This window comes from Lactuca serriola, chromosome 7 (genome assembly GCF_051521515.1).
Source record: "Lactuca serriola cultivar US96UC23 chromosome 7, Lser_US96UC23_V15, whole genome shotgun sequence".
Classification (NCBI taxonomy): domain Eukaryota; kingdom Viridiplantae; phylum Streptophyta; class Magnoliopsida; order Asterales; family Asteraceae; genus Lactuca; species Lactuca serriola.
Window position 1 is genome coordinate 37,571,656 of NC_136414.1, and position 72,089 is coordinate 37,643,744.

A 72,089-nucleotide genomic window follows, 5' to 3' on the forward strand; every position below is an offset into this window, starting at 1 on the left:
TGAATCGAGAATGACAGCCTCCATTATCTATGTTGTATCTCGACTATGAGAATGGTACCTCATGTTTTTATGATTGATTCTCGAGATGAAGTGATGGTTATGGGTTCAAAGGAGAAGTATGTGGTATTCCATTTGTTGTTCGTTAAAGAATAAATGCTATGAATGGACTATTAGAATTATTGCTTGTGCATCTGCATGGGATTCTTGATGATAGATACGGTTATGATTGGGAAGTTTCTGAGGTCTCCATCTGATATTCAAAATGTCTTTGAGTTTGTTTGGTCTTATTCTGGAAGATCATCGTGTATTGTGTTATACATTCCAAGAGTGAGGGAGGGTATGAATCTGATTAAGTCGGTTTGAAGTAGGGTTGATTTGCAACGTCAGTTGGTGATAGTTCAAACCATAAGTGGGGAATAACTGGGTATTTTACTTGGAAGATCATCTATTTGTATGATTTTATGGTTTTAGAAGAATGGTTTAGGGATCTGTGGTTCGGGTGTGCGAGACTTTGGTTCAAGCTGTGGTCATGACGAGAGTGTAGAGCAAGTTGAGATATGATGTATGTGCTCAGGAATGCATGAGTGTCTCGGTAGTAGGAATTTATTGGTCAGGGAGCTCGTAATAGCCAGTGGTTCCTTTTAAGGATGTCGATGAACACACCATGAGTTGTTTGGGACACTCAGGTTGAGTGATGGTTGTTGAAGGATTTTTCAGCTCGATGTATAGATTGTTGGATTGTAGAATTATTGTTCATAGAATACTCGGGTTTGGTTAGATCGTAAGTGGAGCAACAAATTGGCTACCTATTTGTTCCAATTGTAGGTCTATTAGTTCTTTGTGACCAATTGGGGTTGTTCAAGGAGGTGGAATTGTATCAAGGGAGGGTGCTTTGGACACGACAATCTTTCTTCAAGAGTATTAAAGTGCTTAATCTAGTTTGGGGTGTGGGCACCAAGTACTGTATAGTCATGGGATCTTAGTCCAGTAAGCTCATAATGGTGGTGGTTGGGTAGTGAGATTGTGGAATAGCTCGGTAGTCCATTGGTTATGAGGTTATCAGAGTGTGGATGAATCAAAGTAGGGCATAATCACTTGGGACCATCGGGGATAGTTCCAAGTGCGATTCATTTTAGAATTTGTACCCGTGACGAGATTTTGGATTGGTATATCTTGAGGGAATGTCATAGCTCCTTACGGTCAGGAAAAATCCAAGATAGGTCAGGTTGGGAGTGTGGAGTAAGCTACTGAGTGATTTTTGTTAGGTATTCTTGTGTGTAGTTGGCAAGACCATGGGTTGGGCCCATGGCAGTTATGGAGGTGTTGTAAGATTGCGGAGCAGCCGTAACATTGACTAGGTTGGTAGGAAGTTTTGGAAGTGTGGTAAGACTACGGAGCAACCATAACATTCACTAGGTCAGTAGGAAGTTGTGGAAATGTTGTAAGGCTACGAAGCAGCGTTGTCATTCACTAGGATGGTAGGCAGTTATGGAAGTGTCATAAGACTGCGAAGCAGCCGTAGCATTTACTAGTTTGGTAGGTGGTTGTGGGAGTTTTGGAAGTCTACGACTTGGCTTGTAGCATTCTCCAAGATGATTTAGACCACCACAATAATGGGAGAAGGGTTATGAGTGTGCCACAACATTCAAACTATTTGGATAGATCGTAGGCCTATTTGGGGCCGAAAGTGATGTGAGGCTACAATTCAGTTCGTCACATTCATTGGGGGTGAAGCGAACTTAGTGATCGTGCATGTGTTGATTTGGTTGAGATGTATTTGTATGGATTGAATGGTTGTTGGATTCGTATTGGCGGATAGTCTAGGGAGGCCTTTATCGGTTCAGCTTTTGGGTCGGAAGTAGATTTTGTATTTGAAGTCAGGTCTTAAGCATTGGTGAAAGGTCAGGGTTTATGTTTTTTTTTGGATATCAGTCGATAGTTCAGGTCTAATGGGGTTGTTCAGATTCAGATGTGGAGCCAAATCATTCTGGATATGGTATGGTATGGTTATGTCTGTCTGGAAGTCAGGCATAGTATAGGGTTTTCAGTTTCCAAGAAGAATTGTTGGTTATTCTTTTGTGGGCTAAAGGAAGAATTTAAAGGTTCATTCTTCGTTAGGATATGTGATTTCTGCTTAAGTTGGGCTTGGATAGCAGTGTTGGTTAGCAGTCTTCGGTGTGAGATGATCTCTTCGTCTTCATTTGGTCTCAATCAAGATCGACTAGTATGGCACAGGAAGTAGTAAGGAATGATTTCTGGGATGAAAACTGATTTAAGTGGTGGAGAGTTGTAACATCCCATTTTTCAGTATAGATCAGCTTAAGTCTTCTCAGGATCAAAGAAGGGTTTTGGAGAAAATCCTATGCCACGACGTGGTGCATGGATGACCACGACGTGGCATGTCATTTAACGAATCACATGTTTAGGTGAGAACCATGACGTGGCAAAGAAGTGACCACGACATGATGGCTATTACAGCCCAAGCCCATGGGTTTTAGGGTTTTCCCCGAAATTAAAGACCTTATCTCAGGGATTAGATCATTTCCTTCAGTCTCCATCCCTCTTTAATTCTCTTGAGGTGTTCTTCGTGTTCTTTCCCATTTGAAGACTCATTTCGCATGTATTGGTGCGGAGCTTCAAGATCAAGTTGCTTGCAAAGTGTTTGGGTGAAGAGCTCAAGTTTAAATCCAACAAATGGACTTTACTCATGGACCATTGTGAGTAAAAAGCTTCTACCTTGATCTTTAGTTTGCTAGATTTTGTAGTTTGGTGATAATTGTCCCTTTTGGTCCTTTTGAGCTTGTGTTTTGGAGTTGAGTGAACTCCAACACCTCTTAATCTTGCTTTATCATCTCATAATCTTGTTGGATTGGGAAAGTTTGTATATTGACCTTGTTCTTGAAGCCATACATATTTTTGGAAGATTTTATACTATATTGGACTTAGGGTTTACGATCTTGCCTTGGGATGAGGTCCTAATGGATAAAGTTGGAAACTTTACACATTAAGTCAACAAGAAGGACTAGATCTGAAGTTTTGCACTTTGATCTATAAGGATTAAGTGATTAATGAAGAAAATGACACTTTAGTCGATTCCCATGACGTGGCCAAGGGTGACCATGACGTGGTGGATTTGGAACCCCGACTGTTTTGTCCTGACATTACCACGACGTGGCCAAGAAGGACCCATGACATGGCAATGTTCTACATGTTAACTGATTTAATTGGATTTACCACGATTTGGCGTTGACTTTGACTTGGTTGGATGTTGACTCTTGACTTTTTGACCATATTGACTTTGGTCAGGGATTTGAACTTGGAAGGGGAAAAATGGTATTTTGCCCGAATGAGGATTTAGTTTTGGTGTTACTTTTTGACCATATTAACTATTTCAACAATTTCCGATTCCTCTTCTTAGCCCCACTAGTGTACTAAGATGTACTTAGAGATTCATTATACTTATTAATGAGGAGAGGATTGCCCTATCCTACCCGTTCGGCTAACGACCCTCCACCAGTCAAGCAAGCGGAGGGTGTGAGAGTACACCCATTAAGCGCCATTTTATAGGCAGCAACCTTATACCCACCTTATAGACTGGCTTTGTGAATGAGGCCTACTAACGGTAAGACTAGCATTTTAAATCATATATATATATATATATATATATATATATATATATATATATATATATATATATATATATATATATATTAAGCTTGTAATAATATAATAGTATAGGGTTGAATTTTAAACTTGTAAAATTCTAGGGTTTGAAATTTAAATTATTCAAATTAAACTTTTAATCACAAAACTTAAATTTCAAAACTTGAGGACAAGTTTTGAACTTTTCAAAACATAAAGGATCAAATAACAAATAATATAAATCAACTAATTAATTTAATGATTATCTAAATTTGACCTAGTCAATATTACTTGTAAGACAATTTACCAATTTAATTCAAATAATCAATTATTATCATATAAGGAAATTATCATTCAATTAAACGGTAATTATCTTTTGTTTGGTCAAGGATATACTCAAATATATGATAAAATTCGGATATTAATGACCCAAAGCAATTAAGGCAAGTATCCTCAAGCAAAACAGCAAGAAATCCCGAAATTTGCTCTAACTGACGCTCAAACTCGCCGAGTTCCACTATGAACTCGCCGAGTCCACAATGGAGCTCGCCGAGTTCATCAGTCAGGGGCACAAAAAAAACGATTTTAAAGCTTGAATAAATAAACAAGGCATCAATACAATAGAAACCAATCAAGGCTCTGATACCACTAATGGGTTTTGGCCATAAGAACATCCTATGTGCTCATGCAAACCCTAATGCTTGGATCTAGGTTTCTCTATTGAACATGCATTCATCCAAGACTTTAAACCCTAGATCTATCATACAATAATGATATTAATATATGAATTAGGGTTTAGATCATACCTTGATTGTTATGCAGTAATAACAATCTCAAATCTTTCTTGTAATTGGCTTTAGAAAGCTTAGAGTCACAAGTGTCACTCCTCTAATGGCTCACAAACACCAAGAGCAAGAGGATGAAGAATGAGAAGAGAGGAGGCACCCAAAAACGTGTAGAAACCCTAAAGAGTCAGTTGGCCACGTTTTTGGCTCCCTGGGGGTCCTTAAATAGTGAGGCTATTAGGGTTATCTAATAAGGAAACCCTAATTTGATTGCTTAGGCCCTAAGCAACCCATTGACTCCCTCCTTAGAGGCCTAGAGCGATTTCTAATGGGTTTCCCCATAGAATTCGTCCACCCCTATAATATAGAGTCCATTAGCCCAATACTCAACTATCATACAATTTACGGTTCTAGTCCCTTAAGTTTAATTAATGTCTTTAGCCACAAAATTAATTCTTAATTAATTATTAACTAATATTAATTAAACAATATGATTTCTCCTTTAATATATTATTCTCATAATATATTAATAAATCATAATTAATCCTCTCTCTCTCCATAATTCATCCTATCAAGTTGCTTTGGTGAAGGCAACCCAAAAGGACCATGCACCATCGGGTCAAGTACATACCAAAATAAATATGGACTTAGACACTAATCCAACAAGCACGTGCAACCCTAAACAGGGTTAGTCCAAGTCCAGTCAAAGTCAACTTCAAGTTGACCCGACTCGCCGAGTTGGGCCGTCAACTCGTCGAGTCCCTAACCCTTTACTCGTCCTTATCCACGTCTCGACTCGTCGAGTTTGGCATTGACTCGACGAGATCCTCTCTTGTATGAACATCGCATGAAACTCATCCGACTCGCTGAGTTGTATGAACACTCGCCGAGTCCACCTTCATCTGATGAACAAGTCTTGTCCTCGACTCACCGAGTTTCATGAACAACTCGTCGAGTTCATCTTCAAACTTAAGAAGATTGCCTTGGACTCGCCGAGTCTGTTCTAGCACTCGTCGAGTCCTATGAACTCCAGGTCTAAAATTACATCCAATACCTTGGGTCACTCTTTCTGTCTGGTTACGACCCTTCTAACACTCAACTAAGTTCTTTTGATCTTCAACAGATATGGGACTCAAAACCTTGGACTCGTCAAGTCCCAGGAACGGACTCATCGAGTCGGTCACGTCCACACTCTAAATCCTCGATTTCTGATGTACAACTTTGACCAAAAGATAGATCCAAGCTTCTACAATCAATCTAGCACATAAAGTTACAAACTTTACGTGCTTGCATGGGACTTTGAGCTCAAAAACACATAAAAAAAAGCTCTTATGATGCATGGGACCTTTCATGGGTGCAAAAGTAGTCCCCAACTGCCTTGTGACTCCCTTAATGACGTGATTCAGAAGCTCTAACCCCCAACCATGTTTGCAATCATGGTTGGCCATCAAATATGGCTTATAAAAGCCCTAAATCTCCCTAAAAAGGGATCGAACAAATGAAAGAAGAAGGTTACATCTTTTTACCTTCAATGAACTATAAAAGGTGCACAAACTCGGGTTCCCTTGGTCTTTACTTGCTTCCTCAAGATTTTCTCCTTCCTTCTTAAGATCACAAGCACCAAAATCCACCAACAAGGCTTAGATTGCTTCAATAACGGCTAAGGTTTCAATGAGAGATGTTCTGGGAGCATAAGGGACGTTGTGGCCGACATAACATTGTTTAAATAGGGTGCAAACCCTCGGATTAGGGTTTTTGTCCAGACAGGGTCTACTCGTCGAGTCTGGGACCCGACTCGTCGAGTTCGTCACTTAAATCCCGCGTCCCGTCCCGCTTCTACTCAGCGGTTTGGTCCTTTAACTCGCCGAGTCCAAGGCCAAAAATGCAAAATAGTTAGAAAGAAATACGTACCAAGACCCAGGTCCCCCACTTCTTTTAGACTTCGTCCTCGAAGTTTGTTGCTCGTTCCTGAAACAGCTCTGGGTAATGCTCCATCATCTCGTCCACCGGCTCCCAATTCCATTCCGAACGCTTTTGGTGCTGCCATTGCACCTTCACGAGCTCCACCCTCTTGTTCCACAAATCCTTTGACTTCCGGTCGAGGATTGTCATAGGCCACTCGATATAATTCAAACTGTCATCAACCTGAATGTCCTCCAAGGGCACTACTGCTGAGTCATCCACCAGGCACTTTCGCAGCTGAGAAACATGGAAAGTGTTGTGTATCTGACTGAGTTCAGTTGGCAGATCCATCCTATACGCCACCTTGCCCGCCCGAGCTATAACCCTGAATGGTCCAATGTACCTGGGACCCAATTTTCCCCGTTTCCTGAATCGGATAACGCCCTTCCATTGCGACGCCTTCAAGAGAACCATATCCCCGACCTGGAACTCCAGGTCTGATCGGCGCTTATCAGCATAGCTTTTCTACCGACTCTGAGCAGTCTGAAGCCTACTTCTTACCTGCTAAATCCTTTATGTCGTCTTGAGCATTACATCGGTGCTCCCCATGACCCCCTGGCCGACCTCGCCCCAGCATATTGGGGTCCTGCACTTCCTCCCGTATAACATCTCAAAGGGAGGACGATCGATACTCACGTGATAGCTGTTGTTGTAGGAGAACTCAGCCAACGGAAGGCAAGTATCCCAACTACCTCCAAAATCTAACACACACGCTCGCAGCATATCCTCCAGAGTCTGGATGGTCCACTCACTCTGGCCATCCGTCTGCTGGTGAAAGGCAGTGCTGAAATGTAGACGAGTGCCCAACTCGTCATGGAATTTCTTCCAAAACCTGGAAGTGAACCGAACATCCCTGTCCGAAATCACCGATACTGGCACCCCGTGCCGTGCCACCACCTCCCTGATATAGATGTCGGCCAGCTTTTCGGCCAAAATACTTTCCTGAATCGGAATAAAGTGGGTGCTCTTGGTCAACCGATCAACGATGACCCAAATCGAATCCACTCCCCGCACGGTCCTAGGAAGTTTTATGATAAAATCCATCTTAATGTCTTCCCATTTCCACAGCGGGATATCCAATGGCTGCATCTTGTCGTGAGGTCTCTGATACTCGGCCTTGACCTTCCTACAGGTCAAGCACCGCTCCACGTACCATGCCACATCCCGCTTCATACAAGGCCACCAATAGTCCAGACGAAGATCCCTATACATCTTCGTCGCCCCGGGATGAATGGAGAATCAGGATTTGTGCGCCTCCTCCATCAGAACCTGGCACACACCCTCGTGGTATGGCACCCACACCCTACGGTGTAGTGTAATTAGTCCTCGGCTGTCATAGTCGAAGGAGCAAACATGCCCCACTATCCGCTCGCTCTTCCGATGTTCCTCCTTCATGGCCTCCTGCTGGGCCTTCCGAATCCGCTCCAAAAGCGGAGTCACCACTGTCATCCTCAGACAGATATCCCTGATCGGCGCTGCCTTGCAGCTGAGCGCGTCATCCACCACATTGGCCTTCCCCGGATGGTAACGGATCTCGCAATCGTAATCCTTCACCACGTCCAACCACCGACGCTGCCTTATGTTTAGATTTGGCTGGTCCATCAGGTACCTCAAACTCTTGTGGTCCGTGAAGATGGTACATTTGACCCCATAGAGGTAATGCCGCCAAATCTTGAGGGCAAATACAACAGCCCCCAGCTCCAAATCATGCATCGGGTAATTCGCCTCGTGAGGCTTCAGCTGCCTCGAAGCGTAAGCAATGACGTGCACTCTCTGCATCAATATTTTGCCCAAACCTGAGATGGACACATCGCAATATACAACGAAATCTTCCATGCCCTCTGGCAGGGCTATGATCGGCGCTTCACACAATCTCTGCCGCAATGTCTCAAATGCAGCCTGTTGCTCAGGCCCCCAACGGAAGACCATGGCTTTCCTTGTCAGCCTGGTCAGGGGCACGGCTATCTTGGAGAAATCCTGAATGAATCTCCGACAGTAACCTGCCAGTCCCAGGAAGCTCTGAATCTCGGATGGAGACCTCGGGACCTCCCACCTCATCACGTCCTCTACCTTGGCCGGATCTACCGAAATCCCGTTTTGGTTGAAAAGGTGCCCAAGAAACTGCACCTCACGCAACCAGAACTCACACTTGGAAAACTTAGCATATAAGCTCTCCCTCCTCAAAATACTCAAAACCTCCCATAAGTGCCCCTCATGCTGCTCTCGCGTCTTAGAATAGACCAAGATGTCATCGATGAAAACTATCACAGACCGATCCAGCATCGGTCTACACACACGGTTCATGAGATCCATGAACATGGCAGGAGCATTGGTGAGCCTGAATGGCATCACTACAAACTCATAGTGTCCATAACGTGTCCGAAAGGCAGTCTTTTGCACATCCTCCTCTCTGACCCTCATCTGGTGGTACCCTGAACGCAGATCAATCTTGCAGAACCAAGATGCTCCCTGTAGCTGGTCAAAGAGATCATCGATCCGCGGGAGTGGGTAATGGTTCTTCACAATCACGTTATTCAGCTCCCGATAATCTATACACATCCGATGCGACCCGTCCTTATTCTTCACAAACAGAATCGGGGCTCCTCAGGGTGAACTGCTCGGTCTAATGAACCCCTTGTCTAACAGCTCTTGTAGCTGTGTAGACAGCTCCTGCATCTCAGGATGAGCCAACCGATACAGTGCCTTGGCTATCGGAGCTGCACCAGGGACTAGGTCGATACTGAACTCCACCTGTCTCTCCGGAGGTATCCCAGGCAACTCCTCGGGGAATACATCCGCAAACTCTCGCACCACTGGCACATCGCCCACCGTCGCCTTTCCCGCCTCCCTGGTATCCATCACATAGGCGACATAACCTGCGCAACCCTACCGGAGGTAGCGCCTAGCCCTCGCTGCCGAACATAAGGTTGGTCCTCGCTATGGCCTTTCGCCCTGAACCACCAGCTCTCCCCCACTAAGGGTCCTGATCCGCACTGATTGTTGCATGCAGTCGATCACTGCCCCATTGGGGCTCAGCCAATCCATACAAATAATAACCTTGTTCCCCCGCAAAGGTATGGGAACCAAGTCCACCAGGTAACGTTCCTCGAATAGCCGCAAAACACAATCCCGGTAGACCTCTGACGCTTGCACAGACCGGTCATCTACAATCTCGACCTCTAGAGGGCAATCCAACATGCCCGAAGACTCAGGAAACTTCTTGCTAAGTGCAAGAGAGACAAATGATCGAGTGGCGCCCGAATCAAACAACACCTGAACTGGGATACCGTTCACATGGAACAATCCTAAGCAAGGCACATAATATATCAGAATCACAGCGACATAACATAAAGCATAAATAAGAAATCATACCCGTCACCACATTGGGCGCAGCGTGTGCCTCCTCGGCTGTCAGCTGAAATGCTCGGTTCCGAACCACTGGAGCCTCCAACTTGACCTTCCGGTCATCCACAACCCGTGCTGTCATTGGAGTCGGCGCCACTGTCGGCACCGCTACTGCTGTCAATCTAGGGCAATTGGCCTTTTTATCGCCCCTCTGATTGCAATGAAATCAAATCAGGCCTGATGTCTGAATCGCAGGAGTAAGGGCAGTACAATCTCTGCCAAAATGCCCAACCTTGCCACACTTATAGCAGCCTGATCTCGGCCCAGTGCGACAAGCCCCCTCATGTGACCGACCGCATTTCCCATAGCGGTCCCATCCTGACTGGCCTTTCGGCCTACCATCGGATCCCTTGGGCTTCCTCCCCGAACCCCCGTCGTCTGCCCCTCCTCTGCCTTCCTCTTTTGGATGTGCTCCAGATCAATCTCTCTCTCCCTAGCCCTGGGAATCATCGAAACCAGGGTAGGGCAAGCTGAAAAACATACATGCTCTCGTATGTCAGCTCGTAGCATGTCATGATAGTGGGTCCTCTTCATGACCTCATCACCCGCATACTGTGGCACCAATAAAGCCCTCTCCCAAAACTTGGCGGTGATCTCCGCTACAGTCTCCGTAGTCTGTCTCATATCCAAGAACTTCCTGGCTAGCTGCTGAAGCTCCATAGCTGGTGCGAACTCGGCCCTGAATCGGGCCACAAAATCTGACCACGTCATAGCCTCAATGGTTGGGGCTCCCAACGTGTCACCAATCAACTCCCACCAATCTCTGGCTCGGTCCCTCAAACATCCTGTAGCGAAACGGGCCTTCGACCCTTCCGGGAAGAAGCTAGTCAGCTGCACAGACTCGATGTCTGCGATCCATCTCCTAGTGATAATGGGGTCCTTCACCCCATGGAAATCCGGCGCACCACTCCCTCTGAAGTCCTTAAAGGACAGTGTGTGCGTGCTCGTCTGGCCAGATGCCAGATCACTCCTGAACGATCGGAGGTGATCCTCCATCAGCTCAATGATCCCCTCCTTGATCGACCCGAAGATAACCGGTGTCACATCAAGGATACCTCTCGTGATCTCGGACACGATGAACTCGCGTAATCCATCATCCACATGCTCGGATCCTGCACCCGAGCCCGATCCTGACCTAGATCCTGAACCTCCCGCTCAATGTCACGTGACCACCATTCTAAAAATAAACATACTATTGTCGGGTTACATACACTTCCAAGTTTCCTGGTTCCATCTAGGCCCTCCTTGCCTAGAGTACGGATTCTCTGCTTTCAGTAGTACAGGCCCATACTACCTTCCACATCTATCCATACTTTCCTCAATGATTGCTTCGACTTCGCCAAGTCCCCTTTTTCTGATACCCTTTCCACTGACCTCATCCTAGGCTTCCCTAAGGCACTCTCCGACCTACTCTCCACCATCAGCTGCACTAGGAGTTCCCACCACCTCCCCCTAACTAGCTTGCGGATATTGTTACATATATGTCCCTTAGTTAGTTGAAGTTGGCCATAACCCCCGTAGCACAAAGCAAGCAGCATTCACGCATTGAGTAACCAGACCATGCATAACCTACGCAGGCCATCATACTGCTGACTAATCAGTCCTAGCATACAGCTCATACAACAGGCATATAAGGCATCCTTCCTAGACCCTTAGCCCTATCTAGCATGCAATTTTCAGAATCATATATCAGGAACACAAGGCATCCTCCTAGATCCTTAGTCTTATTCTAGCATGCAGTCCCCTGAATCAAAACCATATAACATAACATAGCAAGTATGGGTATCTTGGGGAAAACTTACTTGAGCCCGGCCGGTCACACGTATCACACACTTCGTCTTTCTTAAAACTTCTCAATTTAGATTTTAGAAAACCATTTTCCTTGTAAAAATCTTTTAGTCCCTCGGTTTGAGTCCAGACACCCCCAAGGATGTGTCCGAATCCCTCAAACCAGGGCTCTAATACCAACTTGTAACATCCCAAAATTCAAGCCTAAAAATTTCATTTTTGAATTAATATGTTTAATCAACATTTTACCAAAACATTGTCGATAAAACAACACCTTTCAAAATCATAATGTTGTGTCTCAAACCATGACATCAAAAGTAGTGAAAATCATAGTACAATCCCAGAAACTCAATGCGGAAACCATGTATGTGTGTGATGCGCTGCTACGCCGCTGGCTCCTTTCGCCTTTGATGAAGAGGTACCTAAAACCAAAACTAAAAATATAAGCACAAAGCTTAGTGAGTTCCCCCATCATACCACATATCATACAATATCGTCGGTATCTTTCAACCGGTAACCTTCATCGGTATCTTTCAACCGGTAACCATCATCGGTATCTTTCAACCGGTAATCATCATCGGTATCTTTCAACCGGTAACTGCACTCGTTATCTTTCAACCGGTAACTGGGGACTATTCCACCCCTTACCACTAGCATGCAACACATATATAAGCATACAGTCAGGCATATCTGGGTACTGACCTACCCTTTGGTCCTAAGTGTTGAAATAGTGTCTAAGGCTGCAACTATATTAGGCAAGTATTTGACCCGGTTGTGCATGGTCCTTTTGGGTTGCCTTCACCATAGCAACTTGATAGGATGATTTATTAAGAGAGAGTAAATATTATTAATATATTATGAGAATAATATAATGAATAATATATTTGTTATTTGATTAATATAAGTCATAGAATTAATTAGAATTAATTTGGTGACTTAAAGAGATTAATTAAATAAAGGGGTATAAACTGTCAATTGTTTGATAGTTAAACTTTAGACTGTAAAACCTTATTGATATAGGATTGGACGATTTCTAGGGCTAGGATAAGCCAAAATCGTCCAAAGGGTTATCAAGGAAAGGATATGGATTAACTTAAAGTCTAAGTTATCCAATTAGGGTTTAGATTGTAACCCTTAAGGAGTCTACAAGTATAAATAGACCCCATGGCATAGGGAATTCGACACATCTCCTAAAGTAAGAGAACCCTGGCCGAATTCCTCCCCTCTCCTCTCTCCTAGATCATTCTTCTTGCTATTGGTGTTTGTAAGCCATTAGAGGAGTGACATTTGTGACTCTAAAAGCTCCAAGACCTCAAGATCAACAAGGAACTCAAAGGTATGATTCTAGATCTGTTTCAATGTTGTTATTTAACCTAATTAGTCATTAGAAGTCTTGGATTCAAAGCATGTTTATTAGAAAGCCTAGATCCAAGCAATAGGGTTTTGCATGCGCACATAGGAAAGTTCTTATGGCTAAAACCCATCAGTGGTATCAGAGCCTAGCTTGGTTTTCTTTAAATTGTTGCTTGATTAACTGAAACAAACCTGCAAAATTCGATTTTTAGGTTTCTGAGTCACTGACTCGGCGAGTCCCAAGGTGGACTCGGCGAGTAGGCCTGACTCGGCGAGTCCCCTTGTGCACTCGGCGAGTCCAGGCGTCAGGAATGGCCAGATTCGGGATTTTTTCATAATTATCTTATGGAAACTTACCTTAATCATAATAGATCAATCTAAATCCGATTTTTTATTACATATGACTATTATCTTGATCTAGTTAAAGGTATTTATCAACTAATAAAATATTTAATTTCCTTATATGATAATTAATTAATTATTTTAATTATTTTGGTAATTATCTTGAATAAAATCAAATATAGATAATTAGGATATTAATTGTTAATTGGAATTATTTGTTATTTGATCCTCCATGTTTTAAATGTTTGAAACCTACCCTCAAGTTTTGAAATTTATATTTGTGATTAAAAGGTTAATTTAGACAACTTAAATTTCAAACCCTAGATTTTAAAAGTTTTAAAATACAACCCTATACTAATATGATATTACTAGAATAATATATATATATATATATATATATATATATATATATATATATATATATATATATATATATATATATATAACTAAATGCTAGTCTTACCGTTAGTAGGTCTCATTCACGAAGCCGATCTATAAGGTGGGTATAAGGTTGCGGCCTATAAAATGGCGCTTAATGGGTGTACACTCACACCCACCGCTTGCTTGATTGGTGGAGGGTCGTTAGCCGAACGGGTAGGATAGGGCAACCTCATCCTCTCATTAAAAGTATAATAAGAAATATAAAGTAACTACACATTTTTTTTTAAATTTCCCAATCCTAGTTACTTTAGGAAAAGTGAATTGATGCAATCCCATGAAATTACACTTTGCACCTTGCTAAGAAGTTAGTGGAGCGTGTGTGGTTTACCGGCACACTAATTGGTTCTAAGCGAAGGTGGCAAAGGGTGATTCATTGTTTATCATAGTTCGATGGAGCGTGTGTGGTTTACCGGCACATCGAGTAGGTGATCGTTACAATGAAGGCACCATGTGAATTTGCATGGTAATTCACACCCACTTTGTGATCCTCGGCATCCCAGTCACAAACAAGAGGGGCATATCGAGAGTTAAACATGCCATTGAATAGTTTCAATGAATCTCATCCGAACCTAGGAATTCTCAAAAAACACTTAGGACTAATAGTTTAAGTTTTGTAATGGAGAATTAGTGAATCGTCATTCACTTACCTTCAATTTATTTGCATGTTAGATTACGGCATCCCTTTTCTAGTATGTAAATGTTATTGTTGGATCCTAGCCCTAATTTTTCTTATTGGGTGATAATTAGGGATTCTTATTCTAATCTATCTTTGTCCTTTTCTAATTGTAGATGTCAAACGCAAACAACGCTGCTGCTAGTTCTTTCACGTTGATGAGCCTTTGCCAAAAGGTCACTTTCGATGGAACGAACTTTAGCGAATGGATAAGATACATTCGCACCATTGCTCGCTATGAGGATAAGGAGTATGTCCTCGATGAGAAGCTCGAGAAAATCAACCCCGAAGTTGCTACTCCCGCCGAAATCACCGTCTTTGAAACTCATGAGCGAGATACAACGAAGGTACATTGCATCATGATCGCCACCATGAACTCCGAATTCCAAAAGTCCTACGAGGACATGTACCCATACGAGATGCACCAAGACTTATTAGAGAGATACCATCAAAACGCGAGACAAGAGCGTTATGAGATTTTCACCAACATGATTTCCGCGAAGATGGGTCATGGAGAATCTCTTACCGTGCACCTGCAAAAGATGCAAAGGTATGTCGACCGCCTTCGCAAGTTAAATGTTGACTTCGGTGAGGACTTGGCGATCGACATGGTGCTTCACTCTTTGCCTCCGATGTACAACCAATTTAGGATGACCTACCACATGAACAAAGAAAAGGTCACCCTAAGCAAACTCCAAGGTCTCTTGAGGGTCGCTGAGAGCAACTTCAAGGACAAGTCTGTTGCACCTACTCCCAATCCGTCCGCTGCTCCTGTCTTGGCTATTGGTCAAGGGAAGGGAAAGAAGAGGAAAGATTCATCGAAGAACTATCGCAAGGTGAAAGCCCGAGATGGTGCCTTTTCTAGTGGGAATAAAGTTGATCCCGCTAAGCCCTGCTCTAACCCAAAGGAGGAAGAGTGCCACCACTGCCACAAGATAGGACATTGGAAGAGAAGCTGCCCGGATTACCTGCAAGCGATCAAAGAGGGAAAGATCAAGCCATCTTTCGCAGGTATATACATAATCAAATCTAACGATTCTAATCATGCTATTTCTTGGGTTCTTGATACCGGTTGTGGTTATCACATTTGTTCTAATGTGCAGGGACTAAGAAGAAGTAGAGATGTGGAGCAAGGAAGGATCAATCTAATCATGGGGAACAGAAGATCGTCGCCTGTGACCAAGATTGGAGTATATTCTTTAGTGCTTAGGAATAGTTTGGTTTTAGATTTGAACAATTGTTGCTATTCGCCAGAAATGGCTAGAAACATCATTTCATTTCATGGTTTATATAGACAAGGATTTAGATTTTCTTTTAATAATGAGAATGGTTCTATTTTGGCTTATCTAAATGGTGTCTTTTACTTTGAAGCTATACCATGTAATGGAATATATGAAACCGTTATGATTGTTGATAACTTAGGAAATGATGTTTTGAATATTGATTCCTCCACTAGTATGGATAAAGCATCCTTGTGGCATTGTCGTCTTGGACATGTCAACAAGAAACGCATAGCCCAACTCCAAAAGGATGGAGTGTTGGAGTCATTCGACCTTAAGGAAGATGACACATGCGAGTCTTGTTTGCTTGGAAAGATGACTAAGTCACCCTTCACGAGTGCATGTGAAAGGGGCGAGGGTCTATTGGACCTAATACATACCGATCTATGTGGACCGTTTAGATCAACCACGAAGGATGGGAACCGCTTCTACGTGACTTTTACCGATGACTATAGTAGATATGGGTATATCTACTTAATCAAGCAAAATTCAGACACCTTTGAAAAGTTCAAAGAGTTCAAGAATGAAGTGGAGAATCAATTGGGCAGGAAAATCAAGATACTTCGATCCAATCGAGGAGGAGAGTACCTAAGTCTTGAATTCCACGATTATCTCAAGGAGTGTGTAATAGTTTCACAATTGACGCCTCCTAGGACACCGCAGTTGAATGGTGTGGCAGAAAGGCGTAATCGAACCTTATTAGATATGGTTCGCTCTATGATGAGTCGTGCTTCACTACCAATCTCTTTTTGGGGGTATGCCTTAGAGACTGCTGCCCATATCCTTAATCGAGTCCCTACTAAGAAGGTTGCCAAAACACCTCACGAGATGTGGACAGGGAAAGCTCCCTCATTGGCACATATCAAGGTTTGGGGTTGCGAGGCTTTCGTAAGACGAGATACTCACGACAAGCTTGAACCTCGAAGTGAGCGATGTATTTTCATCGGCTACCCGCAGACATCCTTTGGATATCTCTTCTATAGACCGAAGGACAATGTTGTCTTCGTTGCGAGGAGAGGAGTTTTCCGAGAGCGAGAACTCATAAGCCAAGGAGACAGTGGGAGGCAAATCGAACTTGAAGAGATTCAAGAGTCGATAGATGAAGGAACCTCTACCGCTGGCATTCAACCCGAGGAGGAAACTCCGGTTGAACCGATTGACGAATCCTTACCTCTTAGACGTTCCGATAGAGTTAGAATTCATCCCCAGTTTTATGGCTTTCATATTACTACCGAAGGGGACACGTATATTAGTGATGGTACACTAGTAAATCTTGATGAACCTAATAGCTTTAAGGAAGCCATGGCAGGCCCGGAGTCTGTAAAGTGGAAAGAGGCAATGGATAGCGAGATCCAATCCATGTATGATAACCAAGTTTGGAATTTGGTTGATTACGTGCCCGGACGTAAGACCGTTGGGTGCAAATGGATCTTCAAGAAGAAGACCGACGTGGATGGGAACGTACACACATATAAAGCGCGATTGGTCGCGAAGGGCTTTACTCAAACTCCCGGAGTTGACTATGATGAGACCTTCTCACCAGTTGCGAAGATTAAATTTATTAGAGTGATGCTAGAAATTGCCGCATTTCATGATTATGAGATTTGGCAAATGGATGTCAAGACCGCTTTCCTTAACGGAAAGTTGGCTGAGGATGTTTACATGGCTCAGCCAGAGGGGTTTGTGGATCTGAAGCATCCGGATAGAGTGTGTAAGCTTGAGAAGTCCATTTATGGACTTAAGCAGGCGTCTCGCAGATGGAATCTTTGCTTCGATGAGAAAGTCAAAGAGTTTGGATTTGTACAAAGCGAAGACGAATCTTGTGTATATGTCAAAGCCAGTGGGAGTATAGTAAGCTTCCTCGTTCTATATGTCGATGACATATTACTCATAGGAAACGACATCCCGACTCTGCAGGAAGTTAAGTCCTGGCTCGGGAAGTGCTTCGCTATGAAGGACCTCAGAGAGGCTTCTTATATTTTGGGAATAAGGATAGTAAGAGAAAGAAGTAAGAGACTAATTGGACTTAGTCAGAATACTTACTTAGAGAAGGTACTAAAACGTTTTAGTATGGAAAACTCAAAGAAGGGAGAACTACCGATACAAAGTAATGCCAAATTGAGTAAGACTCAAAGTCCGAGTACCAAAGCTGAGATAGCAGAAATGAGCCGAGTACCATACGCTTCCGCAGTTGGCTCAATCATGTACGCTATGACTTGTACTCGCCCTGATGTAGCCTTCGCTTTGAGCATGGTTAGTAGATATCAAGGGAATCCTGGCAAGGCACATTGGATTGCGGTGAAAAACATCCTTAAGTACCTTCGGAGGATGAAGGAATGGTTCTTAGTCCTCGGAGGGAGTGATGACTTAAAGGTGCGAGGGTATAGTGACGCCAGTTTTCAGACCGACAGGGACAACTACCGTTCGCAGTCGGGCTGGGTCTTTACCCTAAATGGAGGAGCAGTGACATGGAAGAGTTCCAAGCAGGAGACCGTAGCTGATTCAACATACGAATCAGAGTACATTGCAGTGAGCAAAGCGTCGAAGGAGGCAATATGGCTAAAGAACTTCATCGGTGATCTTGGAGTTGTACCTGCCATAAAGGAGCCAATGGAGATTTTCTGTGATAACGAAGGAGCGGTTGCCTTGACCAAGGAACCGAGGGATCATGGTAGATCAAGACATATCGACAGAAAGTATCACCTCATTAGACATCGTGTAGAAGAAGGACAACTCGTAGTGAAGAGGATATCATCAGAAGATAACCCAGCAGATCCGCTTACGAAGGGACTGAGTAGGGTTAAGCACTTGCAGCATGCTAGGAGTATTGGGCTGAAGGATGATATTAGCATAGATTAGATAGTATTAGAAACGTGTAATAGATAAATGTAATTAACATTTGATGATTAAATAAAGGAGTATTATTTATGAGTAATGTTACTATCTTATGTTAATTGTTTAACTATTGTTTCACTTTGCATGTTTTGACTTCCAGAATAATTGAGTTTATTAGGAATAATCGAATTGTTCAAATGGTCCACAATCGTTCATATGTTGGGAGTAGATATGAATGAAGATTGTCATGAATTGGTGTGTAGAATGTCTAAATGGTGTTAGACATAGCAAAGGATTGCTGCAACGTTCATGAGTGCTTATGAACTAGTTTTGAGCATTGGAATAAACCCGCGCTTGCTGGAATCACCTTATGGAATACGATATAAAAGGTGATCGCGAGACGATAATATCATATAGTCTTAAAACCTAGATATATGGTTTGTTATTTGTTAATTGATTGTACATTGATAATACGAAAACGCATCAGTAACTTGGTGTTATAAAACGTATTGTTGTGAATTGTTGGTTAATGAATAAGTAAATGCATATAAGTCGAATTTTATCTGTAACTTTTATCTAAGAAGGTAAAAGCGATATCTCGGCCGCTCGATGATTTGATTTGACTTATGTGTCGGGCCCGGTCAGAACTGAATTGATGTGTTCGATTAAGTTCTATGTCGAATAAGTCAGAGATCGAGAAACCTAAATGCTTGACTAACCATTCCATAGGATTGTCAGCATGATATCTAACAGAGGACTGTACGTTCCTTTATCTGAAGGACAAGATTGATTAGATCAGAGTTGACAGCGTCTTTGAGAGCTACGATTGCAAACCGAATTGTACTTGTGAATATAGTTACTAGACTTATCCAAGTGGGAGACTGTTGGAATAGTGTCTAAGGCTGCAACTATATTAGGCAAGTATTTGACCCGGTTGTGCATGGTCCTTTTGGGTTGCCTTCACCATAGCAACTTGATAGGATGATTTATTAAGAGAGAGAGTAAATATTATTAATATATTATGAGAGTAATATAATGAATAATATATTTGTTATTTGATTAATATAAGTCATAGAATTAATTATAATTAATTTGGTGACTTAAAGAGATTAATTAAATAAAGGGGTATAAACTGTCAATTGTTTGATAGTTAAACTTTAGACTGTAAAACCTTATTGATATAGGATTGGACGATTTCTAGGGCTAGGATAAGCCAAAATCGTCCAAAGGGTTATCAAGGAAAGGATATGGATTAACTTAAAGTCTAAGTTATCCAATTAGGGTTTAGGTTGTAACCCTTAAGGAGTCTACAAGTATAAATAGACCCCATGGCATAGGGAATTCGACACATCTCCTAAAGTAAGAGAACCCTGGCCGAATTCCTCCCCTCTCCTCTCTCCTAAATCATTCTTCTTGCTATTGGTGTTTGTAAGCCATTAGAGGAGTGACATTTGTGACTCTAAAAGCTCCAAGACCTCAAGATCAACAAGGAACTCAAAGGTATGATTCTAGATCTGTTTCAATGTTATTATTTAACCTAATTAGTCATTAGAAGTCTTGGATTCAAAGCATGTTTATTAGAAAGCCTAGATCCAAGCAATAGGGTTTTGCATGCGCACATAGGAAAGTTCTTATGGCTAAAACCCATCACTAAGGACCACTGTCAGGGAAACTAATCCCTACTATACACATAACGTATCATACAGATAAATCTCATGACCAAAACACATAACCAGACCAAGATAATTATCATAAAGACCATTATCTTCTAAATACCCCTTTCCGGTGGGCCGGCATTGTGGCCTTAGACCCACCCCTACTGGAAGGTAACTCACCTCAAATGTCGTGCAGTGTTTGAATTATCCTCGACGCACAAGTCGACTCCCTTCGACTCCTCGATTCCTACACGATAGCCTTCAAGTAAACACACAACACGTGCAACCCTAAACAGGGTTAGTCCAAGTCCAGTCAAAGTCAACTTCAAGTTGACCCGACTCGCCGATTTGGGCCGTAAACTCTTCGAGTCCCTAACCCTTTACTCGTCCTTATCCACGTCTCGACTCGTCGAGTTTGGCATTGACTCGATGAGTTCCTCTCTTGTATGAACATCACATGAAACCCATCCGACTCACTGAGTTGTATGAACACTCGCCGATTCCACCTTCATCTGATGAACAAGTCCTGTCCTCGACTCGCCGAGTTTCATGAACAACTCGTCGAGTTCATCTTCAAACTTAAGAAGATTGCCTTGGACTCGTCGAGTCTGTTCTAGCACTCGTCGAGTCCTATGAACTCCAGGTCTAAAATTACGTCCAATACCTTGGGTCACTCTTTCTGTCCGGTTACGACCCTTCTAACACTCAACTGAGATCTTTTGATCTTCAACAGATACGGGACTCAAAACGTTGGACTCGTCGAGTCCTAGGAACGGACTCATCGAGTCCATCACGTCCACACTCTAAATCCTCGATTTCTGATGTACAACCTTTGATCAAAAGATAGATCCAAGCTTCTACAATCGATCTAGCACATAAAGTTACAAACTTTACGTGCTTTCATGGGACATTGAGCTCAAAAAGACATAAAAAAAAAGCTCTTATGATGCATGGGACCTTTCATGGGTGCAAAAGCAGTCCCCAACTACCTTGTGACTCCCTTAATGACGTGATTCAGAAGCTCTAACCCCCAACCATGTTTGCAATCATGGTTGGCCATCAAATATGGCTTATAAAAGCCCTAAATCTCCCTAAAAAGGGATCGAATAAATGAAAGAAGAAGGTTACATCTTTTTACCTTCAATGAACTATAAAAGGTGCACAAACTCGGGTTCCCTTGGTCTTTACTTGCTTCCTCAAGATTTTCTCCTTCCTTCTTAAGATCACAAGCACCAAAATCCACCAACAAGGCTTAGATTGCTTCAATAACGGCTAAGGTTTCAATGAGAGATGTTCTGGGAGCATAAGGGACGTTGTGGCCGACATAACATTGTTTAAATAGGGTGCAAACCCTCGGATTAGGGTTTTTGTCCAGACAGGGTCTACTTGTCGAGTCCGGGATCCGACTCGTCGAGTCCGTCACTTAAATCCCGCGTCCCGTCCCGCTTCTACTTGGCGAGTTGGTCCTTCAACTCGCCGAGTCCAAGGCCAAAAATGCAAAATACTTACAAATAAATACGTACCAAGACCCAGGGGCTACAAAATGAAAATTGTTCGGACCATGATGCCTCATAAGAGGTCTAGAGGAATCTATGGATGTGGTCCCCCCCCCCCCCTTTTACGAAGTAAATGTCCTAAAAACATGATGTCTTGGTTCTTTTCAAAAAAAACATGATGTCTTCATGGAATGATCTATTTTTTCCACCTAGGTTCATGGAAACGAAACATGATACATTGGTGCATTGATTTGTTCTTTCCACTTTGGTCTTGGAAATGGAAATTAAAATTTAACACCCGTTTTCCATAGTGGATCAACTAAAACTTAATGGGATCAAATATGTGGTTATTAGGAAAAACCATATGCCATGGCGTGGGACATGGGATTGCCACAACATGGCAATATATGTATATACGCATTTCAATCTTGTATGTCACGACGTGACAAGCCTTCGGTCACGACGTGATGGCCGCCTGGCGTTTAACCCTAATTCTAAGATGTGTTCCCCTATTTAAGGGAATTAAGGGTTATGGTTTGCACACCTTCAACCTCCATTACCTTCCTTTCACCTTATCCCTAGCCTTCATATTGACCTTGTGAGATCTTTATGGTAATTTTAGCCCTAAAAAAAGGAGAATGTGTGCTTGCTAGTTGGAAGAGTGTATCAGTCCAGATCTTGCATCTCATGCATTTGGTGGAGATTGGGACGGTATCAAGCTTCCACCTTTTTCGTTCCCACTCCATAGATCTAGGATTTATTGAATTTCTTGGCTCATTTTCGAGTTTGGGTTGGTTATATGAGATAAAGTTTTCAACTTTATAGCTCATCTTGGTCCCTTGGTCTCTATATCTTTTGGATCTAAAGTTTGATTGTGTATTGAGCTCCATGCATGAGATTTTGGTCTTATTTCTCCATTTTAACCTAGTTTGAGTTCTAGATTTGCATTGAGCATGCATGTCTATAAAACTACGATTTTTATGTTGGAATAGAAGTAAGAAAGCCTTTTGGAAAGTATGAAAGGATGGCTTGAAGGATTAAGAGCTTAACCCATTAAGATGTGAGAGTTCAACTTTCACAATGTGGCATCCTGCTTGCCACGACGTAACTAACGAGTGGTCACGACGTGGGAGTGGACTAGGGGTTGACTTTAGTCATTGACAATTGAATTTTTTACCTATTTGAATTTTGGTCAAACTTTGAGGGGTGTTAAGTTGTAGTCTAAAGTTTAGCATGTGTTTGGTTTAGGAGGATCATATAGCTGATATTGTGGAACTTTGAGTAGTGGATTTAAGTTTTTCATTCATGCGAGTTTTCTCACTATACTTTATATTGCAGTGTGTGTCCTTGTGTGCAGGATGTTGTTATGATGTAGTGATCTGTTGGACTAGTAGATTTGTTATGATTATCTATGTTTGTCTGTTATTGTTTTGGACATAGTATGGTTGGGTTAAGGTGGTACTGCTTTGTGTTGTAGGCCAACATACCCAAGAGCAATCCAGTCTTATGTTGTAGGCTTGGGGACAATCCAATCTTTGTGATAGTGGGTCCAGGGGCAATCCAGTTTTCATGGTTGTAGCTCGGGGCAATCCAGTCTTTATGGTTGTGGGCAATCCAATCTTTGTGATGTGTTCAGGGGGGCAATCTAGTCATATGATGTGGGCCCAATGTGCATGCATTGCATATGTATTGTTGTGTGGGGTATTTTGGGGAACTCACTAAGTTTTGACTTATAGTTGTGGATTTAAATGTTTTTCAGGTACTTATCGGATTACGAAGGGGGGATTGTACACATGTACATAAATGGTTTTATGATTCAAGATTCCGCATTGTTTTCCTTATAACTCTCATTTTGAATTATGGTTTTAGAAAACATGGATTGACTTAATGTAACTTTATAAAAATGCGTGTTTATTCTATTTTAAAAAATTAAAATTTTTATTTTGGAATTAGGATGTTACAGAAAATGTAAAAGAATCTAATGGAATGTTAAGATAAGAAATAATATTTATGATATGATGATTAATGTTATGTATGAAATGGTTTATCATGTAAATGACTAAAAATGTTTTATGGTATGTATGAAATGAGTTTTCCTTAAAAATGATTGTAAACGGTTTATGGTCTAAAACCCACTTAGCTCACGAGACATTATTGTAATACATGTCTCTTTTTAATGTCATGTATCCCATGATACTTACGGAGAAAAATTGATAGTTGGAAGTTAGAAGCTAAGAGATAGAGAATGAAGTAGAACATGTTAAGTTTCTTATTATTTGTATTGATGTAATTCTTATTTGTTTTTTATGTGTAACACCGTAAATTTCAAAACAATTTTTCATTTAAAAATAATCGTTAATTCTTAAAAACACTTTTCTTAAAATTCCAATCATAAACGAATTACAAAAACATAACTCCATTTTCACTTGCTTAATAAACCAGGATCCTCAAAACATGACTCTTTCTCTGGTGTGTACAATCGAGCCGGTGCCGTCCCGTGATCCTGAGAGAAACCTGAAACACATAACACAAAACACTATAAGCACGAAGCTTAGTGAGTTCCCCAAAATACCACACATAACACATATTAGCCACTCGAGGCTATAACTCTGTGGGTCCGTGGACCCTACTCTATGAACCCTCTAGTTCTAACTCTATGAACCTTCCGGTTCTAACTCTGGGAACCTTTCGGTTCTAACTCTGTAAACATGCACAGCATAAATCACATAGAAATAATGCAGTACAACACATAACATAGATAGCATAAAAATACCTTGTCACATAACTCTGGTTACCTACTCAAGGTAAAGTATAGTGAGAAGACTCACCTGGCAAGCAGAAAGCAGATATCCCCACACTTGAATCTCGAACTCGCCACCGCCTAACACATAAGGCGAATACTCTCATGAATATAACTCTCAAGACTAGAATCAACCCTCTCTTGGCACCCTCTTAAGGGTAAAAGACCATTTTACCCCTCTCTTGGCCCAAAGGCCACATCGCTGACCAAACCCTAAAAGTCAACAAAAGTCAACGGTCAACTTTGACCGGAATCGGCGAGTGAACTAGGGCGACTCGGCGAGTCTACACGTGTCCATTGACTCCCTTGGATCCTCTCTTGACACGTCGAGTATTTCTCTGACTCGACGAGTTTCACCTGGCATAAATCGCGGGGCCACCACGACTCAACTCGCCGAGTCTCAAGAACAACTCGGAGAGTTCCGGCTTGACTCAGCCCCCCCCCCCTAACTCTCCCTGACTCACTGAGTCGACCCCTCAACTCGACAAGACCACTCGTTAAGTGGTTGCGGGCAAACTTCATGCTACTCGTCGAGTCTGTTCTTCAGACTCGGCGAGTCCATGCCATGCATAACTCAAATTCACTTATGAGGTCAGATCTGTTCCATACAATCATAGATCTGTCCTCCCCAGGCATGATAATCACGTAAAGTCCAAACCTTGGTGCTCAAACAATAACTATTTGCTCCTAGATGATGTTTTAGCCCCATATCTCATAACTCTAGGTCAAAACTCCCATGAATCCTCATAAAGCTTAAGGAATAAAGCTTCTCTGGACCTCTATGGATCTCATCACAAGCCTCATCACAAATAGGGACGAAATGGACATCAAATCTAACCAACAAAGGGGTCAAGAAACCCTAACCCCCATGTTTATCATGACAACAGAAAAGGAAGCCAAAATATACCTCCAAGATGATGCTCTGAGCTCCAAAATCGAAGGGTGTCCACCTCCCTTGCCTCCTCTTAGTTAGAATCTCCTTTGCCTTGCCAAACAAAGCTTCAAAGGTCAACAATGGCCTCTTCTCTCTCCCAAAACGCTCAAAATCTCTTTAGGGTTTCTCTCTGGGGTTGGTGGCCGCAAATGATGGCCATAAGCCCCTTTAAATAGGTCTCAAACCCTAGAAATTAGGGTTTCATTAAACAGCGTGGACTCGCCGAGTCTAGACGCGAACCCGCGCACAAAACCGCGATCCTACTCGGCGAGTTTGGACTCCAACTCGCCGAGTCTCCTCACACTCACCCAAAAATAAAAGAATAAAATAATACTTGGGAATCCGGAGTGTTACATTATGGTTGTATTGATGTTTAATAGTAACACCTAATCTTTTAATTGTAAATGTTTTTGTGGGATCGAGTTTTTATTAAATGTTGGTTAATTCTCGAAAATATTTTATAACCATAGCTTTGAAAATAATTGGCGAGTTCCAGCCTAAACCTTATAACATACTAACATTTTTGTGGTTGTTTTTTGGTTGTTTTGAGTGTGTGAAGAATACATGATTTTGAATTCTAGAGAGATAGAAGTAGTATTGTAGAGATACAGAAGAAATATTTTTTGGTGCTGTAAAATTGGATGGTTGAAGGTATTATTTATAATGTAAAAGAAAAATTTTAAAAATGGTCACAAAGGATTTAAGAGTAAAGATCGAAGGTGTGACAAGCGGATTTTGAGCTCGGCCTAGACGCACACCAAGGACGGTGTACGACTGTACGTCGCGGTCTACGTGGCATGCCACAGTTGATACTGTGCACACTCCATCAAGCTTAATTAGAAAAATATAAAATAATTTAAAAATAAATTTTTTAATTATCCAACGGTCATGATTTTACTGTTTCTTGCGTTGTGAGCCATGGAGATCATGCTTAGGCATGCCAACAATAAACAATGCCAAGGATGGCAGTGTGCACACTTTGGCTCCCTCGTCATATCAGCACCACATCATGCACGTTAAGCCTTAGATTTTTACAATCAATCATTTATCATTTGTAACAAACGATCATCAATTAATATGAGGTGCATGATTTCACCATGATGCCTTCCTTAAGGCTTAAACAATTCAAGATTCTTTCCCAAGGGTAGATCTACTCAAAAATCTAAGTTGCTTCACTTATACTTTTTTGTGGAAACCCTCGATTCTTTTGTATATTCTTTATGAATTATCAGTTATTATTCGATAATAGACGGCAATATATCAGTGGACATCTTATAAAATACAAATGATCATAATGAAAGTTAGCTTTACATTACGTGTTGTTATATGACAGACGTCTTGGTCAGTCATCAATTATGGAAGGAGTTTTCGTCACAATTATATGGAAAGATAATTACCGGACCATGCATATAGAGATGTATATAGTTGCTTCCGAATAGAGGTTGGTTTGAATTTAGGTAATTATAAATGAGTTTATTTAGATTATATTTTATATCTAACAGGACTATTAGGTAAAAGAAAAATAACATAGCTTAAAAAAATATTTTCATTATTTATATAACTCGTTCAAGATAAAGTAAAAATACTAAAACAGAATAGTAAAAATCTTAATAAATTTAAAATGTAAAAAAGGAAAAATTTGTCAAGTGGGAGACATTTGACAACTTTTTATTAGTTGTTTTTTCTTGTTTGTTTCCTTCCTTGCCCTAGATTCAAGATTGATTTCTTGATAAAACCGTAGAGATTCTTTGGCACACCATCTTTTCATATAAATACCCTATTCAAATCAATCCGATGTTCATTGCCTTTCAACTATGAACACTTTTCTATTTCTTCCGCTTCTTCTTTGGCTACCTCTCTTAGCCTCAAGTTTTGACACCAAGGTTGTACACACTTAAAAGTGAATATATATATGTATCTATTTTACTTCTTTCTTTCTTCTTTTAATCGAAAGCAATCGTCATGCATTAGAAATACATTCAACGTATACAAGTGTTTTGATACAAACTTGTAAAGGTGTAGAATCTTGACGAACCAAGGTCTTGGTTCTATAAGCAAGATTTAGTCTTTATTATATTATACATATACAAATATAGTTACAATTATAACCAAGGTCTTGGTTGTAATTATATTTATTGAGTTTTGATTGGTTCGGTTATTGTGGGCAGGTGTACATAGTATACTTAAGGCATAACGATGACGATGGAGAGAAAACGTTACATGAGATTGAAGAAAATCATCTTTCTTATTTGTTTAGTGTTAAAAAGTATGAAGATGAAGTCAGATCTTGTCTTCTTTACAGTTATAAGCATAGCATGAATGGATTTGCCGCCTTGCTTACTATTGATGAGGCCTCTCAACTCTCCGGTAAATCATAATCACTTGACTCTTTCTTACTTTATGTAAAATGTGAGGCCTTAAATATGTCACTATTTGTAAGTGACATTTCAAAGCTTCACAAATTAAAAAAAGACACCATATGTCTTTTTTATTTATTTATTTAAGACCATCTTTTTGTTTCTTTCCCTAGATGTTTATCATATGAATTATTAAATTTATCACTGCTCACCACTAAGTCACATTTCAGCTTTTGACTAATAACTTTTAGCTTCAAAGACATAGACTTAGTGTCATCTGTTTTCCATGTAATAGACTTAAATATTGACCAACTTAATCCAGTAAGTTATATATCAATGTTCTCTTTTAACAATGTTCTCTTTTATCCTAATGCATAAAGAAGATTTAATACAAAGTCATTGAATTAAACTTTCCCATTGAATCATAACTAATTATAAATTTGCCCCCATTAGTTTTTCTTTATTATTTTTTCATTTATGTCATCATTTTCTCGAACAATTTTAAAACACCATTAATCTAGACAGCTACTTATTTTTATCGCTTACTAAGTATGTATGAATATAAATAGATATGAAGGAGGTTGTGAAGGTGATCCCAAGCCATGAAATGGAATATTCATTGCATACCACAAGATCATGGGAATTTTCAGGCTTAGATGAAGATTTGAAGCCAAATCAATTGGATAAAAATGACTTGTTATCCAAATCTCAATATGGCAAAGATGTCATTGTTGGAATGATGGATAGTGGTATTCTTTTCTCCTTCTCAAAACTATCTTATAAAGATTAGAAATTCTATAAACAATTGGTACACAGTCCTATTCATATCTACAAATGTAATCTTTTATAAATAATGCAAGTTCTTGATCGATATGAAAGCACATAGACTCCAATCATTTGGTCCGTGTATTTTTCGGTTACATTAAAAAAGATTCAATGATTATATTAACCTTCTTGATATCTCAAAAACCAAACAACTTTTTAACCTAGCAGTATCATATGTTGCGCAAGTCACGTTTAAACATAAGTAGAATTAGCAGTATATTAGGTTTGTCGTTTCAAAAAAAATCAATATCCCAAATTACAAGTCATAAAACATTATATATATATATATATATATATATATATATATATATATATATATATATAAGTTTTTAAGAAAGAAAATTGAATGTATCAAGATATGTGTAACATGTGAAGAATTTGTGTATTGGTGAAGGGGTGTGGCCAGAGTCAGAAAGCTTCAATGATAGAGGAATGGGACCCATTCCAGTTTCTTGGAAAGGTATCTGCCAAACTGGGCCCAGTTTCAAAACAACAAATTGTAACAGGTCAGTCAGCATTTTTCATTTTATTTATTATTTATTATTCCTAATTTACAATTGTTGTAGAATAAAAACAAAGAAATGGATATATTTATGTTATCAATAACTCAATAAGTCTCGAACCTATAAGTATTTGATATGAAAGAAGATAATACTAGTGTGACACAACAATGTGTGTTTCACTATGCAAAGAAATAATAACTAACTTTTACTTTTATATATTAAAATACTTTACTTTTTTTTTTCTTTTAAATTTATCATTGTATTTCCTATTTTTCTTATAAAAGTCTATTGTATCATAGCATTATATTTTTAATTTTTTTATTATAATATTATCTTATAAAAATCTATCTAGTTACAGAAAATTACATTATATTTAGATGACATTATTAACTTAGGTATAATTTTTTTGAATTACAATGTTGTAACAGAACAAATGAAACTTGAAAATTATTAATTTTTGCATTAACATGTTTTGTCCATCATACCAACATACTTACTTTTTTTACACATAATTATAGTTAGTTATGATCTTATTTGCTACTTTGCCTTTACTTTTTAGATAATGGTTGCTTCATCTTTACTCATCTCTTCATTAAATTTATTTATCCATTAATATTTGTTTATTGTTGAGATTTAATTATCTTGTCATTTAATACTTTCAAGTGTTCTTAACATTTTAAGGTCGGTAACTTTCTATAATTTTAGTTTTTTTTTAAATATATGCTAGTTTTGATTTCTTTGTCTTTTTTTTTTCTCGCCCCCTTTCATTCAAGTGTTCATGTCTTGACCTTACTTTTTATATGATCAAGACCAACTTTAGGACTTTCAGTAGAAACTATTGTTATATGTTTGAAACAATTTACCGATAGATTAAAAGAGAATTCAAAATTAGGGACGATATTATTAAATAATAATCTACACCTTAATTGTTACTATATAAGCCCTTTTGTTAAAAAAATTGGCTATCTCTACCAATATAACAACTTAATTATATTTCTTTAACCGTAATAACAACATATTTTTACATTCTTGAACGATAATAACAATATGTAAACGGAAAATTGTGATGTAACTACAATAAAATATGTTGTTATCTCTTGTAATTTGTTTGATTTTATTTGGAAAATAAATAATTGGTATGAACCAATGATGGTGCTTGAATGCAATACTTGGTTGGAATTGAATTGGATTTAGAAACTGGTTGGTGTGATTAGAAAGCCAAGATTGTCTATTTCATAAAGAACAAAAGCATACCCAATAAGTAAAAACATTGGTGGTTGATTTGCACTTGCAGTCTATTTTGGCTGTTTCTTTGTGTCAAAATTGTGAAATGTGAGCCACTAATCCCCATGCTTCTTTCTTTTTTCTACATGGGCCACAATGTTTGGCCTTTCTTAAAAGTCGCAACAAAACATTTTTTTACTAGAATTTTCATTTGAAATTTTACCTAATAAATAATACTACTATATTTGTCACAAAATAATTGTACTAATGTTTTTTCTGGGGTTGTCGTAAAATACATGCAACTGATTTCTATTGGTCCGATCCAAGTTTGCTTCTTTTGCAAATTATTAATCATTACAAGATATTGCTATCGTTGAGTTCTTTTTTTTTCCACAAGTTTCCCTTATTCTCTTTTTATCAGATGGTAAATTCGATATTATGGATATAATATTTTGAAAAAAATCTACTTAGTTTTGGTAATAAAAATTGTTTTCTATCCAGATGACATTGCTATAATTTGATATGTTCTTGAAATATAATGTTACAACGTTGTAATAAGAAATAATACGAATCTTACGATTACTATATATTATGACAGAAAACTCATAGGAGCAAGATATTATCTTAAGGGTTATGAAGCACGATACGGACCTCTAAACACCACAAAAGACAGTCGGTCCCCCCGTGACATGGACGGGCACGGGACCCACACAGCCTCCACCGTCGGAGGCCGTGGTGTCCCCCACATCTCAGCCCTCGGTGGGTTTTCCGCCGGGACGGCTTTTGGGGGTGCACCGCAGGCCCGCCTGGCAATCTACAAAGTGTGTTGGGCGGTTCCAAACAAGGGAAAAGAAGATGGAAACACATGTCTTTTTGAAGACATGTTAGCTGCTTTTGATGATGCTATTAAAGATGGTGTTCATATTTTGAGCATTTCGATTGGTTCATCAACCCCGATTAATTATACAAATGACGGTCTTGCCCTTGGAGCACTTCAAGCGGTGAAAAATAATATTTTGGTGGTGTGTAGTGGCGGTAATGAAGGGCCGACGGTGTCCACGGTGGTTAATACTGCCCCGTGGTTACTTACGGTTGCTGCAAGTTCTATTGATCGTGCTTTTGTTGCCCCGGTTCAGTTAGGAAACGGCATAAAAATTAAGGTCACTACTACCCACACAACTATATATTTACACTTATTAAGTTGTGTTTGTTACATTAGATGGACTCTGACTAAATAAATTTTCTAGGGTTGTTTCCAATAACGAAGATGACGAGGGTATTTACATATTTTATACAAAAAAAATTAAATTAAATTAAATTAAATTGACAATCTTTGTCTCATTTTCATTTGTCTTTCACATTTTTCTTTTAAGTGGAACAAAAATTAAATTAATAAAGTGCAACTTGTTCTCTCATGTTCAATAAACGGGCCTAAATGGACTTGAAAAATGAGATTTTAAATTGCCTAAAAAATAGGTCAAAACTTGAAAATAAAAAAGTTAAAAGCTTTCTTTCTAACAGGGACAATCAGCAACTCCATACAAGCTGCCACAAAGGAAAATGTATAAACTTGTTTATGCAGCAGAGGTTGTGAATGAAGATGTACCAAAAACATACATATCAGGGTAATTATTTTTAATTTATTTTGCATAATAAAAAAAAAAGGACATTTGAAAATTTTGCCTAATTACAACAATGAAAACATGATTGCTATAACAAATAAATAAAAGAATGTTGTTATTTTATTTCTTTAACCCAAAAATTAATAATCACAATATGTTCGAATCTTGAAATTTATGCAGTCAATGTTTACCTGGTTCTTTATCCCCTCAAAAAGCCAAGGGCAAAATTGTCTTTTGCATGCGAGGGAACGGGACAAGAGTTGGAAAAGGGATGGAGGTAAAGAGGGCAGGCGGCATTGGCTACATTTTAGGAAACAGCCCCGCCAACGGAGCTGAGTTAACCGTCGACGCTCATGTTCTTCCGGCAACTGCAGTTTCATCAGATGATGCAATACAAATTCTTAAGTACATAAACTCCACAAAAACTAGAACAGCATATATTTATCCAGGAAGAACTGTATTACAAACTAAACCAGCTCCATCAATGGCTGCCTTCTCAAGTAGAGGCCCAAGTGCCATTTCGCCGGAGATCATCAAGGTAAATTGATGAATGCTTGTTCATTTTGATGGGTTTTTTATAGCAATTTAATATGTAAACTTTGGGTTTTTGGCAGCCGGATATTGCTGCACCAGGGTTGAATATACTGGCAGCGTGGACAGAAGGTAATTCTCCGACGAAGATCGAAGGTGATCACCGGAGGGTAAAATACAACATACTTTCAGGAACTTCAATGGCTTGCCCTCACGTCGCCGCCGCAGCTGCTCTACTCAAAGCGATTCACCCCGATTGGAGCAGCGCCGCCGTGAAATCAGCGCTTATAACCTCCGGTATAATCGTAAAACCCTAGCCGAATTCATAAATTGGAACCTAATGTTTTCATTGTTTGATTCGCAGCTGGATTACTGAACAATGAAGGGAAGCAAATAACTGATGCATCAGGCAAACAAGCAGATCCATTCCAATTCGGATCGGGTTATTTCCGGCCGGAGAAGGCAGCTGATCCTGGACTCATCTACGATGCTTCGTACACCGATTATCTCTCGTTTCTTTGCAGCCATGGTGATTTAAGATCCAACCCAACTTTCATATGCCCTAAATCTACACCTTCAACTCAAAATCTAAACTACCCATCTTTCAGTTTCCCGAAATTAATCGGGAAAGTGAGTGTAAAGAGAACGGTGACGAATGTTGGGGGAAAAGGGAGTGTTTACTTTGCTAGTGTAGAACCGCCGTTGGGAGTCTCTATTAAGGTGTCGCCGCCGATTTTGAAGTTTAAAAGTATAGGCGAGAAGAAGAGTTTTGAATTAAGGGTGGAGAGACAGGTGAATGGGAAGGTGGAGAAAGACATGTACTCATTTGGGTGGCTCACATGGAGTGATGGTGTTCATATTGTTCGAAGTCCTATTGCAGTATCTTTGATGTAGTGATCGGGTTTAATGATTTAATCATATAAAGATAACATGGATTGATTAGAAAGTTCTTGAAAACAAGAACACAAAGATGAATAATTAGAGGAGTAACCGTATAACAATAACATACCTAGAAATACAATATCAAGAATTTGCATGTTGTGTTTTCTAGCAAAGATTTCATCTTTTTCATAAAAATGTTAGATTGCATCAATTTCATTGTCAATTAATTGCAAATGCAACACAATATGATTTGTTTTGTATTGTGTGACAAAAGAGGTTTCATGTAACATGAATGGCTATTGAATATGAAAGTGTTGTATGACTTGTATAATCGTATAAGTATAATATGAAAATGTTCTATGACTTGTATAATCGTATAAGTATAATATGAAAATGTTGTATGACTTGTATAATCGTATAAGTACAATTGAAAGTGTTATAGTCTTTGGCCCATGCTTATGTTGGGTAGTTTAAAAAGGTGTTTGTATTGGTTTTTAAACTTACTTTTGACTTTATCTTTTAGAAAAAGTCAAAAAAAATGTTTGGGTAAAATAAAATGACTTTTTAATCAACTTTTGCTATAGAGTAAATTCAAGCTTTTTGAAAAGTCACGGAATCGTGATTTTTCCTAACTTTTCACCAGCTAAAACATTAAATTACATTTATAATCTCATCTAAAAGTTAAATCATGTCCTTTTTAGTCATTTTACATGTAAAAGTTAAACCAAACACTTTAATTTTTGATTTTTTCCCTTCAAAAGCTAATCTAAACACATTTTAAAAAACAACTTTTACAAAAAGTTCTTTTACAAAAAGGACTTTTGTCCCACAAAAGCTAAGCCAAACACCCTCTAAGTACAATTAGAAGGTTATAAAAAGTAGTACTAACATCCTTTAACCTCCTTGATCAACATACATCACATATTTGAAGGTAATTGTTTCCTATTCTATCTTGATTGCTCTTGAAAATGGAAACTAGGGTTTAGGATATTGATGTCCAGAAAATTGATAACACTTGTTGAGTATTTAATTAATGCATATTAGAGTAAATCTTGATGGAAATCTAAGAATATAACACCCTAAATGTATATTATTGCTGAGTGAGGAAAGAAATACATGCATGTGTTGTAAAAGTAGGTAAATAAGCTTGTGAACATGAGCAAGGGGCAACATATAGTTGGTGTCAAGAGAGTTTTTATTAATAAAATGATGTGTAAAGGACGTATAAGTGTGCATGTAAGCCTTAAAAGGGGTTGAAAAGTTGGTGGAAAGTATTAGGGTTAATTAATGGGTTAAACGGGTGAAAAAGAAATGGAAAAATGTTGAATTTTTTATGTTAAGCATGGCTTTTTGTGTTGACAACTTTGAAGATACAAGAAAGTGCAATCAACATGAAGCTTATTCCATACTCATAGCTCAAGGTGAGTAATTTGTTTTGTTACCCTTATTGTGTATGAACTATGAGATGATTGAAAGGGTAACAATAGGATTAAACATGAAACTTTAGTGATTGGAACACAAGTGGTGTCCTATAAATAAATTATGCTTTAAAACTATGGAGTACTATGTTGTGTTATATTTCTTGTATTTTAGTATACAACCTTATAGAGTGGTGTTCCAAGACACAAAGACACAACAAGTTTCCAACTTCAAGAGAGACATAAAAGGTGCCTAGATTCAAAAGAAACATAAGAGGTGTCTTAAAGTGATAGAGACATCTCAAATCCCCTTTCACAACATAAGAGGGCATCTAAAAATGTATAAGGCATCTTTAATTATTTTAACGATGCATGAGGTTTCTAAAGATGTGTGAGGCGTCTTTAACTATTTTAATGACACACGAGGTGTCTAAAGACGTATGAGGTGCCTTCAACTATTTTTAGGACACAAGTCTAAGATACAAATGGTATCTTTAATCTTTTTAAAGGCACAATTGATGTCTCAGTCACTAGTGGAACAGAGTCGTGAGTTTAAAAATTAAGATAAGCGGCCTTATGTTGATTTAAGTGGACCGGAGGGATATACTATTTATACATTTTATGTGTTAAAATGACTTGGTGAGTTGTTACTTCATTTTGTTGGGCACGATGGCTTTGGCCATTTGCATAATGACGTTATTATCCTCATGGTTTTTATACGATTATATGGTATTTATTACTCACAAAGTTCATTGTAACTTACTGTGTTGTGACAGTTCAGTATTAGATAAATCCAATAAGAATAAGAAGAAGGTCAAACATTAACACCTTGGATAAAAGCGAAATTTGCATTCTAAAATTATGTAAATCGTGACGCCCTTATTGGATCATTATATAATATTGTTGTATGGGTCCCTTTAATAAAATTTGTAAACGTTGAATGGACATAAAGATACATTACTATCTTTTGATATGTTTATAATAAATATGAAATGTTTTGTATTAATTTCCGGGTGTTACAATTTTGTTCCCAATCAATTCTGGTTAGGTTTAGTTCCGTTCTAACAAGTATTTCGCTCACTCATAGTTTTTAGGGTTCAAAACCGAAAAATCACGGACTGAATCAATAGATATAGAGGAACCAATAAGCAAACCAAATTACATATTTGGTTATGTTATGGTTCCGACAGGTATGATGCTCACCTCTAATCTCTTCTTTATGCAATGATAGTTAAGAAAAAAAACATGGTTTTTGACTTCAGACTCAATCTTATGGGTGTTCTCTTGGAATTTTGATGGATTACTTTGAATATTGAATCGATTTGGTTAATGGAATTCTAATTAATTTCAGTTATTATGGATTTGAATGGTTCAAATAAATTAAAATATGATACAAACCAAAAAGTGAAGAGTATAATACATTCCAACAATATATAACTTTAACATAATGGTTTTTCTAAGAAGGTAACACTAAACAATTGTGAAGAAGTGTGATTTCAAAAGTGGTGTAGACATTTTGGATTGTTGTTTCAAGCAATGTTTTAAAACTTGGGTCGACCCAGCCGGTTCAACCAGTTGGACCGTGACCCGGGGTAGAGGCGGGTCAATTGAGAACGGTTTTTTGTAAAAATATGGACCGGATCGAACCGGTTGCGTTTCCCCTGAACTGCGGTCGAACCGTTATGTCGAACCGGTTAAAACCGGATTGACCTATTTTAATAGGGCTTGGATACAAATAGCGAATGTCAAAACTATGTTTTGTTTTGTTTTTGTACTCTATGTGGTTGTTTATTGTGTTTAGTTTGATCTATACCATGTTTTGATATGTTTTTCAATGTTTAAACTTTGTGGACATCAAATTATTGGTTTTATATGTCTATGCATTATGCTCGAAAGTAAAAATATATGAAAATAGAAAAAGACCATAAACCGGGTTGACCCAATGCTTCAATCTGTTGAAGCGGTTGACCCATGAACCGGTCATCACAACGGGTCAACTAAAAACTCGGATTTTAAAACATTGGTTCCAAGGAATACTCACGTCCGTGTCAAATGAATAATTAACACTAAATGCTCATAAATGTCATGCCCGAAAAAGTCCAACTTAAATATCAAACTCGTACACATGACTTTTGCTCATCCAGTCATCCTATGAGGTCATACATTATTTGACAAAAAAATAAAATAATAATAAAATAGTGTCTTAAATAAAGTAATGCTATTAACTAGGTCTAGGTGTGCTTCATTCCTCGTAGATCGGAGGGTGTGGGAGGGACTCTTCCCTCACTTTTGGTGGGCCATACCCCTCTTTCCCTCACTTTCCTTTTCCTCACCAAAAAACCAAGGAATGGGTGGGAAGCCCTTCCCTCACTTTTTTTTTAAATATATTTCATACATATATTATATACTTATTTTGTAAGAAATTAAAAACCATGAATTTTGATATATTTTTTATATTTTTATAATAAGTATATAATTTTATAAATATTAAAAAAGATAAAAAAAAAATAATAAAAAATAATTGACCAATGAGAAGAGGAGAGAAAGTGCGGCACTCTCTCCCCCACCTTTTTTCCCGCATTCCATTCCCTCACCCACGGAGTGGTGTTCAAGAGGGGAGGGAAGCTTCCCTCACCCTTCCCTCACCTCACTCCGTCCAGTATTATTAGACTTTATTAGAATGGCCAAAAATCTTAAATCTCTATTTCTAAGACTCCAATCTAATAAAAGTTTGATCAACTAATTATGTAACCTAACTAATAAAGCCCGATGAAATTAATTTGAATTAAATACTAAAGCCCGTTATAGCTAACCCAAAATTCCAAACACATAGGCCTGTTACTACATTCTACTCATCCCCTAGAGTTTAGAGGTGCACAAGCCAAACCGGTTTTTTAATAACCTTCCAAAAATTAAAAAAAGTGGAACCGGTTATCTGAGAATCAGTTTAGAATAAACCGAACTGGTGTTTAAAAACCATTTCTTTTAAATCGAAAAACGGATTTTCTTACCGGGTTTATTAAAAAAAAAAAAAATCCGGGTTTTAAACCAGAAAAATGATTTTTTTAACAAAATTTCACATCTAGATTAACAAAAATCTGAACCGGTTAGAACCGAAACCGATTTTCTATAACCGTTTTTTTTAACCGGAACCGACATGAATTATTAGCCTATTGGCATAGTGTGTTTTTCCAAAAACTTATGCTACATAACACATCGATCCTTTGATAATTATCCCAATTTATTTGTTTCTTATACTCAATGTCTATTAAAAGTTTACCCCGTCTTACCAACAAAAACAATCTACTTAGGGAAAGCTTTCTTTATTTGCATCACCAATTGGATAAACTGTGTGGAAATTAAGCACACATATATATAATTTTAATCATTATGCCGTTTGAGGAATATGTTATTGTTTCTTTCTCTTTTGAATAAACAGACTCTATTGACTTTTATAGTAAACTACAAAAATAGTTCCAAGAGTCGTCACAAACCTTCAATCCGCCATTCCGGTCTAAATCATTCTTTTATGGACGGTGATCTAAGCGAAAATATTGGATTTTCATTCCAATTTAATCAAATAAATCTATATTTACTTTCAATTTTATATAAAGATTATAGTTTTCATTTTATTTACTATAGTATAAAAAACAACATACTTTAGTCGATTTTGTTTATTATCACATTTTATTTTTCTTTCGGTTTATTATAATAGATCGCAGAACACTAGCAATATTTTGAATATATTAGAGTTTAAATCACAGATTTCCTATGAAATTTTACTTCTCTATCGCTACACTCTCGTCGTAGATAAATAATTATAAGAGTGAAATAGATTAATATAATGGTGTTATCACTCTTTGACCTACTGGTTTATAAATGTAATTTACACTAATGTTGATTTTATAAAAAGAAATATGTTTATGAGTTTTTAATTAACGTTACTTTAGCGATCATATTTTATTTATTGACTAAAAATGGAAGTCATTATTTAATTCGCTTGCTTTCTAAAAATGGTCAGACAAACTTATCCAGTTGTTAGGGCAACGTGTCCTCAAAGGAGACGGTAGTTTTTGGAGACTTCATTTTGCCTCGTGTCACTTAAGATGAGAATCCCTTCCAATATACTTGTTACACTTGTAAATTTATTACTTGCAAGGATTTATTTATCTTTAAAAAAACGACATATCAAACAAAAGTCGAAAATAGATAAAGATAATCAAACAATCTTTGAAAGAAAAATCATACAATCTTTAAATAACGTCCTTTAAAAACATTGTTTAATTGTTATTAATCCTTATAAGAACTAGGCTTTAAAGCAAACTAACCTATTACTAAAATTCTTGGTTTTCGATGAAAAGAAAATAAAGAGAAAATAGGATCGAAATCATTTGATTGATCGATCTAAAATGATTACAGAAGGGATTATATATGAGAAAAATAAGCAACTAAAAATGATTACAGAAGGGATTATATATGAGAAAAATAAGCAACTAACTAACTGAAATTACATAATTCATTAACTACTTAATAACAACCTTAACCAACTCTACTTATGTGGCATCTATGACGCGGCATGCATAATTAATAACAACCCACTTTGAGTTGGAGAGTGAGAAACTCTCACTTTGTAAAGTAAACGATAATGGTTCTTGCTAGGCAAATTTTTGTACACATATCAGCTAATTGTGAGTTTATTGGAACATGTTGGAGAGACATTAGCCCTGCTTGTAATTTTTCTTTGACATAGTCGCAATCAATTTCCACATAGTATTCCTCTCATTAAAGACTGGATTTCTTGCAATATAAATGGTTGTTTGGTTGTCACAACAAACAGGAATAGGAGTGACATCTGGAAAAGACAACTCGTGTATTAATTTGGATATCCAACCCAACTCACCAGTAACTCTTCATATACTCATGTATTCTACTTCTACTGAGGATAAAGAAACAATCACATGTTTCTTAGATTTCCACGAAATTGGGCTTCCTCCAAGCATTATAAATAACCCACTTATACTTCTCCCGGAATGAGGGTATGCAACCCAATCATAATCACAGTATGCTTGAAGGGTAAATAGGCATTTTTATTGAAACATAATCCTTGATCAGGATTATTGTTTATGTATCTTAAGGTATGGAGTGCAACCTCCACACGTGGGACACATGAATCAGACATGAATTGACTTAAATGTTGCACGGTGAAAGCAAGATCAGGCATTGAGTTAGTCAAGAAATTCAATTTCCCTACAAGCCTTCTATGATGGGTTTCGAGCCAATAAAAGATCAACCATTTTGATCTAAGACTTAAAACACAAGATCTAACTTAACTATCCATGCAACTTTTAGAACACAATAGAATAGACTCGTACCTTTGTTTTCTTCATAGCTTTCTTCTTTTGACGAACCAGTTGAATGCACTAGAGAACCCAACATAGAGTTCCTCTTCTGAAATCGCACCCAAGAAACAAGATACAAGGAGATCTAAGCAACCCTCAAACATAAGCAAAATCTCAATTCTATAGTCGGCCATGACGTGGTAAAAAACCTGTCAAGACGTGGGAACTATACTTCAGAAATTTTTTGGCTTTTGAGGATTTCGAACTTTCGAGACTAAGAGGTATTTTTCTCATGCTTCAAAATCGGATTTGGAGCCCTCTATTTATAGGGAGGTGATTTGTAATCCTATAGATAATTACCAAACTTAATTATAATTATCTATGGAATTCAAATCATTCTAGAATATTCAATATTCCTTTATTTACTATTAGATAATTAAACTATTAATGAATTAAAAAATAAGTCCCTTAAATATATTTTCAGATATGTTTTATTTTGTTCTTGCGTGTAACCCAAAAGAAAATTGTTATTTAGAGTAATATTATTAGGCTTGTTATGACTATGGACACTAATCTCCATCGGCTCCCACTTGCACTTAGGCATCAACAATTGACCGGTCAAATACTTACTAGAGACAACAATAAAGTGGCAATCCAATGCAACTACTGTACTTATATCAACTTTGCTATAAATAACCCTATGACTGATAACTTCAAATTCCTTTGATTTTTATGATATCTTATTATGAACTAGAGACATGGATCTAGAGTCAATATCATGGTTCATGATTATGTTTCCTGATACCGACTTGTGGTGACATTCAGACTGACTGTCAAATCTAACCAACTCAGTCTTAGCTTGGCCAGGCATTTCTTTTTCAACATCAAATCAACAAGGGGTCCAGAGATATCTACTTCTCCATTTTTGAAAAAAAGGATCAAATAAACTTTGACCATATAGGCTAGTGTTATTCGTAGGGTGTAACCGCGCACGGTTATTCGTAGACTGTCAAAAAAATATTTTGGAAATAATGGCTCTATGCAGTGTGTAGCTAACCAAGTTACGCATGACATAACTCATTACTTGGATATATGGACTTAATGTCCTATGCGGGGCGTAACCGCGCACGGTGCAAACCCTAATTTCAAGGTCTTTGACCCTAGTTAAGGACCTTAATCTCATTTAGGCCATTTTTACCACCGGCTTCCACCCTCTTGAGCTTATAGAACAAAACCATAATCCCTTAGAGCAATTTTTAAGCCTTTTTTTTGTGTGTTTTGGTCATCTTGAAGAAGGAGTATTTCAAGATTGAATATTTGTTGAAGCCCAAGCTTGTGGATCCAGAACCTACATTGCATTTCTTAACTTAAGGAGGTATAAAGCTCGAATATTTCTCATCCATGTGTCAGATCTCATTAGATCCTTGTTTTACATAATCTTTTGTCTCATGATCTTGAGTCTTGTGAGTAAAAGCTACTCCAGACCTTATGGTTGCTAGTTTCTATTGTTTTTAAGGTTGTTTAGACATAAAAATGGAATCTTGGTTGCTACCTTTCATCCATACAAGAGATTTTGGATATTAGAAGAGGTTAGGAAGCTAGGGTTTGACTTTGAGCTCTATGTATCCATGCAAAGACATAAAGTCATCAACTTTATCGTTCAAGATGTTTATTAGGACCAGATCTGAGCATTTGATGACATGTCCTTATAGATTAAGAGCTTAAAATGGTAAGGACTTAACTGCTCAGTACGCGGGGCGTAATCTGAGCTACGCCTAGTGTAGCTCAATATTGGCCCGCTTTCGAGATTAGACTCGAAGCCCTGCGTAGAGTGTTATGTACGCAACGTGTGAGTCAACAAGGGGTTGACCGTTGACTTTTTTACTAGTTTGACTTTTTGTCAACTAACTGGGGTTGAGGAGTTAGAAGGATAAAATGGTCATTTGACCGAATGATAGTTTATTTTGGTATCTAGACTTGTTGAGTTGTAAAATTATCTTGATTGCTAATTAGGGTATGGTTTTGGTTATGTTTAGTAAGAGAGGCTTCTGCACCAGCAACTCGAGTATGAGATCTATTCATTGACCGATTGAGGTGAGTCTCTTCACTGTACTCGTGGGTCGAAGGCACCAATTTCGTCCCACTAGATTATGTTTGTAGATTGATAGTGGTCTTTGTGAAACTTGCTAATATGCATGTATGTGCTTGTTGTCTTTGTTATTCTTGCATGTGTATGTAAGCTATATATATATATATATATATATATATATATCATTCTGTCCGGGACTCACTATGCTATGGATGGGCCCATATGTAATTTGGGTGGAGCCCGTTATGTTGTGGGCGGGCCCCGTATGCAATTTGGGTGGAGCTTGTTACGCTGTGGGCGGGCCTCGTATGCAATTTGGGTGGGGCCCGTTATGTTGTGGGCAGGGCTTGTTTATATATATGTAGTATTTTGGGGAACTCACTAAATTTTGTGCTTACAGTTTATGATTTAATGTTTTTTCAGGTACCTCTGGTTCAAAAGGGAAGGGCTCACATTATCACACAACATCCATGAGTGTTTCGCATTCTATGATTTTGTTTTGTACTATGATAACTTTTGATACATTTTTCCTTACCCTTTGATTGGGTATTTGGAATGAACGAATGAGTACTAGTTTGGATGACTTAAAAAAAAATTTACTTAGTATTTTTGGGATGTTACATAATTGGTTTCTTCCCTTTTGGAAGATCAGTAACAACCCAAGTGTTATTAGGTTCTAAAGTATCAAATTCTTTCTTCATGGCTTCTCTTCATTCTGGAATTTTGAATTCTTTCTTCATAGCCTGAAGGTTCAAAGAGAACACTAACACTTTTGATTAGGTATTTACTTTTATCATCCAACGAAATGAAACACATATGATTGGAAGATGATATGTCTATAACAATATGGGTACAAACATTTGTAACATTTCCACAAATATAATCTTGGAATTTTACAGGTGGATGGTGATTTCTTTCTGGTCTTCTAACAAATGAAGGATCAATATGAAGATCAGCATGTGGAGGATGAAAATTAGTAGGTATAGAAGGAATTTGATCATGATTATCATTATCATGTTGGGATTTTGAAAAGTAGAATATAAATTGTAAGGTGTAGGATCATAATCAAAGAAATAAAAATGTTCCTTTTGATGGAAAAAATGGAAAGATGTTGAGAATTCATATCATTTGACTGATACAGAAATATATTTTAACGAAATTTGACATCTCTTGAAATAACTATTTTATGAGAATTGATGTCATATAATTTTTAACCTTTCTTTCCAAAAGTTTAACCAACTTGTACATAAGGGAAAACTCTAGGTTTAAATTTTTCCCTATTCTCTTTTAGAGTATTAGCAAAACATAAGCACCTAAAAGCTTTAAGATGAGAATAAGTAGGATCCAAGCCATATAACACAGAAAAAGGAGTTTTTCCTTTGAGAAGTTTTGATGGAAATATATTTGTGAGATAAGTGGCTATAAGAACACAACCACCCGAAAATTTAAATGGAATATTGGATTGACACATCAGTGCTCTTGCTATCTCCAATAAGTGTTTATGCTTCCTTTCCACCACTCCATTTTGTTGAGGAGTACTTCTACATGTTGTTTGGTGAATAATTCCTTTCTCTTGTAAGAATAGTGATGCTTATTTATTGGTATCAAGTTCAAAAGCATTATTAAATCTGTTCATCTTCACATTTTTGTTAAATTGAGTTCAACCATGGCTATGAATCCTTTAATGACTTGAAAGGCTTTGCTTTTGGTACTCAAAAGATGAGTCCAAGTAGATATTGAATAATCATCAACCAAGGTTAGGAAATAATATTGCCCATCATTGTCTTTGTATTATATGGTCCCCATGTGTCAATATGAATCAAATAAAATGAAGAATAAGTATGAATTAAACTTTGTTTGAATGGAAGTTTGTGTTGTCTAGATTTTATACAAACATCACAAAGAAACTCATCATTACAAAGACTATTATTGATGAATTCAAATGTTTTGAGCTTATAAAAAGGTAGATACCCAAGGAGTTTATGCTAGAGGTACAATGTTACAAAGAGAATCAACAAAGAAATAGATGGATTTGATGAGTTTCAAGAGGTAACAGACATAGAAATACCTTTTGATCCGTGGGATTTGAAATGAAAAAGATATAAACCAGCTAGAACATTTAGAATACACGATGTGACCATATCATTGCATCTCATATCAAGATTCGGATCATCGTCATTTCGTTTCAGAACTTTTCCATTTATAAAATCTAATTTGTTCCTCATGGATAGAGCAATTGGCGTAGCCTTAATCCATGAATTATAGTTCGATCCATCAAAACATTTAGAGGCGAGAATAATGCCAAGATGATTTGATGGATGAACATAAAGAGGATTAGACAGAGAAATGGCAGTAAATGAATTTGCTTGATTGTTTGAATTAGACATGGATAATCACGAACAATAATGGTGATTAAAATGAAGAAGAAATAAGGACTCTGAATTGCGAAATTTGAAGAACAAAGAAACTATCTCATCTCTGATACCATCTTGATTTTAGATGAAAAGAAAATAGAGAGAAAAGATTATTCAAATCATTTCATTGATTGATCTAAAATGATTACCAGAAGGGAATTATATACATGAGAAAGGAAAGCAACTAAATAGCTGTGACATCCCCATTTTCACGGTCAGAAAAGACCGATTTTCTTATGCTTTTTTTTTTAAATCAGAGTAATCATTTTAAAGAAAACAGTTGCGGAATTTGTTCCCAAAACAAAATATGATAAGAATCTATCAAAGCATTTCGTTAAAGAAATGTATTTTCATTAAATAAAAAAATCTCGGGATGTCATGTTCCGTTACATACTAAAAGCATAAACAATATAAAATAAACCTTACAACAGTTATTTATAACTACTGATCTATAATCCAAAATCTCTCGTCAAGTCCACCAACTTATACTCTTGTGTCATTACCTGTAATGCAAAGAAAACTGAGTGGGTCAGGCTTGGGAGTCTGGTGGGTTTTCAACCCACAGTAATATAATTATTATGTTCAATCATCAAACAATCAACCCAAATACCCATCCCCATATCTCCTTTATTTCTTAAGGGTTTACCCTAAGAACCAATTATCCTTCATTCATTCATTCCTAAGGGTTTACCTAAGGAATTGGCACGAAGTCTATTGTTGCCAAAGTTTATCTATCAGATATTAAATCCATAGCTATCTAGCGCTAACTCCATAGTCACCAAGATTTACTCAACAGGCACGAAGTCACATCATCACCAAGGTTTATCAAATAGGCACGAAGTCACATCGTCACCAAAGCTTACTCAATAGGCACGAAGTCACATCGTCACCAAGGTTTATCAAATAGGCACGAAGTCACATCGTCACCAAAGCTTACTTAATAGGCACGAAGTCGCATCGTCATAGGCACGAAGTCGCATCGTCACCAGCTATTCCATCTACCCATGTTCTACCCAACATTTTTTTGTAGATATAAATACAAACACAGTTTAAATCATTTAACACCCGTATAAAAATATCAATTCCAAGCCCATCTCAAATAGACAAATAATATATAACACATAGCACGTATTTCATAGCTAATACTTTATATTTATGTGTTAGAAAAAAGTAACTATACACTCACTTGATCAGAAGATGATCGGACAACGCTACGGCTTGTAGAAGTAGTATTCTTCGATGAAACCGGGAGATCTTCACAAAAACCGGGCTTCTCGCGGGCAGAGCTTCGGTCGGGAATCTCACTTCTCGGGATCCTCGGGGCTTCGGAACTTGTTTCGGGGCTCAGGAATGATACCGGGGCTTCGGGATATTTCTTGCACACAAAACGATGCAAAAATGAGAGAGAGAGAGAGAGAAGAGTTTGAACAAAAGAAATCGGCAGCCCTCGACATCTATTCATAGGGTGCTGAAACCTCGATTACGTTGGGTGTAAATCCAGGTACGTTGGGCGTACTCGGTACGTTGGGCGTAGTAAGCCTTACGCTGGGCGTATGCTTCGGATCAGGCCGAAGACGTCATCGCTTACGAACTGAAACGACCCAAAAAAAATTTTGTTTTAATAATACTAAAAATCACATCATATATAGTAAAACCATGTAAAGAGCAACTCAAAAGCCATAGTACTGTGCGAAACAAATCTGTATCAATCATAGTAACATCCAAAATAAACTCCCAAGATAAACTGAAGTTGTGGTGTGTGCGATGCCATCAACCCGAGCTCTTCACTTTGCTTGCGGAAGTACTTGAAACCAAAACTGAAACTGTAAGCACAAAGCTAAGTGAGCTCCCCCAAACTACCACGTACCATACAATAACATATAAACATATATTGGGCCTCGCCCACTGCATCGGACCAAAGTCCGGAACTAACCAGGGCCTTGCCCTCTGCACCGGACCGAAGTCCAGAAACTGCATCGGACCAAAGTCCGGAACTAACTGGGACCTTGTCCCCTACATCGGACCGAAGTCTAAAACTAACTGCATCAGACCGAAATCCGGAACTGACTGGGACCTTGTCTCCTGCATCGGACCGAAGTCCGGAAACTGACTGGGCATAACATAGCATAGCATAAACATATCAACTAGCATAAACACATATATTGCATACTGCATCGGACCGGAGTCCGGAACACATAACACAAAGACATGCTTGAATCACAAAGACACTAAGAACACTAAACTACTACATCGGACCAAAGTCCGGAACTACTGCTAACTAGACGGACTGGCATTGTGGCCGTAGACCCATCCCTACTGGAAGGAAAACTCACCTCGTAACGCTGGCTGCTGAGGTGCTGACTCTAACGCTGGTTGGCTGCTGCTCCGGAACTGTCCGGCTACAATTTCCAAAAATACTAGATCAGTTACTGGTAAATGCTCTCGGGGTCAAATGACTATTTTACCCCTATCCAAAGTCAACTCCCTGGTCAAAGTCACATCCCAGTTGACCGGACTCGCCGAGTCAGGGCGTAGACTCGTCGAGTCCCTTCTATACTAACTCTGAATTTAACTCACCGAGTCCCTTTCCCACTCACTGACTCACCCTGAACTCACAAGTCGAAGGAAAACAGGGACTCGCGACTCGACTCGTCGAGTCCGAAGAACAACTCGCCTAGTCCTGTCATGCAGATTCCATACAATCGAATTCTAAACCAATCCGAAGCATTTAACTTGTAGATCTGAGCCCTGGGAACCATCTGAACACGTAAAGTTGCTAACTTTATGTGTAACTAAGAAGGAATGAAGCTATTTCACTCAAACACTACTCGTCTCGGGAAAACTCATCCGACTCGCCGAGTTGTTCAAACAACTCGTCGAGTCTAAGGCAATCTTCATCGGACTCGCCGAGTTGCTCATCCAACTCGTCGAGTCTACGGCTAATTTCATAGGAGTCGCCGAGTCAACCTTGCGACTCGCCGAGTTCATGCAGTCCTTTTTCCATACAGACTTGATTTGAGCCATGCAGCGGCTCCAAATCACAGATCCAAGCTTCTAAGGCAAGCTTATCACATAAAGTTGCAAACTTTACGTGCATGCATGGCTTTAAGGCTTCAAATGACAAAACTAAGATCTTAATGGGGTTCTAAGCTCAAGAGGGACCTCAATCACGATTTTGACTGAAACTTTACACTTTTAGAATGCAATGAGGATCAAGATCTGAAGTATAACCCGATCATAAGGTTCTATCACAACGGATTTGGGTTTTATGGGCTAAAAAGCAACAATTTGAGGACAAACAATATCTACTAGATCAATAAGCAAGATGGAGACTTTATTACCAGAAAATATGACCACAAAGGAGTGTATTCTGGATCTACTTCCTCTTCCTTGAACTGTCCAACCTTCTCCTTCTTCCACTTGCTCTAAAAGTTCCTTCACAAAGTAACAATCACTCATACACTCTTTAATGGGGCTAGGGTTGGGCAAAGGATGCTCTGAAGGTGATGGAGGCGAGGTTGGGGCGTATAAGTCTGTTTAAATAGGGTGCAAACCCTTAAAATTAGGGCTTCATCCAGACAGGCAAACTCGCTGAGTCCCAGCGTATGGACTCGTCGAGTAGCCGACCCTAAAAGCGCGATTATCCCATCTCAACTCGACGAGTCGGGCTACAGACTCGTCGAGTACTCCCATAAAAATTGAAAGATAATATATTTAATTTACATACCAGAAACGGGGCGTTACACGAACCCATGCACTCGAGTATTGGGTCAGGTCGACGTGGCCCGTTTCAGTTCATGCATATGGGTACACTGGGCGTACTCCATTACGCTTAGCGTAACCCGATTAATCAAACTTCAAAATTGTGTAACTTTCGCATACAAGCTCCGTTTTCGAGGTTCTTTATATCCACGCGTAGGTGAGACTATGATCTACAACTTTCGTTTAGACTCCATCGGCTGATTTCAACTTTATTTTTTATTATATTATTTTTAGTAGGCCGAGACAGGAAAACTCCGTTAGAAATAGAAATTCATAACTTCTTCATCCGACGTCCGTTTTCGTCTGTCTTTTTATTGCTGCACTACTAATAACGAGATCTTTGATTCTCGTTTAGATTGCTTCGTCCAAAAATCACTCGATCTCAAGTTCGAGTTTCGGGCTGCATACTATTAAGCTGGAACTTAGAAAAATCCTAACTTCCTCATACGAAATCAGATTTGGGCGTTCTTTTTATGCACGCTCATGGTTTAACGAAATCTACGACTTTCGTTTAGATTGCTAAGGCTAAATATCACTATAACGTAAAATCATTATTTACGTCACGCTGTGTCGTACCGATTTTGTCGCGCAACTTCGACATGTCATAACTTCTTCGTTATAACTCGGATTTCAGCACTCTTTATATGTACGGAACCTTTGTAACATCTACTACAACTTAGTTAAGATTATTTATTCAAATAATCTTCCATTAAAAAGCTATTTTTGATGCTTATCGTCTCTAAATTGACTAGCCCTGATCTACGGACGTTACAATAACTAAAATAATTGTAATCATTAACTACTTAATAACAAACTGAACCAACTCTGCTTATGTGGCATCTATGACATGGCATGCATACATAACAACAAAAATGAAACATAAAACTAAAAGTAAAACCAATTCAAACGAGTAATGACCAAATTATTATGATTTAATTTTGCTTCTAGCTAAAAAAATTAAACAAAATGAACCCACGCTTTAAAAACATACGATCTTACAAAAATTGTTAGAGATTTCGGGTATAAAAGTACTTGGATTTCTGAGAATCGTGATGAAACTTTCAAATTGAAGTATTTTGGTTGTACTTCCGAAATCAACAATTGGATAAAACTCATAATGTGAGATTAAAAAAGAGAAGATGTTGGAGTTACGAATTTCGTAAGTACGATAAAAATGACCAAAAATTGGTTAAATATGTTTTTTTGTCTGAAAACTGTCACACAAAACAGTTTTATGTCTGAAAACTGACATGAAAATGTCACAAGGCAATTTCAAACTATCTCTAAACTGTTATAAAATGGGTTTTATACAAGGTTCAACACAAAAGTCAAATATAGATCAATTTTTTAAATTTCGGATCTCTAACCCAGTCAGAGGCTCTGCCCCTTGGACTTCGCTCTCATGGGAACTGCCCCCAGACCCCCATTCGTTTAAGGGTTTTGCCCCTAAATGATAATGTACTTTAAACCTACAACAAACTCAAACAAATGTGCACTCCGCACCTCTTTTACTTGTTTAATGTTTATCAATATTATATTTGGTCAACAAATTAATCCATTACACTTAATACACATTGGTAATACAAATCGCCAACAAAAATTATCTTAGCTTTCATGGGTATGTTGTTCTTTATAACAAGCCTCATATACTAGTGAGTTGAGGTACATTGAAATTGGGTATAATTATGGCATTAACCGGACATAAATGGTCACATGCTTGAAACCAAAAGCACAAACCGACTCCGAGTAACTCGTAATTAGCATTATTTGATTCCTCTTTCGAAAATATATACCGATGTAACTGTATAACATGTTATAATCTGGTTTTTGTAATCGGTTATAGCACTCGAACATTTTTTTAATTATTTTATAGAGCCTATTAATTAATTATGAAATTACTAGCAATTTTTGTAAATCTAATGAAATGGATACTTATTTATTTGATTAACCGATTTATGTGGTTGAATTTTATAAATCTAAGATCAATGTTGATATTTCTTTAAGGTAAATGATTCATACATAATAATTTTTTATTCATACATAAAAATTTATGTTTTAAAATATTTTATTATATATCTGCATAAAACACAATTAATATATATAAAAAAACATTGTTTTAAAAATTATTATATATTAAAAATTATGAAAATACGATTTTATTTTATTTTCTTTTGAGTTATGACCACCTCTACTAGTTAGACAAAGTGAATTGGGAATATTGCAAGTAGGTCCCGCAACCTTTTCTTTTACAAAAATAGACCCATGTGACTACTAGCTATGCATTACATAGTGTTCCTTAAAATGATTTTTAAAAATAGCAAAACTGATAAAGTCTTTATCGTATGTTCATAACTCGTGTCACTTTCATCCAATTTCCACTGTTTACATTTTTGTTAATTTGATTGAATACGAATAACTTGATGATAATATGTACACGTGATCTAAAAATATGATGGGGTTGTGTTATCTATTATGCCATTAATTTACAACACAACGATACTGGAAATCTTATTAAAAAAAAACATGAGTAATGAAGGACTAATAATTTTGTAAGTTGAGTATACACTACCATTACAAGAAAGGTAATAATGTACAACATAAGGAATCTTTTACTAGTACAAAACATCATTTTTTTTCCGGCGTACATAATAATATGTATACATTTCTTTTATGTTACATAACCATCACCTTTATTGGTATACATGTATTCATGTAAAATACCTAGTAAATAATAAATCATATTTATGACATCCCTGAGTTCTTATGTGACGTAAATCATGTAACCTCAATAGAATAGATTACATTTTTGGTTTTTAATTAGACTAAACGGTGTAGGAGAGTTTTGATATGGGTAAACGTTTATGTAATATTTTTATCGGCGGTGAACACCACACCCCAAGTCTTTGATTTTTTTTGCCGGTGGTAAATCTCAATGATAAACTTCACCGATGACAAATCTCAATAGTAAACCATTTTTTTGTTTCATGATTGGTCATTGCAAATTTTCTCTTAAAACATAAATATCACTATATATATCATTGGTAAAAGAAAAAAGTTTTGACACTGTAACACAATAAAGTTTGACTATTTTATATATTTAGTCACTTAAGTGTTTTTTTTTTTTTTTTTTTTTTTTTTTTTTTTTTTTTTTTGCCTAATAGACCGTTAAGTTGAATTTTAAATATCAATTACATCATTATAAGACTTGATATATAACAGTCGGTTACTTTTATACCATTGTGATAGATTTGAAAGAATAAATCATTATATATCTGCTGACTTGGTATTTATTTTTATTAAATGATATTATTTAATAAAAATGTAGGCCCCTTTTCATATTATCTCTTCCACAATCATCACCTTGATTGTACCTTAACCCTAACCCTCACCCTCACCGGAGCACCACATATTGCACTTCTCATTTCACCTCAAGAGTTACTTACACCATCATGCATATCTTTGTACAAACCTTCGATTTCCAGCAAGCACGGTCGACCACCGTCATCCACCACCAAATATGTAGAAAATTTGTGTAACACCCGAAATCAGAAAGGTCAAGAAAGGAAAGGAAAAACCCTAAGTTAAAGAGGGTTGACTCGTCGAGTCCAAGGAGGAACTCGGCGAGTCGGAGCAGGATCCGGGTGTAAAGCAAGTGACCGACTCGGCGAGTCGGCAAGTGGACTCGGCAAGTCAGGTCTGGGTTGGGAAACCCTAATTTCGGGACTTGGTACCCTATTTAAGCATCTTAATCTCTTCCCTAGGGCTCATTTGCGGCCCTATAGTCCAGAACCAGAAACCCTAAGCCTCCATTGTTGCTCAATCAAGTTTTCTTGCCAATTTGGGTGATTTGAAGGAAGAAGGAGGAAGGCACACATTGGGGATTCGAGAATTGGCAGTAGATCCAGAGTTTGTGAGGTCTTCCAGAGCTTTTGAAGGTAATGAGTCGCTACCTTCCCTCTTTTGCATATAGATCAACCTTTATCATGGGATTTAGGGCTTTTAGGACAAGTTTATGAACCATTTCGAGTTAGAAGCCCAGATCTGAAGTTGCTACTTCAGATCTATGTGTATCTTGGCCTAGAGAATCATAAAGCATCAGTCTATGGGTTAATTGTTGAGCCTCTTTGTCTCAAACCCTAGTTTATAGTGATTTGAGCCTAGATCTCGTTAGCTACACGTAAAGTTTGCCACTTTACGTAAGGAATAGGCTTTAGAAGAGTGGATATACAGTTTAGAGTCCATGCATGACTCAAAAGTCCTCTGCATGTATGTAGATCTGAATGGACTCAGCGAGTCCTTCGAGTGGACTCGGCGAGTAGCATGAAGATGAGGAGGAACTCGACGAGTGGGATGAACAACTCGTCGAGTCGGATGAAGTTAAGCATGAACTCGGCGAGTTGGAAGAACAACTCGACGAGTTGGTTGAAGATTGCCTTGGACTCGGCGAGTCTATTAGTGGACTCGGCGAGTCAGATCGCGAAACCCCAATCCCTTCAAGTTGAGATTCGAATCGGTGAGTCGGGTGGAGGCTCAGAGAGTTGGACAGGTCAGGACTCGGAAATAGTTGGACTCGGCGAGTCATGGACTGACTCGGCGAGTCGAGTCGCGAATAGAAAGACCCTGAGCATATGAACTCGGCGAGTCATTAGGTGGACTCGGCGAGTAGGGTTGACCTGGAAGGTTGACTTTGACCAGGACTTTGCCTTTGACCAGAGTTGACCTTGTTGACTTTTGGAGGACTATCAGACTAAGTGTCATATTGTTATTGGTAGCTCGGAGAGCTGGAGGAGCAGCGGCTCAGGGGATTGTCGATCAGCAGTCAGAGGATTATCGACGGAGCTCAGCAGTTCAGGTGAGTTTCCTTCCAGTAGGAACGGGTCTAAGGCCACAATGCCGACCCGTTTAGCTAGCAATAGTTTCCGGATTTTAGTCCGATGCAGTAGTTAGTATGTTTGATGCCTTCGTGGATCAGACAGGATTTATGTGTTATGTGTTCCGGGTTACGGCCCGATGCAGTATGCAGTGTATGTGTGTTCATGCTAGTTGATATGTTTATGTTATGTTCTGTTCAGTCAGTTCCGGACTTCGGTCCGATGCAGAGGGCAAGGCCCCAGTTAGTCCGGACTTCGGTCCGATGCAGGGGACAAGGTCCCAGTCAGTTAGTCTGGATTTCGGTCCGATGCAGGGGACAAGGTCCCAGTCAGTTAGTCCGGACTTCGGTCCGATGTAGGGGGCAAGGCCCCAGTTAGTCCGGACTTTGGTCCGATGCAGGGGACAAGGTCCTAGTCAGTTTCCGGACTTCGGTCTGATGCAGGGGGCAAGGCCCCAGTTAGTCCGGACCTCGGGCCGATGCAGTGGGCAAGGCCCAGTATGTGTTTTATATGTTATTGTTCGGTACGTGGTAGTTTGGGGGAGCTCGCTAAGCTTTGTGCTTACGGTTTTCAGTTTTGGTTTCAGGTACTCAGTTTTCAAAAGAGGAGCTCGGAGAGATTGCAGTGCACACACCATAGTCAGTTAGCCTGGGAAATGTTATACTCTGATAATGAGATTATGTTTTAAATCTAATACTCGAAAGTATGCTATGACTTATGATATGTTTTTATAAATATGGCTTTAGTAATGTTTTAAAAAAAGAAATTTTTAGTTATGATTTTTGGGTCGCTACAAGTTGGTATCAGAGCCTTGGTTTGAGGGATTCGGGCGCACTCCCGAGTGTGTCTGAACTCAAACTAAGGAAGAGGTATAAAGTTTTCAAGAGAAAAACCATGGTTACAAAAGAATTTTGAGAAAAGAAAACAATTTTAGAAAAAGTATGAAGAAAAGAGTTTTAGAAAAAGCGAAAAGAATTTTGAAAAGAGAAAAGGGTGTGGTGCATGCAATCAGCCGAGCTCAAGTAAGTACTCCCAAATTACCCATACAAGTTTATGATCATTAGTTTCAGTTTTAGTTTTAGTTCCAGTTTGAGTTTCAGTTTCAGTAGAACGGCATGCTAGTATAGGACGAAGGATCTAGAAGGATGCCTTATGTGCCTGCTTTATATGTTTCAGCTTGATAAGAATTTCATGCTAGTATTGAGTAGACAGTAGTAGGATAGCCTGTGTAGGTTATGCCTGATAGTATGAGCTTAGCATTGTATGCTAGTACAGTTTCTTGTTATGAGAATAGTTTTGCCTGAGTATGTTTCCTTTATCCGAATGCTGCTTGCTTTGTGCTTTGTGGGACTCTGAGTGATGGGAGTTAGCCATTAGGTGAATACGTCACATCACATGTGATCAGGGTTGAATAATCTCAGAGTGCTGGATTTGGCCCTACTACGCAGCTCTCGTTTGAGTCTAACCGTTGTAGGGACGAGACTTTTTACTCGAAGGATTATCCGAGCCTCATTGCATGTGATGGTATTCAGGTGGTGGCTAATTGGCATTACGAGGAGGCCTTCAGCAGCTGAGGATTGGTTTGGGTGGAATCAGAGGTTCCCTAGGGCAAGCCTAGGATGAGAGTAGCAGAGATCAGTAGTAGAGAAAAGGGGACTTGGTGGAGTTGAGGTAACTCTTGAGGAAAGTACGGATAGATGTGGAAGGTAGTATGGGCCCGTACTACTGAAAGCAGAGGATCCGTACTCGATTCAAGAGGGGCCAAGGCAAGACCATGGAACTAGTTGAGTGTGTGAGAGATCCCTCAGCAGTAGTGTGTAAATTGATCAGGAATTGTTATATTTTCAGCATGGTGACGTTGCGCGAGATATCAGTTGGCAATTCAGGTGCTGGGGAGGGATCTGGCTCAGGCTCTAGAGCCGGGCAGCTTGAGGATCAGATGAGGGATTTCATTTCCGCAGAGATCATGCACAACATCATTGATCAGACTCCAGTGATTTTCGGTTCGGTTAGAGAGGCCATTGTGGAGCTCATGGACAGTCATCTTGAGGCCTTTAAGGCCAGGATAGTTTCAGGACAGATTGGGGCTCGTCTAGACCCCGATTCTTATGGAGTTCAGGGATCCATCGGAAAAGGAGGTCCCATTTCTAGTTTTTGCCATCAGGGGACAGGAGTGAGTGGGGCACCCTGTCTCTAAGATAGACCTTTGCATGATTGGATAGTTGAAGAGGTTACGCGAGCCATTCACGAGGATCTGCCCGGCATGGTTGTGAGGATCACTGATAGGTTGATTGCGAAGCTCCAGGATCAGACAGCTGTTGTTCAGTCGACGGGCAAGGAATCGGAAAGGAAGAGGAAAACGGATGAGACTCAGGAAGCCGCAGGTTCGGGCAAGAGGCCCAAGGGGTCGGATTTGAGGACGAGGAACTATCAGAGCCGCAGTCGATGCGGGAAGTATGGTAGGACGCACATGGGTACATGCAGGCGTAGAAGTGGTGTTGATGCTGGATGTTTCAAGTGCGGCCAGATTGGCCATTTTAGCAGAGATTGTACTGTTACCATCGCCCATGGACTTGATCCGATATGTTTCCATTGCAGTCAGAGGGGCCACAAGAAGGCCCACTGTCCAAGTTTGTATTCAGCAGGGCAGATGCCAGCTCCTGCCCTTGGGACTTTAAGTACTGCCAGTGGTTGCCGAGGCCGGGCAAGGGCGCCCACGGCTCGGAGCCGAGTTTTCCGATTGATTTTAGCAAGGATTCGAGCAGTGCTGAGTGATGGAGGTATGTATCTTTTACCTCCCTATCAATTATTATTCATGTTATTATTTGTTATGTTGTTGCATTGATATCAATAAGTATATGTGTTGGGGGTATTATATTACCTACTTGTGACAGAGCGTTATGCCATCTGCATACCATGGGATTAGAATGGTGAATTGGAGGTCGTTCCCTCTAGATCAGGTTACTTCAGATGCGGTGACTGTATCATGTATGTGTAAGATTCAGTAGTGCCTTACTACTTGCGGAAGGCGTTAGTCGGGTAATGATCAGTTATATTCTCAGTAGTGATAATCCAGAGTTTTTAGTGGAGTAGCTAGCGGTCAGTAAAGAAGTGGGTTGGGGATGCGCACCCCAAACGCAGGTTCTCGGGATGTAGTCCCTAAAGCAAATACAGTTAAGGATCGAAGGGTGCTCAGTCAGAAAGCAAGAAGGGTGCGGATCTGATAAGAGTTAGTTGGAGCGCTGGCAAGGGTAAACGTTGGCGGACAGCATATCGCCCTTTTAATGGAAGGAAGGTTGGGAATCCTTTCGACCCGTGAGCAGTAAGGAATTAGCCGAATCAAAGTGGGGGAGAACCCTCCGGGTATACAAGGATAAGAGCCACGTAGACCTAGAATGAGTGCGCGGCCTCTGAGAAGAAAAAAATAGTAGCATAGTGATTGATGGATTGAGAAGTTCAGAATTGGGAGTTCGAGGACCTTCCCAACAGTTAGTTCATGTAATCGAGAGGGTTAGAAGCTGGTTGGGAATCCAGGATTGGAGGGCCACCTGTAGGGCTCAAGTGAGTCGGAAGGAGGATCCTGAGAACGGTTAGCAAGAGATGCTTTCGTATTAGTAGCCAGTGACAGAGTCAGCATGCAGAATTGTGTGGATTCAGGAGTTGGGAGTTTGGAAACTTCCCAACAATAACTTCTTGTATCCGGATTAGGAGACGGTTGGTTTGGAAACCAAACCGAAGAATTCCTCGACGAAGCACTAAGTATGTCAAGGATATAAGATGTCGAGGTTGATGCAGTATTCAAAGACTGAGGGTTGGTTTTGAGAAATCAGGATGAGGAATCCCTAACAGGACTAGGGATAGTCAGGATGTCATCAGATAGTAGTAGTAGTGTTGTAAGCCTACGGGGGTAGTCGTAGCATTCACTAGCAGTCAGATAGTAGTAGTAATGTTGTAAGCCTACGGGGGTAGCCGTAGCATTCACTAGCAGTCAGATAGTAGTGGAGTGTTGTAAGTCGACGGGGGTAGCCGTAGCATTCATTAGCAGCCATATAGTATTAGAGAGTTGTAAGTCCGCGGGTGTAGCCGTGGCCTTTATCAGATTGGTAGGCAACATGAGCGCGTTGTTGGACGCGGGAAAGCAGTAGTTCCCACCCGTTCGGGTGCAACAGCGAGGATATGGGAATCCACGGGTTAGATTTCGGATTTCCTAAATGGTTCAGTTATGGCTAAGTCAGCAATTTGGCTATAGATCGTCACATCAGTTATGAGATCAGAGTAGCAGTGGACCGTTGGGGTTTGGGTATGTTAAGGGCTACCGTCAGTCTGGGAGCCATCATGTTGTTAGTCGTGGAATTGATAATGTCAGGATGTGACGTATGGACCCGATCGGTTGGATCGGAGGGTTGTTAGAGCCACAGTGACAGGATAAATAGTGGAAACTAGTTCCAGAGAAAGATTTCGTTCAGAAGTCGTGGGAGCGACTAAGTGAGGAGTCCTTTGACTCCACGGTTGAGTTGGAACTCAGTGTTGCAAATAACCGACGAATGACTGGAGACCAGGAGGGTCTCGAGATATTTGGGAAGCAGCCATATGTCAGTTCAGTGTTTCAGGCAGTTCAGTGTTTCAGGCAGTTCAGTGTTTCAGGCAGTTTAGAGTTTCAAGCATGTTCAGCAAGCAGTTCAGTGTTTGGATAGTTTCAGAGTTTTGGACAGTATTAGTATTTGTGTTGGAATGCAAGTGCTGACGGTATAGTTGGTTGATTTGGAAATGGAAAGTCCCTCTCAGCAGGATCAGTTGAGCCTTCTGCCAAGTATAAGTGATCTGTAAGGATAGCTAGGCAGGTAGCTTTTCTTTCAGAATGGAAGGCTCGAGTTAGTAGGAATTGAGTAGTCAAATGGGAGATAAGTAGGCTGGTTCCAGCAGCATCGATTCAGTATGGATGGCAGAATGGATAGAACAGTTATAGATAGTCGAAGTATCTTCAGGAGTCGCTGGGAGCGACTAGGAGATTGCGATGGAGTGTAGTGACCGGTGGGAGTCCGGTAACTCAGATATCGGCAGATTAGTTAGACCTGGGTAGTCTTAGTGCATCCGATAGGCGGATGAGGGGCAACAGGATTTTCAGTCGGAGGAAGTAACGTTGAGGAAATTATGGAAAAGAGAAGGATTCAGTATGTTCCAACAGTAGTGATCAGCACTGGGAGTTGCTAGAGTGATGGGCAAAAGAGTGTTAGATTTCCCAGACAGAGAGTTGGAGGCAGTTCGCAGGGCAGTTGGCCATAGCAAACTTCGAGGTCGAAGTTTAGTTTAAGTGGGGGAGAGTTGTAACACCCGAAATCAGAAAGGTCAAGAAAGGAAAGGAAAAACCCTAAGATAAAGAGGGTTGACTCGTCGAGTCCAGGGAGGAACTCGGCGAGTCGGATCGGGATCCGGGTGTAAAGCAAGTGACCGACTCGACGAGTCGGCAAGTGGACTCGGCGAATCAGGTCTGGGTTGGGAAACCCTAATTTCGGGACTTGGTACCCTATTTAAGCATCTTAATCTCTTCCCTAGGGCTCATTTGCGGCCCTATAGTCCAGAACCAGAAACCCTAAGCCTCCATTGTTGCTCAATCAAGTTTTCTTGCCAATTTGGGTGATTTGAAGGAAGAAGGAGGAAGGCACACATTGGGGATTCGAGAATTGGCAGTAGATCCAGAGTTTGTGAGGTCTTCCAGAGCTTTTGAAGGTAATGAGTCGCTACCTTCCCTCTTTTGCATATAGATCAACCTTTATCATGGGATTTGGGGCTTTTAGGACAAGTTTATGAACCATTTCGAGTTAGAAGCCCAGATCTAAAGTTGCTACTTCAGATCTATGTGTATCTTGGCCTAGAGAATCATAAAGCATCAGTCTATGGGTTAATTGTTGAGCCCCTTTGTCTCAAACCCTAGTTTATAGTGATTTGAGCCTAGATCTCGTTAGCTACACGTAAAGTTTGCCACTTTACGTAAGGAATAGGCTTTAGAAGAGTGGATATACAGTTTGGAGTCCATGCATGACTCAAAAGTCCTCTGCATGTATGTAGATCTGAATGGACTCAGCGAGTCCTTCGAGTGGACTCGGCGAGTAGCATGAAGATGAGGAGGAACTCGACGAGTGGGATGAACAACTCGTCGAGTCGGATGAAGTTAAGCATGAACTCAGCGAGTTGGAAGAACAACTCGACGAGTTGGTTGAAGATTGCCTTGGACTCGGCGAGTCTATTAGTGGACTCGGCGAGTCAGATCGCGAAACCCCAATCCCTTCAAGTTGAGATTCGAATCGGTGAGTCGGGTGGAGGCTCAGAGAGTTGGACAGGTCAGGACTCGGAAATAGTTGGACTCGGCGAGTCATGGACTGACTCGGCGAGTCGAGTCGCGAATAGAAAGACCCTGAGCATATGAACTCGGCGAGTCATTAGGTGGACTCGGCGAGTAGGGTTGACCTGGAAGGTTGACTTTGACCAGGACTTTGCCTTTGACCAGAGTTGACCTTGTTGACTTTTGGAGGACTATCAGACTAAGTGTCATATTGTTATTGGTAGCTCGGAGAGCTGGAGGAGCAGCGGCTCAGGGGATTTTCGATCAGCAGTCAGAGGATTATCGGCGGAGCTCAGCAGTTCAGGTGAGTTTCCTTCCAGTAGGAACGGGTCTAAGGCCACAATGTCGGCCCGTTTAGCTAGCAGTAGTTTCCGGATTTTAGTCCGATGCAGTAGTTAGTATGTTTGATGCCTTCGTGGCTCAGACAGGATTTATGTGTTATGTGTTCCGGGTTACGGCCCGATGCAGTATGCAGTATATGTGTGTTCATGCTAGTTGATATGTTTATGTTATGTTCTGTTCAGTCAGTTCCGGACTTCGGTCCGATGCAGGGGGCAAGGCCCCAGTTAGTCTGGACTTTGGTCCGATGCAGGGGACAAGGTCCCAGTCAGTTAGTCCGGACTTCGGTCCGATGCAGGGGACAAGGTCCCAGTCAGTTTCCGGACTTCGGTCCGATGCAGGGGGCAAGGCCCCAGTTAGTCCGGACCTCGGTCCGATGCAGTGGGCAAGGCCCAGTATGTGTTTTATATGCTATTGTTCGGTACGTGGTAGTTTGGGGGAGCTCGCTAAGCTTTGTGCTTACGATTTTCAGTTTTGGTTTCAGGTACTCAGTTTTCAAAAGAGGAGCTCGGAGAGATTGCAGTGCACACACCATAGTCAGTTAGCCTGGGAAATGTTATACTCTGATAATGAGATTATGTTTTGAATCTAATACTCGAAAGTATGTTATGACTTATGATATGTTTTTATAAATATGGTTTTAGTAATGTTTTAAAAAAAGAAATTTTTAGTTATGATTTTTGGGTCGCTACAATTTGCTAATAAATATTACCACCACCGTCAATTAACTTCAAGAACTGGATCCCTTTCTGCACCATGTAATCAAATCCCTTTCTCAAATAAACCTAGATCCATAATGATGATAATGAAGAAGATTAACTATCACAATCGTTCACCACCCGGATCGATCGCCGCTGAAGAAACTGAGAAGATGGAGCACAAGTATTTGATGATAATTGCTCTTTCTGATCCTTCTTTCTCATAGATTTTAATGAAATTGAAACAGTCCAGCTATCTTTCGCTTCGTCCCTATCAACCTGCTCTGTTCTACACTCATCACTGCAAAAAGTTGTGTCATCTATGTAAATCATCAACGAGAAATATGAATCAATAAAAAATTCAACATAATCTCAGCTTGTTTAACAAAACAAAGTAAATTATGGGTTTAGATAAAAAAAAATGGGAATCACCTCACTTGTACATGAAGATATCTGTCTCACCAGCAAGTGGTTTTTTGCAAAAAAAAACAAGCATCTAAGAAATAGGGTCTTTGTTCCTCAAATCTTCCATTCAAAAACCTCCCAGACATTGGAGATGAAACAATGGAAAAAGCAACATAAGTTTTGGGGCTTGTTTTCCATGGTGAACAAATGGCTCTTGAAACAAGGCGGTGTCGTACTCATGACCAGTGGTGGTGAATAGCTTGTTGGAGAAGACGGGTAATTTCATGGAATACGTTGAAGCCTCTTCTGATGTTGAGAGTGAAAGTCCAAAGGGTGACTAATGGGTTGCGATGGTAGGCGAAGATCCCGACCCAGTCTAGGGTGAAGGCGCCGACGCCTAAACCATGGTAGCAGGAACCAATTTGTTGGGCGGTGATGTTATGGGGTCAAACCCAGCAAACCCATGAGAAGAAGGTCAAAGTTGATGTCCTTTTCATGGAATGCTCTAAACAAAGAACAAAAATTGATCATTTTCTCAACACATTCAGTAAACCCACATATGTCAAGACACATTAGCATGTCACCCATAAACCGGATATAATTTCCCCTAAACCTTATTAGCTGGTATTTCCTAACGTTAACGACCAATTAAGCACAAAAAATATTTGAGTGACTAAATTTGTAAATTCGTTAAGTTTTGTTGTGCTACAATGCCAAAACCCCTAAAAACCCACCACACCCCATTCATAGAGAAAGTGTGGCAAATTTTGTAAAAAATTACGTGGCGTCTATGTGACACACTTTTACTTTTGACAAAAGCATCATCACACCCCTTAGGCTTATAGCTGAATTTTCAATTTTAATCCCAAAAATATTTGTTTTAAAATTTTGGTCCTTTTGTAACCTTTTTTCCTTTTTTTGTCTATATTCAAAGTAAAATAACTTAATTTTTAGGATACAAATTGCATAAATCAGTTATGCTCACACATCAAATATAATAATTTTTACTCGATAAACTAAAATATTATAGGAAACTTAAACAACTACTAAATTTTAAATAAAATAAAATATGATAAAAAAAACCTCTTTATAAACAAAAATTTAAAAATCAACTATACAAAAAATAAAAATATATAACTTACTTTCTCAACAATTAATTTAGGCAAAAATACACAAATGGTACATATAACTGGCATATATATATATATATATATATATATATATATATATATATATATATATATATATATATATATATATATATGAATGAGTTCTATGGAAAAAAAATAACTAGGGCAACATCTACCGGAACCAATAATGAAATGACACGTGTCCATTTCTTTCTTCACAAGTAATGTATTGTGGAAGTTATTATGGAAGTGATGTGTTGTCATATTTTCATTGGTTCAAATATGTGTTGCCCTAATCATTCATTTTCCATATAACTCTTCCCTATATATATATATATATATATATATATATATATATATATATATATATATATATATTATATATATATATATATATATATATATATTATTGTAACGGTTACAAGAGGATGAATATGAAAGAGAGAGGAGAGAGGAGTCATCAATTGAAATCATCAATTACTATACAACTCGCTACTCTAATGAGAAATCATCAATTGAAAAGTTCGTATATCTAGATTTCCTTAACCTAAAACTATAGTAAGTACCGAACCAAACTGATAAAACAATGTTGCATACTTATCGGGAGTGTGTAAGACCCTTAAACATGGCTTAATGGGGTTTGCAGACCTTGCGTTGCAAAGCCGGACACTCAAAAAGGTCACAAATGAAACCTCTCCTAATCTCTTTTACTCTATCTCTCTCTATTTAGAATCTCTCCCAAATCTCTCTAAGTATGTGAAATCTCTCCCAAATCTCTCTAGGTATGAGAAATCTCTCCAAGTATGTGAAACCTCTCCCAAATCTCTCTAAGTATGTGAAATCTCTCCCAAATCTCTCTAAGTATGAGAAATCTCTCTAAATATGTGAAATCTCTCACAAATCTCTCTCAAAAGTTCCTTTAACTTTTTGTAGTCTTTCGGGTCATCCCGACCCTTAACCGGGTCAAAAACCGCTTAAAACGGGGTAAAAACTGGTGAAATGGCCTTAAGGAACCGAAACCTCCTATTAAGAAGTGAACCCTCTTAGAGCCGAAGGTCCCCTATAGGGACCAAACCCTGCTCGACCGAAACCACAAGGACCAAACCCGAAGGTCCCTTCGGACCGAACCTCCTCTCGATCTATTTCGCTTCTCTCCTAGGTTCGATTCTGACAAGCTTGCGTCTGACAAGTTCACCTTCGGTTCCAGCCTTCTCAGGGCCGAACCCTCGCACCTTCGGTCCCATGCGAGAGGCTTCGCAGACTTCGCCTTTTCTTCCCGGTTTTCGACTACTTTTGCGTTTTAAGCCCGTTTTTGATCATTTTAACGCGAGAATTTCACCCAAAATTATATTTTAACATATAAGGCCCCATATTTATTAATTAATCATGTTTTTGGGGATAAATCTTATCCAAGAAGAGTGGGTGAAGTGCAAGAGGTGGAGTGTTGACTTTTCTTTGTTTTATGACACAAGCAACCACCCATACCCACTCCATGACCAACCCACACCCCTCCCTACCATCCCTAGTCATGTCAATATCCTTTCCCATTCATTTCCCAGCCATACTCACGTTCTAAGAGTTGGAAAAACACACCCACTCTCCTCATTCACACTCATTTCTCTCATTTCCACCCAAAGAGCAAACACTTTTCTCTCAACTTCTCTCTTTCAATACCGATTTTTCCAAGGCTTTTTCCAAGACTTTTCTTCTTCATTGGTAAGTATGATCATCTTTCATGTGATTATTACACTTCCTTTTAACTCAAATCATAGATCCCTTACACAAACTCCATCATATTTGTGTTAGATCTTCGAATCTTCTAGCAACATTCTAAGTGTTCTTGAGTTGAATACTTCCTTTCTTCAACATCCATCCACTGAAATCACACAAGGTGATTTTCAAAACCCTACATTTTCATGGTTTCTTAAGTTTTTAGGGGGGGGGGGGAATACAAGTTAAAACACCAAGAACACAACTAAACTTTTTCAACAGCTTTCATCAAGAAAGTTTAACTCCATTCACGGACTATTTTGGTCGACTTAAACATTTTAGTTTTCAAAATTGTATTAGATGCAAATATTTCAGGTTTATACCTTTAAAATGACTACTTGCACATCTCCATACGATTTTTCTATGATTTATGGTGATTTTTACAAAACAGCCTATCATTTCAAGAACAAATCCGGACCAGTTTGTGAATATGGATATTTTTACACAAGTTAGAGAGCACTAAAAATCATAAAAAAATTTATGAACAAATTAGACTCATTTTCCAAACTCTCAGAATTTACAGATTATGATTTGGACCTTTAATGAATTTTCTATGAATTTTCTAAAAACAGAATAGAAATGGTAATACTAGAAAAATGTTTTCAATTTCATTTACACCTTGTAACTTGTTGAGCAAGGTGTGTACCTTCATGTGATGATATGTTATTACCATATATGTCATTTTGTCTTGCTATATAGACATACATCAGAAAACAAATGGATTCTTACCTTCATAAGTAAGGTAAATATATAAATGGTATTATAAGGTTATATCCATTGAAATACAAACATTGGTAAACTATGACAAGTATAGTTTATGCTCACTACCCCAACAAATATTTGATAAACTATAATAGGTATAGTTTATGATTCATTTACATAACAAACACATTACTAAAGGTATTACATATACAAAAGGGTTACTACCACTACGAATAATTATGATAAACTATAATAAGTATAATTAAGTCTATTATACCCCCACAAACAAATACGCTAGTTATAATCGGTACAGTTAGGGTGTATATACATTACAAACAATGTGATAAACTATAATAGGTATAGATTATGTTTCATCTACACTACGAACTTATTACAAGAAGGGATTGACTATCACCACCATTTTTGATAAGCTATAATATGCATAGTTCATGTTCACAACCACTATCGCTATTTGATGAACTGTGATATGTATAGTTTATGTTCACCATCGCCATCACATTTGCTAAACTATAATATGCATAGTTCATGTTCACTACAACCATCACTATTTGATGAACTATGATATGTATAGTTTATGTTCACAGCCACTACTACTATTTCGTACACTACACTAGGATTTGGTTTCGGTCTTTGGTTTCAGCTATAATTTCTAAGTGTATATGCTAGAGTTATACAGAATCTAGTCGTGATTGACTTAGAATTGGTGGGTCGCCTTATTTCCTGTTCCTTGTTTGGTTGTGGGCCTAGGGCAGACCCATTACATTCGACGTTTTATCTAACTTTAATTTTATATAACTTATATATACTTGTAGATTATAGAAGGAAACTATAAGGAATTCTAGGATGCACTATTTCATAACATAGAAACTTTCAATTCACTCTTTAAGGGAAATATCGGATTTTCTGGAACAACTTAGTTGCTTTTACAAGGAAAATAGTTTATTTCTCAATTAAAACTCTTATGAACTCACCAACCTTTGTGTTGACACTTTTTCAAACAACTTGTATTCTCAGAAAATCGCTAAACAGGTAATCATCTGCTTTCGAGGACGGAGCGCTAAGGCGTTAAATTCAAAACTTATTTTGTCATCATGATGTAATTGATTTTAAACATGTAAACTTATTCTATGATGTAACTCTTTCAATTATATTGATGATGGTTGTGTTTGCTTTCTTCACTATTACATTCGTTGTTATGATACTATACATGAAGTCATCCACCCCCGAACGTTTCCGTCATTATGTTTTAGGGGTGTGACAATTAAGAACTGTGTCGGAATCAGATTTGTCTTTAGTTATAGTATGGGTTAGTTATATACTTATAAAAGGTGCTTAGCTCCAAATAAGTTGAATATCAGATAGGTCTCATTCTGAGGTAAAGTATGAGATCGAAGCAGAGTGTAGTAGTCCTCCTCTTTTCGGATGACCAGAAATTGTGGTTCCAGATCTGACAACTAGCAAGTATGTCTAAGTCATGGACCAGAGTAGATGACAACAATTGACTATTCTAGGCGGTTTAATGAATTATGTTGCTAGTGTACACTTATAACCCACAAACATAGATAGAATGTGATACCATATTTACCAACTACTATGAACATTGGTTACCTTTATATGACTTACACTAGCCAAGGACACCCTAGTTGTGTAGTCAAACAGTTGCTCAGACGATTTATCAGGTAAAGTGATTTTTCAAGATGGTCGTCGAATTAGGATTTGTGAGAATCTACTGAGCAGGGTAAGTGGTCTTACATCAGATTATTTACATCTATAATGTTTGTTTGCAGGAATGTTATTATGATTTATTATCATTAAATTATTATGGGCTTGAAAACCTATGCATCTCACCATGTTTCCCAAAACTTGACTCACTCAATTTATATGCATCACATGTAGTGAAACTAAGGTTGTTGGAAACTAGTTAGGATGCCGAGTATTATATGCATCCATAGTATTTTAATATAATGAAATAACTTATGTTATCTCAAATTGTTTTACTTAAACTAGGATTTTTCGCATCGCAAAAACTTAAAGCGTAAAGTAAACGTTTTAATTGGTTTTGAAAACATGGGGATGTCACATTTTATTCAACTATTGAAGAATTACAATTCATCATTGTACCTTTAATTAATTCTAATTAATTCCAAATTAATTTTGAATAATAATTAATTAATTCCGACTATTTCTAATCATTTGTAATTAATTATTTATTATTTCTATTTAATATATTAATCATATAATATATTAACAAATCATTTTATCTCTTTATCAAAGTCATTTCTAGCTATTTCTAACTTTTAAAGACAACCAAATAAAACTTTACTTTTATTCCATAAAATTATATTAATTTAGTCATGACCTTAACCAATTTAATTATGATCTTGGATATTTCTCCGAACAATTGCCTATGCTCATGACTTTGTATACATGTCCTTATCGTTGACAAGAGGGGAAAACCCGTAATCAAGTTTAATATTAGGAATGTGGAAATGATAGTAGATAATCTTACCATTATTATATCCAAGTTTTATGAAGCATGTAATTGAGTTCATGCACTGAGAAAGTGCTTATTGGCGTGTTCGGCACATACCTTTTTGGAGCTTCTAGCTTTTAAGAAAACGCTAGTTAAAAAGAAAGTCTTATTCGGTGATAGGAGCGTTTAACTTTTAGCTTAAACAAAAAGTTCCAAAATCAAAAGCTACATAGAGTAGCTTTCAACAAAAAGCTCCAAAATCAAAATTTACTCGCTACCAATTAGTTTTGTTGAACACGCCGTATGTATACATAATCGATGTAGTCCACTTTGCCATCACATAACATACACATGGATATTTGGTGAAGATGTCGACATGATGAATCTGAACGTGCAAAAATTACCCAACCCACAAATTATTTTTTACAAAGATTGTTAGAGGAAAAAAAATCTTAACTAAAGAAACATTACACAAATGAAGCTATTAGTTGTCATTGCTACTATTAACCAACTGTATTCTTTCTCCAACTATGACTTTTAAGAAAATTTTGAATACACATTCAAGACGGTTAACACCATTACGTAACAATGATTGAATCATATCCATAATTTGCTTAAATTTTGGTTAATATCAAAGATGAAATCGGGAAAGGAGATGATACCCACTACCCTTAGATTAAAAATAGGGTTAAGTTAATATGTTAGAATGTTTCAAAAGGTGTTCTAACAATAATTTTTTTTTAGCATACATAACAATTATGCATTATAAAGATGTAAAGTAAAACATTTTAGAACATCAATTGTTGTGAATGAAGAAAAATTGTTATATACAAATTATCTCTTTAAAAAACCATTAATTCGAAATTAAACAAATTTAACGAGATAACTGTGTATAATTAACACTCATAAGAGACAAAAATATGGATAGAAGCTTCCCAACGTAATCCATGGAAGGTAGCGTAAGTGGTACTCTATGAAGGTTTGCTTGTACACAGTTACGTGAGCCACAAGTAAGCTGGGTAAGCCAATCTGTATAATTTAGGCAGCTGACACACAATTAATTACTTTTAGAGAGAGAAAACATAGACTTTTAGAGAGAGAGAAAACTGGGCCCACACTCAAACGACAGAGAATGATTGCGTACTCACGACGATTCCGATTCCGATTCCATCCCCCTATAAATTTCCATTCTTCACCATTCACCATTTCAAACTCCATCATATCCTCAATCAAGTCTCAGCTGATTTCGCTCTCCGATGACGGAAATTAACGAAGAATTTGATGAATCTGATGTTGTATTCACCGGAAACAATGTAGACGACGGCGATCGTTGCTTAAAATGCTTTACAGACTCCGATCCGGAGGAATCTCGGAGAGTTAAGAGGAAAAAGGTAGAGAAGAAGAGGACGAAAACGAAGGCGATGGATATACCTGAGAGTTTCGCTTTGTTCCATTACATGGAACCAAGTTTATTTGAATACGAAGACGAAGATGAAGAAGAAATGGTGCCTCCTCATGTGATGGTGCGGCGGCGAGTGGTGGCGAAAATGGCGTTTTCCGTTTGCTCTGGAGTCGGAAGGACGTTGAAAGGAAGAGATTTGAGTGAAATGAGGAATTCCGTTCTGAGAATGACTGGATTTCTGGAAACTTGACGACTGCATCGCCATTTTCATGTGAAGAATTGATTTGGAGATGAGTTGAAGGAGCTTTCAAAGTGATTTCTTGAGTAAATCTTTAAAGTATAACATTGAATTATTATGGATCGAAGTTGTTCATGTGAAAAGAAATGAACTACAATTATATAATTCAACCATTTATTTATTTATTAATTTTTTATTTGATTTTGTTTATATACATTTATTTGAATTCTTTTGAAAAAAATTACGAAAATGAATTCATGTGAAATATAATTAATTTATCTGTGTGTATATATATATATATATATATATATATATATATATATATATATATATATATATATATATATATAATAGAACAAAATTATGTCGATACTAATTAAATTCTGTATATATTTAGAAAAATGTAACTTATGTTTGTAAGATTGGTGTCATCTTAAATTCTTAATTAAGCGAAATTCCCCAAATCCCATATTATAAATTTATTTACTTTCTACTTCTAATTAAATAATTAACCTTTAAATTCGACAATCTTGTAAAATTGTTTTTTTTTTATAAAATAGTTTATTAATTTGATGGATTGACTTGAATTAAACATTGAATTCAAAATGGGAGTTGGTGCTCCTTGATTTGATAAAAAAAATTATAAGAAATTTATCATGTGTTTTTTAGTTGTTCGGTAGTTGTTTATGTTTGGAATCGCATAGCCAAATGGACTGACTTACCTTTTTCGGTTGTTATTGAAGTCATTGAACTTATGACTTGGGTCGACTCGGCCTCAATGTCAAGTTGGAAGACAAAAGCTCTTAAAGTTATTGTTATAGTTACTATTTGGATGTTGTGGTGGTATAGGAATTACATAGAGGGTGTTTGACTTAGTTTTTGAAAACCAAAAAATCTTTTTTGTAAAAGATGGAAAAGTCAGGATTCCGTGACTTTTCAAAAAGATGTCATTTACTCTATTAGAAAAGTTGGAAAAGTCAGAATTACCAAACATCTTTTTGACTTTTAAAAAAAATAAAAATTATAAATCACTTTAAAAGTTATCCCAAACACCCGTTTCATAGCAACAACTGTATAAAAACAAGCAACATTTTTTATAATATTGTTCTTTCTTTTGATTTATTTTCATGTAGGAATTGTGAAGTCATTATTGATTGGTCCCTCTTGTTACAAACCCTATATTTTATATTCCTTTGTAATTTCCCCTTTCTAACTCCTTGGCTAGTGGGTCTTTGAATAAAGTTTAGTTGTTTAAAAAAGATAGTTTATTAACTCGACAATCTTATTTTTGAGATCGATGTGTCAGCATAAGCTTTTAGAGAGAAATCTTCCACAAGTGCGCATTAATTAAGCAACATAATAACAATTTTTATGAAATGATATAATTAATTGTAAACAAGATTCGACTAAGGGTTTGTAGGAGAGATGCAATAGGTGTCCGAGGATCGAAATGCAATGTAATGTAGCTGTCTTATGGAGATAAGTATAACGAATGAAGTTCTAACTATATATAAATCTCGGTGTGTTTTGATTTTACTGTTTAAATCGGTTTGAAGGACATCGTAACTTCTTGTATTTTCTAATCAAATAACATAAACTATCTAATTCGATGAAAAAAGTGTCGTTAAGTTTTATTTGTTTACTCGTTTTTGTATAAAAAATTCTAAACTTGTCAACTTGGGGCTAACGATGCATGATCCATTTATTTGAGACCAAATTGGAACTCGGTTAAATCGTGCTCGGGTTTTCTGGTGCAAACACATGAATGGTTTCATTGTTTCCAAATATGATGTATATGATAGAGATCAAACCACATACAAATGAAATATTGATGAAGTTTTGAAAAAAACTTATAAAAAAACTGGAAAATGTTTGTATACAATTTATTTGTTAAATAATTTTATACCATTTCTTAGACATCACATGCTTGAGAGAAGAATATAATCTTTAGAGTATTATTAAAGCATATCATTATACTATTACGATAGGATTCTTTATATTAGTAGGCATTAAAATATTTTTGTGTATGTCTCAAGAAATCTTGCATTTAAAAGTTCAATTATATATATATATATATATATATATATATATATATATATATATATATATATATATATATAGAGAGAGAGAGAGAGAGAGAGAGAGAGAAGTTTAAGTATTCTAACTAAGGGGTCGTTTTATAGTTGCTAACTGAGTTAGTTCTGGCCGAGTTAGTGCTGACCGAGTTAGAACTTCTGATTGACTCCACATCTGACTAAAATCATATTGTTTGTTTATATTTTTGACCGGCTATGATGAATGATGAAAAATTATCATATTACCCCTTGATAGGAAACAACAATTATTCATTAATTATTTGCTTAATAAGTAAAAAACAATCGTTCGTATTTTACTTATTAAGTAAAAAAAACCACTATCAAACAACAACCTTTTGCTTGTTCTTAAATCTTAATATTTATTGTATATTTGAGAAAATAGAAAATAATGAGAATACATATTTAACAAGGTTGTAAAAATCGTTTGGCGGTCGACTAGGGTCAAGCGATTAATCGGTTTGGCGGAGATTAATCGGAGGATTAATCGGGGACCATAAATTACTAATAAAACTATTTTAAAACTTAATATATCCTAAGAAAAAATAATATTTGAAAATTTAAAATTTTTAAATTTTGAAATTTTAAAATATTTGGTATAATATTTGAAAATTTGAATATTTAAAAATTTAAAATTTTGAAGTTTTGAAAATTTTGGTATAATATTTGAAAATTTGAATTTTTTAAAATCTTCCCGCCGAGGACCGCCTAGCCCGAGTTTGACCGATATTGACCAATTTCCGCTTAGCACCCCTAATCGTAATCAGTTGCAGACCGCCTAGCGCCTAGGCGGCCGCCTAGACCGATTTTTACAACACTGATATTTAATAGTATGCTTGTATTTCATAATAACTATATCATGTAAATTTACTTCTATGTTTATGATTTTATCTATAATAAAATATTTTGTTACAAATTTTATAAATAGCAGCTTTTTTATTTTGTGTTAGTAAGCACATTTATCTGACATTAGTCCATATATATTTTTGGACCTATTCAAGCTTACAAATCGAGGTGTAATCTTTTAGTATCAGACAAGTTTTACATAATACATAATACTAGTAAAAATAGTTCGTTGCTATTATGATATTATTTGCAGTGAAGAAAACAGTAAAAAGTCAACAGGTTTCCTATTCAAACTCATCTCCTTCAAACTCTTCTGCATTATCAGCAGCTTCATCATCATCATCATCTGCATCATTGTTAACATCTTTTTTTTTTATTCTCTATCGATGTTTTCCCAATCACAA

The 72,089-nt window shown here is 38.1% G+C and overlaps 2 protein-coding genes across 2 annotated transcripts; both read left to right on the top strand.

Annotated features, from left to right (window-relative positions):
- The first annotated feature begins 27,129 nt into the window (after positions 1–27,129).
- On the top strand, positions 27,130–33,698 carry LOC145061005 (subtilase family protein). The gene is made up of 9 exons (XM_079008364.1): positions 27,130–27,274; positions 27,560–27,758; positions 28,318–28,497; positions 28,968–29,079; positions 30,899–31,460; positions 31,822–31,925; positions 32,103–32,460; positions 32,537–32,750; positions 32,818–33,698. Exons 1-9 carry the CDS (start codon positions 27,206–27,208, stop codon positions 33,345–33,347), a joined length of 2,328 nt encoding a protein of 775 aa, XP_078864490.1. The 5' UTR covers positions 27,130–27,205; the 3' UTR covers positions 33,348–33,698.
- A 34,664-nt stretch (positions 33,699–68,362) lies between these two features.
- LOC145063885 (protein S40-3-like) lies at positions 68,363–68,758 on the top strand. Its single transcript, XM_079011450.1, has one exon. It carries the CDS (start codon positions 68,363–68,365, stop codon positions 68,756–68,758), a length of 396 nt encoding a protein of 131 aa, XP_078867576.1.
- Positions 68,759–72,089: the final 3,331 nt, after the last annotated feature.

Bases quoted from the DNA above. Each gene is read 5' to 3' on its own strand.
- LOC145063885 (XM_079011450.1), top strand. From the start codon at position 68,363: ATGACGGAAATTAACGAAGAATTTGATGAATCTGATGTTGTATTCACC.
- LOC145061005 (XM_079008364.1), top strand. From the start codon at position 27,206: ATGAACACTTTTCTATTTCTTCCGCTTCTTCTTTGGCTACCTCTCTTA. The intron at 31,926-32,102 runs GTAATTATTTTT...AAATTTATGCAG, and splicing joins CCAAAAACATACATATCAGG to TCAATGTTTACCTGGTTCTT. The intron at 32,461-32,536 runs GTAAATTGATGA...GGTTTTTGGCAG, and splicing joins TTTCGCCGGAGATCATCAAG to CCGGATATTGCTGCACCAGG.